Raw genomic sequence first — 55,742 nt, forward strand, 5'->3', positions numbered from 1 at the left:
GCGCATCTTATCTTTTAAGTGTAACGCACTTCTAAGCCAGTGACGGGTTACCTGACCTGAGTCTGACCAGGTGGAGCCACGAGGCAAGAGCCGCCCTTGCTGTGGAAGGGGCCTTTTATGCGACTGCCCCCCTTCCTCCGGCTCAACCTTTGCAGGGCGCAGCCGGGTCCCCCCTTGCCCAGAGCCCCAGCCGGCTCCTTTCCCTTCTCTGCTTCCCTCGCGCCCTCCCCGCATTCTTAGCAGGCGCTTCGGAACTCCGTTTGCACTCGGGAGGGGCGGGCCTTGGCCGACGCTGCGCTGACGTCACCCGGATCTTGCCGTTCGCGGGCGGCGGAGGAAGTCTGTCCCCGCTGCGCCGCCGTCGCGCTGCTTCTCCTTCCGGGCGGGGCAGCCGAGGAGAGTCTTCGCGCGGCGGCCGCGGCCGGGAAGCAACCGGAGGGAGGAGGAAGAGGAAGATGCTGCAGCCCCGGCGCTGAGCCTGCCGCCGGTAAGCTCTGGGCGGGCCTCTACGCATGTGCAGAGTGCCCCCTACCGCAAATAGTGCGTCTCCTTGGGCGGGGAGGGGAGAAGCCCCCCCCCCCCAGGTCCCGAGGCCTGTTTGGGGCACACCGAGGAAGCGAGAGGCTGCCGCTTTCCTTCGGCAAGGCGGGCGAAGAACCGGGGGGGGGGGCTTAAAATGAGGGAATGAGGGATGGTCCTTCCCCCCCCCCCAGCCAGCACACCTGGGGGGGCGCCCATGATCTCCCCTCCATGCCCCTTCGCCCTCCTCGGATTTGGGCCTCCCCCCTCCCTCCCTGCTTGACGGTAGCGTCTGGTCAGGAGGAGGGAAACTTCCGGCAACAGGAGGGGAGGAGCAGCCCTTTGGGTCCGGCCGCCGCCGCCCTGGAGCCTCTCTGGCTTTGCTCCTTGTGCCTTCGCGCGGAAGGGGAGGGGCTAGGGCAGGGCAGGCTTGGGCTTCTACTCCTTCACTAAAGGCTAGAAGCAGGAGCATCTCCATCCCAGGTGAGGGGAGCACCTGTGGCCGGCGGGCGGCGCCCCTCCGGATGCTGCTGGCCTCCAGCTCCCATCCTTCTTATCCTTGCTCTTGAGACTGGAAGGCAACCGCACCTGGGGGACCAGCAGTAGCAGAGAGGCTCCGCCCGCAGGTGACTATTTCCTGTCCCAGGTGGACGGAACTTGGGGGGCCCTTCTGTCTCCCGTCTTCTGCCGTCATGCTTGCTTTTTGCACAAGGAAAGCAGGGTGGGTGAAGCAGTTCCAGGTATTGTGAGAGGATGCCCACCGCCCCACAACCCTTTTTGCACTGCTTTCCTTGCTCCCCACAGTTGCTGTTGGGAGTTGGGTCAGCAGCGGGAGCAGAGACTGCTCCTGTGCAATGCCTGTTGCCAATCTCAAAAGCAGGGAGTGGGAAGGAATTGGCAACTTGCAGCTGAGTCCAGTGTCCTGCAGGGACTCCATGCACTGTGCCTGCGACTGACAGAATGTCTGGGAGCTCTGGAACAGTTGCAGAACCTCTCTGGCATTCACGGCAAATTCCCTGGAGGAAGCTTGGTGGGCAAGGCAGACAGACACATTCCAGTCCTCAGGTGGACTTGTTGAAGTGCTTCTGACATAAGACACAGGTGGCAAGCAATTGAAGGGAGAGAGCAGCCTAATAAGGGCAAGGTAAGTGCTCCCCTTTGCACAGTCTCTCTGCAACCCGCTTGCCCTGACCTCAGCCTTCCTGCTTGGTTCACAAGCAAATGCTCTGTTAGCTGAGTCTGTTGCCAGAGTCAGGCCCAGGAGGACAGAGTTCTGAGGAGGTTGACAGAGAACTCTCTATTGAGATAATCAACACTGGCCTGCTCCTGTTTTGCCAGGAAAAGGGCCTGTGAGTAATCTCTGCGATTAATATAAGTTCAAAGGGAGAAAACAGATTTATATATGTATGAAAATTATTCTTTCATGAGTAATATATTGAGGCAATAGGTTTATTAGAGTGGAAAAATTGGGAAAGGACAGGAAGTCCTTTGTAGGAAGTATATTGTAGGAGGACTTATATTCTTTCGTTGGATTTTCGTTTTGACAAAACTGACTTATGGGAAGTCAATAGGGAAGATCTGTATTTGATGTACAGATGCAAGTATGAACAATAAAGCATATTTTTTTAAAAAGGAAAAGGGTCTGTGGCAGCCGTGGTTGAGCTCTGGTGCTCCCACCTGCCCAGGGAGGTCCACCTTCCCCCATGATGGTTTTCGGCCACTGTGCACCTTTCCCAGAAAGCCACCTGGCCTTTAGTAGCTCTTCAGCTGCTGCACTTAATGTCTTTGTCAGCTGCTACCTTTAGGAATTTTTAATTGCATTTATGTACAGTCATACCTTGGTTGTTGAATGCCCTGGAACTTGGACGTTTTGGCTCCCGAACACCGCAAACCCAGAACTGATTGTTCCGGTTTGCAAACATTCTTTTGGAACCCGAATGTCCAACGGGGCTTCCGCAGCCAATGAGAAGCCGCAATATGGTTTTCGAACGTTTTGGAAGTTGAACGGACTTCCGGAACGGATTCCATTGGACTTCCGAGGTATGACAATTCCTCCTTTGTGAGCCACCTTCAACTTTTGCAGGAAAGTTGGATATTTTTTTTCTAAAACAAGTTAAGAATCCCCCACGGATGGAGGAAATGTCTGTCTGGGCATCACCTTAAACGCCTGGATGTATTCCAAGTGGCAGCTGACCCCGCCAAGTTTGCTTCCGTGCTTCAGAGACAGCCGGGCTCTTGAACTGATCTTTCCTGTTCTACAAGGCTTGGATCTTCATCCTGTGCTGTTTACCTTTGGGTAATGTTTGACAGTGTGGGGTGGTGGTGTTTTTCTCTCATTTTTCAACCAAAGGACACAAAGTGTTCCCAGCAAGTTAAATTGGTACACCCAGGCACGTGGCTCTGCTTTTTAACCAGGGACTATCCAGTGTGTGTGTGAAGAGGAAAAGCAGCAGAGGAAGAGAAGTGGACTTCTCACCACAAACCCACAAATGCATGCTGCTCATTTACATGCATATATCATTGGTGAGGTTAAGTGTTGCTCTGAGAGCACAAAGATTTTTCAAAGTGGTGTTTGCCTCCTGTCTTTGAATGGTCTACTGAACATAAACACCATTTCTCTCTCTGGTTGGGTTGCTGGTTCACTTGGGGGGCTCCCCCCCTTTTTAATTTAGGCTTGAGCTGCAAGTAGCTTGCTGGGGTAGGGGGCTGTTACCTTGGACCATATTGCTATTCATTAGCTATGGAAAACTTCCCTGAAATTACCTTTAATTTTGCTGAAGTATAGGTAACTGCAGCTCCCGCACCAGAGTCCCAGCCCCGACGGCATGGAGGGACAACTTCTTTCTGCTGTCTGCTTTTGTTTGTTGTTTTTTTTAAAACAAACTTCCTGAATGTCAGTCTTGATACAGGGGAAGGATTTGTTTATGAAGAAACAGAATTCAAATCCAAGTTTTAGGAGACCTGGCATTTGTGAAGCAAATAATGACAGTTAATAAGATGGCTTTCTTCTGGTTCTGCTTGTTTTGATTCCCACTCTTGCAAACAAGGGGCTCCTTGACGTTTCTCCTAGGCCTTCTCATCTCTCACCATGAACTGCTGACCTGGTAACAAGACCCTGGGAGGCTGCTGAGTGTCTCTCTCTGGCCACACCCAAGCGCAAGAGAAGGGCATGAGGCAGAGGTGAGGGGGCTGAGCTCTCAGGGCCACCTGGAGAACAAAAGCACCTGACTCAGGCAATGTGGGAGCAGGGAGGCCCAAGGCCTCGCTTGCCTAGGAAGTGCATGAGCTAGCCAGTGCTTGGGCCCAGGGGGTGGTGGGTTCGAGGTGAAGACATGGTGGTATCCGGATGCCACAAAATAATACAATCCAGTGTTTCTCAGCTGAGGTGGAAATAAAACAGGTTGCCCATCCTGTGCTCTTGAAATGGGACTTTTGCTCTTGAAATTAGAGCCCCTGAACTTGAATCTAATGATGGCTTGGGGAACTAGCAAGCCATCCAGCCCCTTTCTTGAGGCTGTGTGTGTGTAGGGGGTGTGATCAAAAAGAGCAGGCAGAAGCCTCTTGGAATTCTTCTCCCTAAGGATCTTCCAGAATAATTGCAGCCCCTTTCGGTTTTCTTCATGGTGGGGAAGAATAACCTATACCTCTATCTGCATAAATGAAATGGGGTGAATGCGAGGGGGACAGGGGGTGCTACTTCTCCTTCTGTTTGCTTGCAGACAAGGTACTGACAAAAAGCCTTTGCTCTGGCAGAGTCTCACTGCTTCTCCATTTATCCTGAAGCCTTTGCAATTGTGTGCTTTGATATCATTGGATTAATCTGCAGGACGAGTTCTGGGCCATTCAGAGTAATTAGGCCTTTGGGGTTCCTGGCGGCAGTGAGTGTGGTTCCCTCTCTCCAGTTTGCGGTTTCCCTGTTTTCCAGGTAGGCCTGACCAGAATAATGTTCAACATAAACCCTCTGGAGAACCTCAAGGTCTACATCAGCAGCCGCCCACCCCTGGTGGTGTTCATGATCAGTGTCAGTGCCATGGCCATCGCCTTCCTGACTCTGGGCTATTTCTTCAAAATCAAGGAGATCAAGTCGCCTGAAATGACAGAGGTAGATCACAAAGCAGTGTCTGTATTTGCATACCCCAAGGGTGGATGTGCTCTGGAGGCTTTGCCTTTTGGGCTGGAGAGAAATACCACCACGTGGACAGGAATGAATTTACTGCCTTATGGGACAGGAGCCTGGTTTCTGGGGGGGATGGAGCCAAAAGATGGCTTGTCTTTGCCCAAAGACTCTGGGCTGCCTGGGTCAGAGGAGTGAGTGGTCCAAAGGCTTAAGGCAGATTTCATTTTGATAAGACAATTCAGGTGCTTCTGTTCTGCAGCCACCCTCCTAGGACCACAAATGGGCATTGACCATTCAAGTTTGAAATGCTAAGAATGGGGAAGGCCCACAAACTTGACAATTGTCATTTCATTGCATGTCTGCTGTAGAATTGTGGGAGGGAGGTTAGATCTCTTCTGTTTTCTTCTGGGACATTCTGCCTCCTAAAAGATGATAGGATACTTGTGAAATTTGTGCTGTGGTCTAAAGCACAGAGCCTAGGACTTGCCGATCAGAAGGTCGAAGGTTCGAATCCCCACAACGGGGTGAGCTCTTGTTGCTCGGTCCCTGCTGCTGCCAACCTAGCAGTTCGAAAGCACGTCAAAGTGCAAGTAGATAAATAGGTACCGCTCCGGCGGGAAGGTAAACGGTGTTTCCATGCGCTGCTCTGGTTCACCAGAAGCAGCTTAGTCATGCTGGCCACATGACCTGGAAGCTGTATGCTGGCTCCCTTGGCCAGTAAAGCGAGATGAGCGCCGCAACCCCGGAGTTGTCCACGACTGGACCTAACGGTCAGGGGTCCCTTTACCTTTACCTTTGGTTTCCTAACCAGCTGAATCAGAAATGCAGGATTTCACTGTGATTTAACTGACTTGATCACATTCTGAAGTTAGTTTTGGGTTGGGTTTGGCTCCCCGGAGCTGGTCTTGACACAGAGTGTTTGGCACTGATGTGGTGAGAGCTGAGAGCCGGAGGGGCACTCAAGACCCGTTTGTCTTTAAGGACTGGAATACTTTCCTTCTGCGGTTCAACGACCTCGACTTCTGCATTTCGGAGAATGAAACGCTAAAGCACCTCATAAATGACACCACGACCCCAGAAAGTGCCATGACCAGCAGTCAGGCCCGTCCTTCCACTCCGTCGCCACAGACACTCGAGGATTCTGGTCCAATCAACACCTCGGTTGCCATCACCCTGACGCTGGATCCCCTCAAGCCCTTTGGGGGCTTCTCGCGGAATGTCACGCACTTGAGCTCCACCATTTTCGGACACCAAATTGGACTCTCAGGTACAACAGGACTCGCAGCTGAATTCATGCTGAGCCCTGTGGGAGATTGCCAGAGGAGCAGAAACATAGTCCACACACCTCTCTGCAAATACAGCACCATGTGTGTCTGTGGCGCTTTACAAGGGAGTGCCCAGGGTGGGGGGTGGGGCATGCATTCCAAAAACAGACACCGGGAAATGTCGGAGAATTAAGCTGGGAGGGAAGGGGGAAGTATTTGCAGTTGTTTCAGTTATGTGTACTTCAGCTTAGACATGACTAATTTGGGCCCACTAATTTTAGTGGGTCTACTCTTGAGTATTGCGCTCTGCTTCAAATGAACCCTGAGCTGGCCGGAGCAAAGCTTCTTTGCAGTTCTTTGCAGCTGCAGCTTTCCCCTTGATTATTGCTTATTGAGCATAACCTGCTTCTACTTTGAACCTAATTCAATGTTTTTCTTTTCTCATCCCCCCTCCCCCCTGCCAATCCCCCCAAAAGGCAGAGAAGCACACGAGGAGATCAACATCACCTTCACGCTGCCGGCTGCCTGGAATTCGGATGACTGCGTCTTGCACGGCCACTGTGACCAGGCTGTCTTCACAACCTGCATGACCGTCACGGCTGCCGCTGGGGTCTTCCCTGTCACAGTGTAAGCATCTGCTGCTGAGGCGGCTTAACGCCTTCAGGTTTGCCTCTGTGACCCTGAGACAGTTCAAGAAGTGGCTTTCCTTGAGGGTTATTCATACGCTTCTTCATATTTTAAAAACTTTTAATTGGCTTTTTGATACATATATTTCAAGAAGCAGCAAGCAGAGGTTGTAGTTTATCTACATACAGATTGGGCCCCCTTCCCAAAAATGAATGAGTGGGACTTGAGCTGAGGGGGAGCAATCTTGCTAAACAACCCACGGAATATTTTTCTCTTCAATTTGCCCATGGTTGATTGAGTGCCTTTGGGCGCGCACAGCTGCATGGAAGGGCTGCCCCACACCCTTGCATGGTAAATGGGTTGCTGGTGCCGGAGGTGGGGTGGGGTGGAGGCAGAGCCAGTTTACAAAGTGGGGCAGGAGCTCAAAGAGAGGGGCTTGAGAACGGGCAGCATGGGGAATCAATCCATCAAGGTGCTAGAGGGGTGTGGAATGCTTAGCTACCTTAGTGTGGCAGAGTTGCGCCTCAGGCCGGCTTTGTGCTGTGCTTTGACCAACCAAGCTCACCCTTGTCTCTTCGCTCCTCAGCCAGCCACCGCACTGTGTGCCAGAGACATACATCAACGCGACCTTCTGGTACAAGATCTTCACCACTGCGAGGGATTCAAACACCAAATATGCCCAAGACTACAACCCTTTCTGGTGTTACAAAGGAGCTGTTGGCAAAGTCTACCACGCGTTGAATCCCAAACTGACGGTTATTGTCCCGGATGTAAGTGATGCGGTTACAGTGAATCGATCAACGTGCTCATATTCTGCAACTGTACATGCCGGGGGGGGGATCCGCTGTGTCCAAAACACAGCCTTGGGGATGCTTCCCTCCCCGCCCCGATCCTTGGTGGAAACTGCATGTAGAGTTCCTGCAGCCTCAGAAAAATCTCAGCTCCCCCCCCCTTCTTTCCTTTGTGCAGGACGACCGCTCCCTCATCAACCTGCATTTAATGCACACTAGCTACTTCCTCTTTGTGATGGTCATCACTATGTTCTGCTATGCAGTCATCAAAGGCAGGCCCAGCAAACTGCGGCAAAGCAACTCAGAGTTCTGTCCTGAAAAGGTAGGTGGGCAAGGAGCCCTTGAGTGCCCACGTAATGGGATCTCGTTGCCTCAATTGACTGGGCGGCTTGTGCGCAGCCACCCCAGAGTCAGGCAGGCATGTGGGGGTGCGGCTCCTCTTCTGGTCAATGGCTCAGGCAGAGGGAGGGAGTCTCCGAGACGGTCTCCTTTGTGACATGGGCTGCGAGACAGAACCTTGCCTGAAACCCTGGAGAGCCCATCTGCTTAAGAGACAGCACTGAGCTGGGTAGAATCCTGGCCTGCCAGGCTGCTCCCTCTGCCCCAGCCACTCGACCTTACTCATGCCAGCCTGGTAAATTAGCCCCAAGAATATTAGTGTACATAATGTTTTACCAGCTGCCTCCACCTCCTCCTTCATAGAATGTTCTGGTGGAGGAGGATAGGCAGAGTGCTCCATCCCTCCTTTGCCTTCAGAGTACAAAGCAGGCTGTGGGCTGGCAGAGTGGAAGCCAAGAGCGCTCCCCTCTTTCTGCCCACTTGGTACTGATGTGCAGCCTTCAGGAAGAGGACTTTTAACTCCTGCAAATCCTGTGTGAAAGCCCAGCAGAGGAGGAGAGTGACTTGTCTCTCGACTATCAGTCCGCTTGCCGTCTTTGCTGGCCTTTGCACCCTGCATTGGGCTGGATTGCTATGACTTCGCCCAGCCCCCACACTCGGGGAACGAAGGAAAGAAAGGGGCTTCTTTTCCTCCGCAGCCAGTACAGAAGCCAAGCAGGTTTGTAGAGGCAGGAGCAAAGTGTGACCAGCCCCTGCTGCACCATCCTGCTCACTTTCCTGGGTGGAGCTCAGTGAAGAGCTCAATGCAAGTTGGACTTGTGTGCAGTTTCTGATTCCCACCCAGGCCCCACTTCCTAGTTCTGCCCTGACAGTGACAGGCAGGGGCACTGTGCCAGCTTCCACAATGGGTAGCTCACCCCCCCCTTCTTTCTTGGCTTCTCCTCCTCCAGGTTGCTTTCTCAGAAGCGTGACCCCCTGCCTCCTTTCTCCAAAAGTGACAGTGTCTGCTGCAACCATCGCCTGCCGAACCCAGAACTAGACCCTGGTTCGTTATGAATTAATTATCTTGTGACGTTGGGTTATTCCAACCAAAGACGTTTTAAGTGCCTGTAACGGTTATTTATAGGAGGCGGAGTCTACTTGGAATAAGTTAAGCCGATACAGCCCGGGGCTGTGGGGAGCCTCTTTGCCTGTTCGTGGCAGGCTGTTTTGTGAAGGAGCCAGAGACATTTCTCTGTGTGTCTGTCTTGCTGCAGTGGGACAGTCCGGATGCCTTTTGCAAGTGTCTCAGAAAAAGCACCTTATTTTCCCCCATGGTCTGTCCAGTGTGTTTGAGGCAGGGCACACCTCTCTGCTACTGTACTGCAGCTCTAAAGCCACTGAGTCAATGTGTTTGTTCCTCTTTCTTCCCAATTCCTCCCTGCTTGCAGAAAGATACCAACATTTCTAGATTTCTTTAAAAACAAGACAAAAAAACCCCCACCTGGCATATTCATATTTTAATACTGGCTGTAGTTAGGAAAGATGGCGTACTTGTAATTTTAGTTTAAGGAAAGCAAGAGCAGCATCTTCCACTTTGCACTCTGGGTTTGTTTGTTTAAGTGTTGCTAATTTTTTAAGCCAACACAGGCAGAATCTCCATTGGTGCCATCCTGGACCTCAAATCAGGCTGCTGCAGTGCACCCCCCTTAATGCAGATAAGTGACATGCTACAGAATTCCTGGGATTGCACCATTCCAGACAGTATGGCCAGGGTGTATGAGAGAAAGATTGGTTTGCTGAACCTGTGTCACCACCTTCCAATCTGTAGAAAACTAGAATTTTGAGGCAAGATTCAAGGCTGTCTGCCTCTCAGACACGCTTGCTTTTTTAGGTGCAGGTATTTTTTATCTTCTTAATGTGGGAAGGTATTTGAGCGCCTTGTCTGGAATGATGCAGTTTTATTATCTTCGTGTGTAGGTCAGCTCTTGCTCTTCAGACTGGGAACTTCTGCTGGGCTTTGGTGGGGGGGGGGGGGCGAGTCCCTGATGGTGAAAGGAAGTGGCAGCCAGCATTGGGGCAAGCTGCCCCCTGGGACCAGGCCTGGTGTTTGCCGTGCCTTTTGCTTGCAGAGAGAGATGCTGAGGGCCAGTTTGTGCTGCAAAGGGATGCTGTCCAGGCGGGTACAACTCCGGACTCACTCGTTGGAGTGGCTTCCTAGTTTGCACTTCCAGTTTCACTCTTTAAGAATGTAGAGAGTTCTAGGACATCGCGCCCTCCCCCTGCTCTGAAGACATTGCTGGTTGCCTTAATGGGCCCCCCTTCAGCTTCCCTCTCTGGTGGCAGCCACAGCATCTTTCCATATCAAAGCAACCCTGTTTCTTCTTCCACGATAGTTTTGAGAATGGCTTTTTAGCGTTTGCACAGAAGGACGTGATGTGTGGCTTTGCTTTCATTGGGAAGAGTTCCTTCGTCTGTTGTCTGTTCATTTGCTTGCTTGGTGTCTTGTCACGTCTCCAAGATACGGGGATGATCTCCAGAGACCTTCAGGATCTAGGATTGGGCAAGGAGTCTGGTAGTGGATTAAAAAAAAAAATGCATCCTCTTCAAATTAAAATCCCAACCAAACAGAAGTTTTAAATGGAAAATAGATTGTGGGCTGCAGAAGAAGAATGTTGTTTCTCTTAACTTTTGCTTTTATGGTTCGTTCTAGACCATTGTAGTTGTGGTTCAGAGCTGATCTGCAAGGAGGAGGAGGAGGAAGGGCTGGTGGTGGGCATGTAGAAGTCAGACACTTGCAGGCAGGAGGGTACAAGTGGAATGTGACAGTGGCTGTTCGGATCATATTGATCTTGCCTCTTTTCTTTTTCATTTTCACTATTACTTGAATCAGTTTTGATTCTGTTTGTTTCCTCGTTAGAAACCTGCCATTCCAATTTGCTTCTCTGGCATGATATGAAGGTTTGTAATTTCCCTATTCTCCCCCCCACCCACCTACAGCTTCCTCTGCAGGAGATGTTGTAGAGTTAAGGTGGCATTTGACTTACCTTTGGGCTTGGTGGTCAGTAACTGATTTGTTAATGACATTTCTCTCCTAGGTTAATTTTTTGTGTTTGTAAGATGTGGATATTGCTTTGCAAAATAAAAGTTTATTACTATCATTCAGTTCCCTTGAGAGTGTTTTGTTTCTGGAAGCACCTTACACCCAGTGTGAGACTTTCCTCCATCAATTTGTCTCGTCCTCTTTTAAAGCCACCACAAAACTATCTACAGTTAGGGTTGAGCAGTGAAGGTGGCCAACAATACCAAATTGTTCAGGGTCGTTAAACAAAAAGGGCCTCTCTAAACCCAGGGAATGGGTAGTAAAATGGCAAATGCAATTCAGTATAAACAAGTTAAAGTGATGCATGTTGGGGCACAAAATCTCATTTCACATATATTCTCATGGGGTCTGACGTGGCCAAGGAGGAGACTTTGGGTTTGTAGCAGCTAGCTCAATGAAGATGTCGTCCCCATATGGAGCAACTGTTTTTTGTTTTTGTTTTTTAAAAAAGAGGCAGATTCCTTACTAGGCATCATTAGGAATGGAAAGGGAAGTAAAACTGTCAATATCTCAGTGTCATTACAATCGTACCTTGGAAGCCAAACTCCTTGGCTTCTGAACAAATGGGACTCCTGAACACTCAAAACCTGGAAATGAGTGTTCCAGTTTTTGGACGATTTTTGGAAGCTGAATGTCCGATGTGGCTTCTGGTTGGCTGCAGGACACTACTGCAGCCAATTGGAAGCCACGCTTTGGTTTTTGAATGGTTCCAGGAGTCAAACGGACTCTCAGAACGCATTCTGTTCGTAAACCAAGATACCACTGTATTCAAAACTATGTGTGATAACGTTTGGAGCTGAATACAGTTGTGGTCACCTTACCTCAAAAAGGATATTGTAGAGAGTTGGAAAAGGGCACCTAGAATGATCACAGGGCAACTCTCCTATGTGGAACTTCTGCTTTCTATGGGGCCAGGATCTGGAGCTGTGTACCAGAATCTGAGCTTCAAATGGACGATAAGAAAAAATCATCAATGAGATCCAAACCCATATGGGCTTTTCAGTTCCCAGCAGCCAAGAGGCAACAGTCCAGTAGGTGGTACCCAGAGAACCAGGCCGGTGATTCTGGAAGGGAGTTCCTGGTTGACTCACAAAGCCACCTTGAGGGCTTCCACTGCCTAGCATTTTGGTCCTGAGGTACCACCATCTCACCCTGTTTTTACCACCTCAAGTTGCCAATCCAGATGTTTTTACCACCTCAAGTTGCCAATCCAGATGCTGGGGCAATGTGGAGAGAGCCCAAACTGGCTTCTGTGAAACTGACCTTGGACCTCACAATTTATGTGTCAGGAAGCCGTCACTAGATGGCGACAGGATCCCCTTTGAGGTAACTGGAATGGGTGAGTTTGGTCCAAGAGCAAGCAGGAATATTCATGCCTATGTTTCCTGTGACAACACTTTGGCTTGTCAGTTGATGCAGTTGCAGTTCTTGCTGGGTGCTCTACATAACAGGCACCTGAAAATAAATGCCCCCCCTCCTAAAAGACTTAATACCCAAGGGACAGAAAGCGGAGATGGCTTCCTACAACCCATCTGGTATTTTTAAAGTTGATATTCAGAGGCCAAGATCTATAATAAATAGCTGCCCATCAGAACCTCAGGGAGTTGCCTGCTTTTATGCTCACTAAAAAAAGCACTAAGGCGGCTTTGCAAAACATCTTTCCTGGCAAATAAAAAATAAAAATAGAGGGAACCTACTTACTTAAAATGCTCTTGAGCCAGACTTTCTGAAGCCCAAATGTATTCAAGGAGGAAACTTTACTATTGTGGGAGAGTTTCTGAAGAAGTGCTGCATCTTCCACACCCCACAGGTGTGGAAGATTCATTCCACCGAATGAATTTCCACACAGAACGATCCAGCTGGCTTGTGGTGTCTGGTTTGGGGGGGGGGCGTGGCAAGCTGTTCATTAGTGGATCCACTGCCCGCTGGCAAAAGCCCCCAATGAATTCTGCTTTCCAGGCTTGGATGGGTTGAGCATTTCGAAGGCGGCTCTGCAGTGCAGCTTTGCTGACGGCTCCAGATCCCATCAGCGCGGGCCAGCACAGCGGGATGGGAACTGTAGTTTTAACAGCGCCCCGAGGTCGCCAGGTCGCAGTCCGGGGCTGAGCCGCCCGCCCAGACCTCCGCTCCTCAGTCCCAAACGCTTCGCGGGAAGCAAACCACCCCGGCGCGGGAAACCACACGCGGGATGTGGGGAGAGGGGAGGTGGCTCCTCATCTAGGAGAGGAGAGGCGCTCGGGACCCCGGGCCTCACAGCAGCCCCCTCCCCCGGGCCAGGTGTCGAGAAGGCGGGCTCCTTGGCCACCTCCGGTGGCCAGTGTCAAGGGGGAGCCGCGGGAGGCGCCGCCTCACCTGAGTTGGGTCTCGCATGGGGAGGCGTCTTCCACGCCCGTGTGTGTGTGTTTGCGTGTGTTGCCACTGAAGCACCCGGCTCCACTCGTGGCGAGGCCTCCCTTGAGCTCCATACGGCGGCAGCTGCTCGTGAAGAGGACGGGCGGGGGAGCCCGAGAAGCTGCTTCTCCGTGGCGCGCGCGCTCTGCACGTCCTCAGATGCGCGCTCGTCACGTGCAGCCCGGTTGAGCAGGGCGAGGCGGCGGCGGCGGCGGCTGTGCCTCTTCCCCCCCGCCGTCGGCAGGAGGAGCCAGGAGGAGGCCGGGCGGTCCCTCTCTCTCTCTCAGGCAGACACAAGGCCGCCGCCGGTCGGGGAGAGGCGGGCTCCGCCCCGCCTGAGCAGCTCCAGACGGAGGGAGGCGGCGGCGGCAACAGCAGCAGCAGCAGCCAGAGTCTCGCTCGCTCGCCGGGGACACTCGGCGGGCACGTCTCGGTCTCCTCCTCCGTCGCTGGCGGCTCCTCCTTCCCTCCCTCCCTCTTCGGTCTGCCGTGCAACAGTTTTCCCGAAGTTGCCAGAGGGCGGGGAAGGGAGGCAGTTGCGGGAGCCGGAGGGGGCACTTGCTGGGCGCGCAGGAGATGCCCGGAGAAGGCGCTGCCGTCGTAGCTGCAGCTTCCCCCTCCTCTTCGCCTCCGCGGTGTTTCCTGGGCCGGCGGCTGCCCCGCGCTTCGACAGCAGCGCCTTCTCCTCGTGGGCCGGAGCCTGCCATGTCCCGCTGAAGGCCGGCCGGCCGGCGGCTGGGCACCATCCAGCATGGGCGCCAAGCAGACCAAGGGTTGCCCGCTGCCCGGCAGCCCCCAGGCCGCCGCCTCGGCCGCCCGCCGGAGGATGCTGCCGTCGCCCCGGGAGCGCGGCGACTTCCTGGCCTCCCTCGTCGTGCGATCCGGAGAAAAGTTTGGCAAGGGGGGCGGTGGCGGAGGGGGCGGCGGCGGCGGCGGCGGCGGCGGCCTCCCCCCGTATCACCGCCGGATCGGCCTTATCCAGGACATGCTGGGGATGGTCAAGCAAGGCAAGCAGGAGGAGGCCACCGACCTGCTCAAGCACCTGCGCCAGGTAAGAGGGATGGGGGTCGGGCGACCGAAGCGCCCTCCACCGGGAAGCTTCGGCTTCGCAGCCCCCACGTGCCCGGGGAGGCGGAACTGGGGGGCACCTAGAAGCTCCGCTTCTCCCTCTCCCTATCCCTTAATGGAATGGAAGCCAACCTCCCCCCACCTCCCACCCCACTTGTCTGTCCAGGAGGGTCGCGATCAGAGCCGAGGGCAAGCGGGCGAGTTTCGCCTGGTTCGTGGAAGGTTCGCTGGTCTTGGAAGGGAAATTGTTGGTCTGATGGGTTTGGTGATTCCTCTGGAGCCTCCTCAGGGCAGAGCCTTCCTGGGGGGGTTGCCTGACCACGAATGAGGAAGAAGGGGGTTACCCCAGGAGGAACATCTTGGCTCTCCTTGGGGGCCTTTCCAAGACCCACGGATGCTTTTAAGCAGAGTATATCCTAACGCTTAGCATATGATCTAATCTGGACAAAAGGGGCGATGCTGCTTCTGGCAGGTGTCATGCAACAGAGGGTTGGGGTTGGCTTGTGTCTTGGCCCCAATTACCAACATTTCTTGGACTTGTGGACTCTTGTCCCTTAACCTGCACTTCTGGTTAAGGGCTTTGGTGCTCCCTTGATTTATGCCTTGGAAGCCTCCATCTCCTTCAAATGAGCTCTGGGATGGGAGGCTCCTCCTATAGGCTCTGCTCCAGCAAGGGGGAAATTTATGGCTGCCAGACCACTTCAGCCAACTCATTTCTCACATGCCCCACATCTGACATCTTGTAGGACACGCAGGTAAAAACTTGGCTCAGCTGAAAGGGTGTTTGGAGGTAGCTTCCAGTCAGAAACCCTTTGCAAAGCACTCTGCAAGACCCCTGTGGACAAAAAGGTCACCTGACATCATTGTGCTGTCACATGAGCAACTCCACCCACCTGTCAAATTTGGTCCCTGAATATAATGATTTGGCCTGCGTTTTTCTCCCTCCCCCCAACACAAAGCATGTTGTAAACAAGGAGAATTTGTGCACCAGGGCCGTCTGTGCCTGACACCTGACTTGGAGGGTGGCCTTGAGCTTGTTTAATGACTTCCTGTTTAGTGATTTCCACTTCTGCAAATTGTGGACAGAGGTGGCTGTCCCACTCTCTCCTGAATTGGACTTGTTTACGTTTCCTTCCTGGTTTGAGGAAATAAAACTGCCAAGTGGTGTGAAAACCGGTGTGAGACTGAAAGTGGGCAAAGTGCCATGGCAAGCGAGTCCGCACCAGGCCCTTGTTGACAGGCTCTGCCAAGGGAAGCTGCTGCTGCTGCAGCCTCAGATTCACAGCCAGGCTCCAGTTTCTGCTGCGTGAGATTTCATCTTCTTCTCCACAGAGAGATCTGAGTGGGATTCTCCTCTTCTCTCTTCCTCTCTGAGGAGCCATTTCACAGAAGCTGAAGCCCGAGCAGAACCATGCTGAATCCTGAAGGGGAGAGTCTTTTGCCAGCCACCGTCTCCTTCCTCTTGCTGGGAATGGGGGCTTCAAGGGGGAATTATCTGAATGAAGTTGGGAGCTTCCCTTCTGGCTCTTCCGTTGAGATAGGGGCAGGATGTAGAGTTTTGATAGGCAGCAGAGGAGGCTTCTTAATTCAAGAATATACGGTAAGTGTGTCCTGACTGACACAACTGTAGCCTGAGCCAGTTCTGCTACTCAAACTTCCTTCCTTCAGTTGACTTCTCCAGTCTTAAAAGACCAAGGACGAAGCCTTGCAAGATCATAGAGTCATAGAGAATTATAGAGTTGGAAGGGACCCTGAGGATCCTCTAGTCCAACCCCCTCCAGTGCAAGAATATGCAGCTATCCCTTACATGGATTGAACCTGCAACCTTGACAGACCATCCTGGTGGCCAAAGTGGGGAGGGAGCCTCATGTTCCTTGCCATGAGAACCGTGAAGAGTTTGGGCCTTTGTGGGCTTGGGTGACACTACTATGGAGGAGATGGGCTCTTTGAACTTATGACCGTGGTGCTTGAAATGGGCTTGTGGAACACGTGAGCATCTTTCTGGCCCTGTTAGAGCCAGAGAAAGAGCAACAGACTCTCTCCCACCAAATAGGCAGGTAGGCAGCACAGCTGTGCCAGTGGCTTATGATGAACAGGTGTCTTCCTGCGGCTGCTTGTGGGCTGGATGGTGGTGAGTATCTAACACCCCCCCCCCGGCCCACATCTGACCCACTCTTTTAAAGAAAAGGAGATGTGTGTGGCTGTGGCAGTGGAACTGGCCACTCGTGAGAGATGTGGTCCCTTCTGGCTAGGGGCACAGAGCCCTCTCCCTCCCAATGGCCACTGCACCTTCACAGACTGTGATCCATGCATGCAAGATGGGGATTCCAGAGAGGCTGGATGGACAGTGTGTGTTTGGGCTGCAGGGTTGGGGAAGGGAACTCCAGCCCTATTGGCTGAGTTTGCTGAGGTCGGAGGCAAGCTGCCTGCATGTTTGGTTGCAAAGGCTGGCCAGCCAGCACATTTCAGCGGTGGTGCGCAAAGGCTTTCTAGTAATTGAGTTACATTTGTTGAAAATTAATTAAAGGCAGGGAGGGAGACTGGGCCGGCCTCGGGAGCCTTGCGGAGGACTTGGCGTGTTTCGTTGCCAGAGGAAGAAAGGCACGTGCGCCCAGGAGGGGGAAGGGGAACAGCCTCCAGCTTTGTGCGCAGCTATCGTGCAAGTTGCCTTATGGGAACGCAGCGTGTTTATGCTAATTTTATGCTAGTTAACTTGCATGGCTCCTTGTCCCTGAAAGAATCCTGGGAATGGCAGAGTCTGATCCCCCTGCCCCCCCCCCGTTTTCTCCAGGAGGGGGAATAGCTCTTAAGCGGCTTTGCTTCCTGGGTGTCATCACGTACCCAGAGGGAGACTGCTCAGCTCTGAAGGAAACTCAGCCAGAAAGTGAATGGAGACAGTTGGAGTGTGTGTGTGGGGGGGTGCCCCATTGTGGCGAGAAGGTGACAGCGGGTGGATGAGGGGAGGCAAGGGGGTCATCTACATGTCCTAGTCACCGCAGTGCCAAAGTCTTCCTTTTCCAGAAGTGAGCTCAGCTCAGAAATGGCTGGCATGGGCTGCCGCCTCTTGGTCGCTCCTTTAGAGGATCAGACTCTGCCTTGTTTCTCTCTGTTGGTTTCTTCTTGTGGGTTTCTATCCTGACCTTCATTAAACCTTTCCACATAAACACATGCAGAGCTATAATAAGACCCCAACCAATTAAAAAGTATTAAAGTCCATAGAAAATCCCTTTGGCAGGAGACACCCCAGTGGCTTCCTTGCCAAGCAGAGTCTTCCGCTACCAGCCTCCCAGAAGGGTGGTGCTGGGCCTGTTGGCTGCTATATTCTTCCTTTCGTATTCAGGGCACGATTTCCCCCACCTGCAAACAGTCCATATATTGATCCTTCTGTGTGACGGCCTAAGCTCTCTTAGGCTTAGCTGGTGGATCCAATGGAAATCGTTTCCCAAGGACAGCCTCAGAAATGGGTAGCCCAGTCTTTGGGGTGCTTTAAGGCAGCAGATTGTGTAGAAAAGAGATTTGCTGGGGAGTGGGAAGCTGTCTCTTAAAGTTTCTTTCTGTTTTCCAAGCTCCCAGTAGCAGGCAAGTCCCTCCCCCCCACCCCCCCCACCTTGCACAATTGCCTTCCCCATGGCTAACATGCCAGCCTTTTGCCATGGCAGTGGACAGAGCGCACCCCTTCCTGGGTCTGTCAGTGGAGCTGTCTTGTGGCTGCTTGAGAGGTTAGTTTGGTGCAAGAGTCTGTCATTAACTCCGAGCTGTTCCATACCTGCTGCGCTTGTATTCTATCATTGCTGATTTCTGGGCGCTGTGTGTCACAACCCCCACTTCTAAGTCAATTGACTGAAAAGCCTTGCTTCACCATTCGCTTTGGGCTTGGAAGCTTTCTCTCTGTGTGTGGGGAGTGTACGTGTGTCCAGGGAGAAGGGATAGTGCCCTGGAGTTGTAAGCCGGTCTGGGAGCATATTCCAGATTCCTGGCTCTGGCAGGAATCTCCAGTTCTGGCTGAGTTCAGCAGCTCTGCTGGCACCTGGGGAGAGAGGCTTAACGGAGAGCAGGTGGAAAAGCTGCCTTTCCAGGGCATTTTGTGGGGTCTTGACGCACCTTTCCTGCTCTCAGCTAGGCACTGTGTGTGTGCACGCTTGTTCGTGCATACATGATATGTGTGTTGTACACACCCTGCATGCCAGTATGTAAACCGGCTTATCCCTCTTTGCCAAGGAATGAAAACAAGCTCACTAAGAATCTGGGCTTATTGAACCTAGAGGAAGAGGAGGAGATCTTTCATTTGGCGTTCTCCATAGTGTGAGGTGCGGGGGGACGGGGACAGGCTCCTCATTTTCTGTGCTCTTGCAAATAATACCTTGCAAATATATTTGTCCTTTTTGGAGAAGCAAGCTTTTGGGGAGGGCGAGGAGTGTAGGAGAGGCCCCGCCTGCCTCTTTGCCTGCACTTGGGCGGACTGCCTCCCCCACCCCGCCCGTAATCCATCTTGGCTTAAATGATGCGAAATTGCATTTGGAGCAGGGGGCTGCGTGGGAGAGAAGAGGCGATGAGGGAAGAGCGAAAGCCAAGGGCAGCCATGTGTGAGCGGTGAGGATAATGGAAAGCTCAGGGACGGGGAGGTCTGGTGCACATCCAGTGGTGGAGACGGGAGGTCAAATCCTGCAAGGGGAAGCAGAAGGAAAGGCTTGTGCCCAGAGAGTCAGCTGGAGCTCCCCAGACGGGGCAAGCCTGCTGCTGATGGGCCAGGGAGCAGCTAACCCTTTGGCTCTGTGTGTGGCAGTTTATCAGCTGCTCAAAGGAGGGGGAGTTGTGCTACCTGGGCATGGTGGGGGTGCCTTGGGCTTTCCGCCAGCCAGCCATGGCTGAGCTCCAGAACTGCTTTCCCCCATGCTGGGGCTCATCCAGTGAGGGAAGCCCAGCGACCTGGCCTGGGCAGGTGTGAAGGTTCTGGTCTTCCTCCCTTCTGCAGGGTTCTCATTTCTATAATTTCACACAAGCACACCCCACACACTTCAACGCTTGGGCTTCCTTTGGGATGGGAAAGCGCAGCATGGCCAGTAGCAACCTGCAGGACAATACAGTACAGTGGTACCTCGGGTTACATACGCTTCAGGTTACAGACTCCGCTAACCCAGAAATATTACCTCAGGTTAAGAACTTTGCTTCAGGATGAGAACAGAAATCGTGCAGTGGCGGCGCAGCGGCAGCAGCAGGAGGCCCCATTAGCTAAGTGGTGCTTCAGGTTAAGAACAGTTTCAGGTTAAGAACAGACCTCCAGAACGAATTAAGTTCTTAACCCGAGGTACCACTGTAATCGCAAGAGGAGAAAAGGAGAGAGAGAGTGGGAAAGGTGCTTTGCTTTGCATTTGGTGCACAGGATTCCAAGAGGCCTTCAGGCATGTTCAGAGCTCCTTCCCACATTTGAACATGGCAGGGTAGGTGTGGTGGCTTGTTAGTAGGAGGCATTGGGCACAAGCAGACCTCTGCTAACACAGAAATAGTACCTCGGGTTGAGAACTTTGCTTCAGGATGAGAACAGAAGTTGTGCGGCGGCAGCGGGAGGCCCCATTAGCTAAAGTGGTACCTCAGGTTAAGAACAGTTTCAGGTTCAGAACGGACCTCTGGAACGAATTAAGTTCTTAACCCGAGGTACCACTGTATTTCTAGGGGCAAGTGCCCCCCCCACAGGTGAGAAGAGAACTTCCCATCAAATGCAGAGTGGCTTTTTGTGGATGGTGGGTTGGAGGGGGGAAGGTTGGTGGCAGCAGCAGCCTCCGTGGAAAGGGGAACTTTGCTGCTGCCTCTGCCACAGCACAGAGTCCCATCTTGCTCCCTCTACACACACACACACACACACACACACCCCTGGCCGGAAGCGGCACAGCTGCCTCTGTTGCCCTCCCACCCGCTGTGCTGCCTGATGGAGGGATCCTCTTGGCAGTCTTGTGCTTCCTGCTCCGGCTTCCCAGCCAGTTTCTCTCTGCTGATGCTGGGGGAGGGGCAGCGCTGATTCTCCCCCTGCTTTGTTTTCTCTCTGATGAGTCTGTGTGAACCATTGGGCGGGAGCCCCTCTGCATCTGCTTCCCTGTGCCTCTTCCTTGGCTCTCCTTGGCTGTGGGAGGAACAGAATAATGACCCCGGGAGCTGTTTCTGCAGAGAGAGGAGGAAGATTTCAGGGGGTGTGGTGTGAGAAATAAAAGGATCTGAATAATAAGAGCATTGAAAGCAGCGAACCTTGTCCTCCCTGCTCCTAAGAGAAAGAGAGAGAGAGCTCTTCCCCCTGACCCTCCCTCACTGACTTCCACTTTCCATGTACAGTGGTACCTCAGGTTACAGACGCTTCAGGTTACAGACTCCGCTAACCCAGAAATAGTACCTCGGTTTAAGAACTTTGCTTCAGGATGAGAACAGAAATTGCGTGGCAGTGGCATGGCGGCAGCAGCTGGAGGCCCCATTAGCTAAAGTGGTGCCGCAGGTTAAGAACAGTTTCAGGTTAAGAACGGACCTCCAGAACGAATTAGGTTCTTAACCCGACGTAACACTGTAGATCTCTTTGTGACCTCCCCACCTGGACCCAGGAGGGGGCTGTACCACGTGCCGGTTGCGAGTGTGACTGTAGCTCACTCCCAAATCTGCTCTTGTGGCAGCTTTTTTCTGCTTTAGCCTCCAGCTTCTCCCAAAGGGAGAGATTTCTAAACTGGGTTGGCACTGACGAGTGAGTGACTGCAATGCGTGGGTCATTTGGAGGCTGAGTTTGAGGGGGGGGGGGAGAGACGGGCCCACCTACCGCACCCTGTGATCCAGTAGTCGCAGTTGGGGATGGGTACAAGGAGCAGGCATGCAGCCCCTGGAGAGACCTCCTGTAGCAGCATTTAATAGAATTTGCTGCTGCTGCTGCTGGGGACAATTTTCAGCATGGGGCAGGTGGGAGTTGAGTGCCTTAAGCAAAAGTGGGGTTGGACAGTGTGTGTTTCCAGCTGTCTCGGAGCCCTGGACTGGAAGGTTGCTGCTGCCTCACATAAGGAGCCCCAAAGGAGTTCAAGTTGCTCTGGATCTTCTTCCAAGGAAAGGGCTGCCCTAAGAGCCAGAGGGCAAGGACCCAGGGCCTGGGAACCGGCAGGCAGCTACTAGCTCCCCCTTCCTGAGCCCTCAGTTGTGCTGGATGGGCCCAGAGAACAGCCGGGAGTTTGGAAAAGGGATATAGGAGTGAGGAGTCTGTTAAAGTGGGTAAATGTTGGGGAGGCAAGGGATTCACGGTGGGAGCATGGCACTTCTAGTGGGAACAGCAGCTGCCCATTTGGAGAAACAAACTTTGCTACAATATGAGGAGGAGGAAGAGGAAGTAAAGTAGTTAAAAGAGACAGAAAAGGACAGAGTTTCAGTGGTGGCTGGAGTTGTTGAGACAGAAGGAAGTTTGATAGCTGTTATAATTCCTAGGGTTGTCACATAATTGAAGTTTTTGAGCTATTTTTAAGGAAATTCACCAAAAAATCAACACTTCCGACATGGGTTGCTATATGTCCAGGTTTTCCTGGACATTTTCTACCAATTTTCAGAAATTCTGCCCGGATGCTATTTTCAATGGGCAAACCCCGTATCGTTTGAGAAATCCCAGTTGTATGGCAGCCCTATACAGTATTTGCATACTGAGTGTGTTAATGGGAATTGGAAAAGTTTATGGGGACGATATGGAGTGAAATAACAGCTTTCCTGTAATCAGGTTGTGGTAGCCCCACGGGTGGTCATTTGGGTGTGGGGAAAGGTGGAAGAAGTGGAGAACTGGGAGGGCTGGGCTGTTAAAAGGATGTGGGAATGTAAATTCCTCGTCTCTAGCTCCCCAAAATAGTGGGTGCTGCTCCCAGGATGTCTTCACAAGTTAAAGAGTCTCTAGAACAGGAATCCTTAAAATCCTGCCCGTCATGACTCAAGGTCATCTGATCCCACGACTGCTAACATCTTTAATCATGGTTCCACCATGATCACCTCCCTTCGAGGTCAGGTGCTCAGACGCTTAAAATGTGAATCCCTTGAGAGGCAGGCAAGGGTTATTTTAATGTCTGAGATAATGTCTGAGATAATGGGGAAAGTGTCCAGGCCAGTTTCTTAGTGAGCCCAATGTTTCTTAAGGTAGGACTTTCTTGTCCTATGGGACTTCTGAGCAGGAGAGCTCCTAGGATCCATATCTTTGAGTCCTGCTGCTCTTGCTCTGTCTCTGTTCAGGCCCAGAGGCACCAAGGACTCACGGCCACTTGAGTCATATGCCCAGACAGTCGGCATTCATCTCGGGGGGGGGGGGGGGAATCCTTGATGTGACAGCTCAGAAGAAGCTGACACTATTTTGGAAAGGCTTGCAGTTTGGCCTCGAGAGAATTACCTGCAGCTCTGTTTTCACTGGGATAAAATGCTCCTCTCCCAAATTTTGCCCAGACTGACATCAGTCATCAGTGCTGTCTTCTGGGTGATGGCTTTGGCAAGGCTTGGCGCTTGCTTGGTGTCATCTATCCTTCTTGATGGGCATTTTTTATTTTGGATGGGGATGGGAAAGGCCTTGCATTCTGTTCCCCACCCCCCACCCCAAGGTCCATTGACTTGTAGAGAAACCCGGGTTTCTGGAGCCCTTATCCAAGTTGTCGGGTCACTTAAAGATTTGCTTCCTGTTCGTGGAACAAAGGCAGTGTGTCAGCTCTGTTGCTACATTATTTGCTGTTGCCAAATTCGACAGAAACGGTCAGTCGCTGTTGCTCAACTGATGTCTGTGTCTGGCAGTTCCTTCTCTTTCTTTGCATATTCTGCCCAAAAGATGCTCTGTGTGTTGCACGTTTCATCTCAGCTTTGGAACAAGAGTGTCCTCGTTTCTCTCTCTTCTTGTTGTGACTTTCTGTTGTGGTTGCAAATGACTTGCCTGAAGCTGCCCCTGTGGCCTTGGCCCATTGTGCAGCTGAAGGTGGTTCAGGTGAAGTGGTCCCGGCTTCCCAGCCACTGAAGCCCATTCCAGTGACAAATTCTATGGTGGGGTAGTAGACTGATGATACATGTGGACTAGCCCACGAAAGGGCCCAACCACCAAGCAAACTGGCATCTCTCTCTTATGCTATTTGAAATGGCTTGTTGAGTCTTTTTGCTGGAGAGCAAAAAAAAGGGGCATGTGATCACCTCCACCAGCACTTTAACAAGTTGATGATCTCTGGAGTGGGAAGAGACCCCTCTGCATTTCAAGCACTCTCTCTCTCTCTGCCTCAGGAACTCCCTGAATTCCTCTTGCACACAGAGTGGGTATTTCTGCAAATCACAAGGTGGAGTTTACTTCATGCACAGAGAAGCAGTGCGGGTGCATGGTGCTCTTGCTATGGGGGTATTTGCACAAAATTCCTTGCAGGAAATGCAATAAAAGGGGGCTGCTGAGAGTCCTTGCACAGAAGGGGGTTTCACTCCTCAGTGTTCAGAACAGATACAGGAGCCCATTGGCACAGGCCCTAAACCACCTTCCTTCCTCCCCTACTTCCCCCTGTTTACTGGGGAGGTTTGTTAACAGCCGTCTTGGTTGATAGATAGCCCAGTGTGCTCAGCTGGGAGGCAATTTGCCCAGTCAAGTCAGACTCTCAGTGACAGACTGTGCCAGGGATGAGCTCATCTGGCTTGGATGCTGCTCTCACTTGGGGAGGTTTCAACTATAGGGTGGGGAGGGGAAGCATCACTGTGCTGCAGCAATTTGGGGCTTGTGCGTGCGTGCGCTGAATGCTCATTTCAAGATGGGAGAGGGGCAGAATTTTATGGGCTCTGTGTTTCAGAACATCCCCTAAGGGATCCAGAAGTGCTCACAGTGACATGATGCAATTGCTCCCCCAGCAACCTCCACTTGACCCTGGCTGGTTTTCAAGTGTCAATGGGTGGCTTTGCCAGACTTGATGGCTCACCTTCCTTCTCCAGCTGACAGGGCTGGCAGGAGTTCAGTTTCTGACACCCTGTTCCATCCAACCACTGCTCAGGTCACACATTGGAATGAATGAAAACTGGGGAAGCAGCAGGTTCCCCAGAGCAGCATAAGGGATCCCAGGCAGAAATAAACCTTTTTGATTGCACTGACGAGGTTTCATATTGCTGTCTCCCACCCATCCACCAAGACCCCTTCTGTGGGAAGGAACACCCACCCACCCTCCTCCTCCTGTTTTCAAAAGTTAGAGTGGAGATGCAGTTGAGCAATTGGCCTGAATCTGTGTGGGGCTGCTCCCCATTGCTGCCTGTGCCTGCGGTTCTGCCCACCTAGGGACCTTTCCCTTTCAGAGGGGCCTGTTCAAATCTCCTCTTGCAAGTGGAGCTGCCAAGGAGTGAGGGAGCAGAAGTTGGTCCAGGGCCATGGGGGCATCAATGTGACCCACCTGGCTGGTTGAGCAGTGTGGATGAGTGGGAGGAAAACTCACCCTTCCCTCCTTGACCCACACAGCCCTACAAGTCCACTCGACCCATCAGGTGCCTCAGCAAACAGTTGGCGTGTGAGGAAGAGAGTCAAATGACCTCTGCTCCTTCTCCCACTTCAGGGGTGCTCTTACACCAGGGGTAGGCAACCTAAGGCCCGGGGGCCAGAGGCGGCCCAATCGCTTTCTCATTCCGGCCTGCGGACGGTCCGGGAATCAGCGTGTTTTTACATGAGTAGAATGTGTGCTTTTATTTAAAATGCATCTCTCGGTTATTTGTGGGGCATAAGAATTCATTCATTTCCCCCCCAAAAAATATAGTCCGGGCCACCACATGGTCTGAGGGATGGTGGACCAGCCCATGGCTGAAAAAGGTTGCTGACTCCTGTCTTACACTTATGCCCAGAATGCAGCCTTCTCATTGGGGGCATCTGGGTGGCCACTGAAGAGAGGCCTTTGGCCTGATCCAGCTGGCACCTCTTATCTACTTAGTGGTGCCCATCCAGACTTAGGCAGCTTCTCGGGTCAAGACAGCCCCAACCCTAAAATCCTCAAATACTGGGGTATGGTGGGGTAGTGGCCTTGTAGTGCAGCCTTCCTGAACGTTTGGGTGTCGGCTCTGGGTGCGATTGCAGGGCTGTGGCTGCTGGCATTGCCCAGTTGCTGAAGTTTGCCTGGTTTGCCTGGGCACTCCAAGGTGCCCTCCCACCTGACTGGCTTTGCTCCTTTGCAGGACCTGGGCATGGAGTCGACTTCGCTGGATGACGTCCTGTATCGCTACGCCAGCTTCAGGAACCTGGTTGATCCAATTACCCATGACCTGATCATCAGCCTGGCCAGGTACATCCACTGCCCCAAACCGGTGAGTGCTTGGTGGAGTTTGCTTTGGGCTGTTGAAAGGAAGAGTGAGAAGCTGGGGGCAGGGGGGCGATAGCTGCTGCTTCCTCCTTCTCAAGAGGAGGCATGTTGTGGGTGTGTTCATAAGCTCTGGACTTTGATATTCCAGAGTCTGGCCATGTTGGCTGGGGTGGGGTGGGAGGGAGGGTTACATGCCCAGTCCAGAGTCAGGCATTGCTGGCCCCTCTCCTTCTCTTGCAGTCATTCCTACATTTTATTACCGTTTAAAAGAGCAAAACATGCAGAAGAGGCAGCCTGTTTGGGGCTGGGGAAGTGACACCCAACTACACCCCTCCCCATCCCTCAAAGTCCAAGTCTCCTCTGCAGCAGAGTGCGGCATGTTAACATGATTGGCAGAAGCTGACAATTTTCTGCCATGATAAACTTCATTAGTGGCATTGCACTAAGTTTTGCTCAGACTAGCTCTACTGAAACGAAGGAGCATGACTAAGTGAGGTCCGTTCATTTCCGTGAACTCGGCCCAATGTCCCCCATGCACTCCTCAAGGTGATGACGCACCTGCCTCCCGGCTGCCCCCTCCTCCTTGTCTCGCCTTCCTCTCCCTCCAGGCAGCCTTTGCTTATCGCTCCCTATAATGGGATTAGATTTCTCCTGGGAGATTTTCACAGACAAGTCTTCAGCTGATGATGGCAGTCTCTTGAGATTTCTGGGTTACTCTCTGCAGCTGCATCTGATGGGAGGCGAGATGCTTTTTTGCTCTTCTGATGTGGGGGAGGGAAGTTCAGAAGAGTCTACGACTTTCTTCTCCTTGGCTTTGTTCTTCCTGCTTGCTCAGGGCTGGGCTCATTCTTGGCTCGGCTCCTCTCCTGGGGGAGAAATGCCTCCATTTCTTGCCTGTCCATAAACCACAGCATTCCACACCTCCCTTTGTTACTGTAGCCACTCAGCGCTGACCGACATACATCCAACACCCATGCTAATACCATTTCCAGGTTTTCCCCCAAAAGGTCTTGGCCCTGACCATTGGTCAGCCTTCCCCAGCCTTGGCCTCCAGCTTCCACCATCCCTGGCCATGCTGGCTGGGGAAGATGGGAGGTCCAGGTTGGGGAAAGCTGCTGCAGATGGACTGGAATTTCCAAGGGTTGATCCCTCTGACTCCAGCCTCTGAAGGTTGTGGGTGAATCTTTGGTCAACCAGCCGCTGCCCTTGGGAGCCAACCTTGCATGGTTGGTTGTGTGTTCCAGGGCGAGCTCCCTGCCAGTGAGACATCTCTCTACACAGGCACCCACAGCCTTCCAGATAAGCTGATGCAGTCTACACGACCCTTAAAAACCCCCCAACAATAATGTTTTCAGGGTTTAAACCAAGCCAATGCTTCCTATCCGAGCAGGGATCCTGGACTAGCAATCCCATCCCTGGAAAGTGGTGCTTCTCCAGAAAGAGGCGATGGACCAGCTCTGAGCGACTGGTGCTGCAATGTTTTATTGATGCTTTGCGAGAGTAATTGCCGTTTGAGTTCAGTTCATTTAATAATGTAATTGAGGGATGTGAGTTACTAAACAGGTAGGAAGTGTATTGATTCTTTCCCCCCTCAGGCTAATCTTGTTTTTCTACAGGTGAGGAACTGCGATGAGAATCTTCCCTTTAATTGAGAGTGGGGGGCTGGGATATGCAGGCTCAGGATATTTTTCTTCTCCCCCACCCAAAAAACCCCCTGCTGTGCAGCAAGTGGGTCGAACAGACTTAATGTGGGTGAGATGAACGACTTAATCAAGGAGATGAGCGGCAGCAGAGGAAGAAAGACTTGCAGGGGGAACAGGCATACATGCAGAGGGCGTGTTGTTTGGAAAGCAGGGGCACATTGGTGGCTGCAGCCAAATGATGCAGCTTTGACCGCTAATAAACCCTCATTTCCTTGAAACAGGCTCCTCCCTCGCTGTCGTCATTAAAACATGCTTGTTGACAACTGAATAAACAACAAATAGAATTCCTTAAAGTTAACAGTATTTTTGTTTTTTATAAAGTGGCGTATGATGCGTTGTTTACTCCAGCTGCATTTGGATAGTCGCTAGGAGCGAAAAGGAACACTCTGTTTTTCATTTCAGCATTTGGGCTCCTGTGTGAATGCAGTTGCCCTGAGCAAGGCTCCTTAACCTGCAGGCTGAGTTAGTGAGGTTTCAGAGGTCTCTGGGGCAAGGTTTCAGAAGAGAGGCTTGCTGGAGTTGGGCATTTTATTTTATTTTATTGGAATTGATTCATGGAGCTGGGTGTGGGTGTAGCTATGTGTGCAAGGAGGCGGCCATCTTAGGTGGCACCTACTTTTCCCCCCACCTGGGTTTTGGGGATGGACCTGGTCAGTAGTGGTGGCCAAGGGGGGGCAGGTGGAGCAACCACGTTTCTGAATGTTATTCATTTGGCATTTTCCCCCTATCTAAACAAAGCGCCTCTCTGTTAGGATGGTTAAAGCAAGCCTGGAGATGTGTGAGCAAGAAAAAGGAAGTCTCAGTCCCTGGTTCCCATTGCCATTGTAAATTCTTCCAGTTGCTCTTTCCTTCTCTTTTGTTGCACAGAATGACACTCAGGTTTTTACTGGGGCTGTGGCCAATGCGGCTCCAGCACTTCTTAGAACACCCATCTGCTGGTACTTCTCCTGCGACCCTCTGTTTGGTCTCCAGGACAGCAAATCCAGAAACCTGCTTGCTATGCACCCTCTCCGTCTGCTCCTAACACACACACACACACACACACACACACACACACACACACACACACCCTGCACCATCTCTCAGCTCTGCATTGCCAGTTAGCACTTCTCTGGCTTAGCGTCTCTCCTTCGGCCTCCTTGGCTGCGAGATGTTCATGCCGGTGCTCTTGCTGTGGGACGTGATGGCGGCCCGGCGTCTGCTGGTGACAAACTGGGCCAGCGCATCCTCTGTGTCCCCAAAAGGATGTTGCAGAGAAGGGAACACGGAGTCTCTCCCCACAGGTTCTCCGAGTCAGATTGCAGCCGGTTGCCAAGCCCAAAATTAGTCTGGAGCAGATTGCTACTTCCCCCGACGGGAGTCTTTGGCATTCTGGTCTTCTCTGGGAAGATGCTGCATGTTTGGCCTCTGGGAAGGGCTGGGAGCGTCACCACTGTGAAGTCACAAGGGCTCAGAGTGACACAACTGAGCAAAGGTGCTTTCGCCTTATGCTGGAGGACTTTGAATAAAAGGTTTGTTCTCCTGGTAGAACAAAAACCCGCTTTCAGTTATCAGTCCGCTGTCTTTGCTTTTGCTGCACAAATATATTTTCTTCTCTCTCTCTCTGCTTGTCTACAAAGACCCACAGTCTTCCCAAATGTCACCATCCAGCCTGTGTCCACCCACGGAGCAGGGCTGCTGCACATGGCCTTGTTTTTGCACATGGTGACATGGCCTCTGGGCGGTTGCCTAACTGATAGGACCAGTTAGATTCCCACTTCAAGGAATGCCCTGCCCGTCCCATGCCAAGGCCTCCCAAAGCTCTCCTTCCTTCCTCCAGCCCCTCCGAAGCAGGAGGAATGATCCACAGTGCACTGCTACCTGCCCTCCGTGGTCCATATCTTGCTTTGTAAAATAGGTCGCCATGAATATTTCACGCGGCTTGATAAAGAATTCATGCAGTAATTCAGCAGGGGGCTGGCTTGGATGGAGCAATTAGTTGCTTTCCTGTTGTGGGGAGGGGTGGGGGGCACACGGCACCTGGCTGAGTCACCAGTCCCTGCTAGGAGCTCCACCCCACGCAACCCTGCCTGCTGACCTGAGAATCCTTCCTGAGATTCCAAGTTTTGCTTCTGTGCAGAGTCCCACAAACGCAACACACAACCCTACCAGCAAAGGGAGCTCTTGGCCCTCTGCAGCCTGTGAGAATAGGGAGCCCTTATGGCCTAGCCTAGAGCGAATCCCAGAGACCAGCAGAACGGGGGTGGCAGTTTGCCTTTCCTGCCCTCAAGAATGGCAGCCAGCCAGACCAGACCAGCTGTCTTTAGTTCTGGCACCCACAGAGGAAGGTGCTCTGTTGTGAAGTGGAGGGGGGGTGGCAGCGGAGACCTGGATCATACTCATGCATGACTGACACTATGTCTTAATTCTCTCGGAGCAAGATGGGGACAGGGAAGTGGCTTTTTGTTTCATTAAAAAAAAAATCAGTGTTTCAAAATAGTCATAAATATACAGTGGTGCCCCGCAAGACGAATGCCTCGCAAGACGAAAAACTCGCTAGACAAAAGGGTTTTGTGGTTTTTGAGCTGCTTCGCAAGACGAATTTCCCTATGGGCTCGCTTCGCAAGACGAAAACGTCTTGCGTTTTTTGCAAGTTTGTTTCCTTTTTCTTAACACTGTTAATACAGTTGCGACTTGACTTCGAGGAGCAACTCATAGAACACGGTGTGGTAACCTTTTTTTAGGTTTTTGGTGATTTTTGAAGCTTTTCCAAAACTTTTCCGACACCGTGCTTCGCAAGACGAAAAATTCGCTAGACGAAAAAACTCGCGGAACGAATTAATTTCATCTTGCGAGGCACCACTGTAGTTTGCAAAATATTAAAGGCACTTATTTTAAAAGATATATATTACAAAATTATGCAATAAGCAACGGAAAGGTCAGGATGGGGAGGGAATCGGTATCAATTCGGAGCTTATTTGTACATTTCTTAACAGTAACATGAGCATATAGGGAGAAGGAAAGTTGTGGCCTATATTTTCTTAAAGCAACCATAGACTTCTGAATGCTGGATGCAGGTTCAAATTGTGCAAACCATGCTTAATAAAAAAAGCATGCCATATTGCAGAGAATTCATTAGTTTTATTTTGCCCTCTTGCTACTTTTAATTTGCAAGTAAGTTTTTCCAACAGCACCATCTCACCCACTTTGTTGTACTATGCCAAGAGGGCAGCCCCATTTAAGTCTTTCCAGTGCCTGGCAAGAGTAGCCCTGGTGGCCAATAATAAATGCAACACCATCTCTCTGCAGTGTGTGGGGACATTTCCAGTTTCAAATAGATTTAGGAGTGCTATCTGCAGGGAGGCAACGATCTCACGGTCAACAATTTTACCTATTTCTTGAAAAATTGAGTTCCAGAAGAGCTGTACTTTGGCACAGGACCACCACACATGTATATACGTGTAGCAGTTTCTTGGCAACCACTCCAGCATCTCAGCAAGGAAGAAGGAGCTGCATAAGCCAGTCTGCGAGTGGTTAAAGACCACCTATGGATTATTTCCAGTGTCAGCTCTCTATTTCTTGCTGAGATGTGTGTTGTTTATGGGAGCGGAGGGATTATTGCCGTTGGTTTCTCGCATGTTTATTTTAGATTTTGTAGCGATTTACAGTGGTACCTTGAGTTACAAACGCCTCAGGTTACAAACTCCGCTAACCTGGAAGAGTTACCTCGAGTTGAGAACTTTGCCCCAGGATGAGAATGGAAATTGTGTCCCGGTGGTGCAGCGGCAGCAAGAGGCCCCATTCGTGAAAGCACGCCTCTAGTTAAGAACAGTTTCAGGTTAATAACGGACCTCCGGAACGAATTAAGTTCATAACTAGAGGTACCACTGTATGTGGCAATTGTTCGGTTTGGTTTTGTATTTTTAAAAAATGTTTCCTTTATTGTTTATGACCACTTTTGTCATAGGTTTCTATTGTTTTCATGTCGTAAGCTACGTTTTAATCTCCAAGTATGTGCGTTGGTCCTGAGAGCCCATTGGCCTCCTCTCTGCCCTCCTTTCAATGACCGTAGAAGGAGACAAGCGTGCTCCGCTCCCCCATTTGCCCTTTGGAAGCAGTGGAGTTTGACCCCACATGGCTGACAAGGGGACAAGAACCAGGGCAGGTGCTCAAGGAGCTGTAAATTTGATGGGTGAGAGCAGGCTGCTGGCTTTGGGCTGGTCAGCGAGCTGCCTTTGCCAGCACAAAAGGCCAAGCCATATAGCTCTGCTCTACTCATTTAGCAGGCTGTTCCCGACTCCATCCCGTATGTTTTCTTTGTCCTGTTGGGAGCGCTGCTCTCAGGGATGCTGACCAGGGTGTCTTCCTGGACTTTGCCTCCTCCCTCTGGCTGCCTTTGTGCTAGGAGCGTGAGTGTTTGCGGTGCAGCAGGAGGGTCGCCTCCTGCAGCCAGAGGCAGGTGGATCTGCTGAGCTCCCTGTCCGCATCATCTTCTGAACTGAGGCTCATCCATCTTGGTTTGGCTTGGTGAAGGCTGAGCAGGGAACCCTCAGTTGACTCAGACAAACATACTTTTACGGCCCCAGGAGTCAGATGGGGCTCCACCTGCCACCTCTTCCTCCCTTGCCATGGTTCTGATTTGGGGCTTTCTCTGCGGGTTAAGCCACAGAGCCTAGGACTTGCCGATCAGAAGGTCGGTGGTTCGAATCCCCGCGACGGTGTGAGCTCCCGTTGCTCGGTCCCTGCTCCTGTCAATCTAGCAGTTCGAAAGCACGTCAAAGTGCAAGCAGATAAAGAGGTACCGCTCCGGTGGGAAGGTAAACGGCGTTTCCGTGCGCTGCTCTGGTTTGCCAGAAGCGGCTTAGTCATGCTGGCCACATGACCCGGAAGCTGTATGCTGGCTCCCTCGGCCAATAAAGTGAGATGAGCGCCGCAACCCCAGAGTCGGCCATGACTGGACCTAGTGGTCAGGGGTCCCTTTACCTTTACTGCCATTGTCATATGAAGATGCCAAACTGACCATGTGAAGCTGGCAGCATCAACCGCCCTGCCTGCTTAAGCCAGCAAATGCTTGGGGGGACGGGGTGGAGGGTGGTGTTCCAATAAAGTTTGGAGTGGTGGGATTGAGCTGGAAAAGCATGCATGGGCCCTTTTTAATTAGATGCGCTATTTGAAGTTGCCTTAGGATGGCTCATGCTCTAGATGGGATGGCAAAGAGCTTATTGAGTAATGGAACCATAGGCTTTGAAGGGACCCCAAGGGTAACCAGCCCAGGCCCCACCAATATGGGAATCTCAGCTGAAGAATCCTTGAGAGGCAGCCATCCGACCAGGCCTAGCTTAGCTGAACCTCCCAGTGATGTTGCATCGTAAGGAGAAATGTCCTGCTGATATTTTGTTTTCTAGCTGGCCTGGGTAAGGTGAATGGGGTGGGAGTTTAAAAGCCTCCCCCCACCCCAGGAGCTGGCGGAGGCACAGAGGCTGTTTTGCCTGCTCTTCCTCCTTGTTATGTACTAAGCCTGGATCCTAGAACAATAGGCAGGTAGGATCCTAGAATGCAACAACTGATTGGCTTGCAGGAGAAGACCAATCAGGCTCCAGGAGGAAGTTAATCAGCCTATTAGGCTGGTAGGATTATAGATTACAACAACTGATTGGCCTGCAGAAGACCAATCAGGCTCCAGGAGGGAAGCAGAATCAGCCAATCAGACGGGACTCACTTTGTAAACAATGTATATAAGGGCCTGAGGTTTGGGGGGAAACTCAATCACTGTTTTAGCAGCTGCAATAAAGAGTATGAAATCACTTCTATGTTGACTGGTGCCTGTGCAACTGACCCCCTTCCCAATTCCTCTTGCAGGAAGGCGACTCTCTGGGAACCATGGAGAAGCTCTGCAGGCAGCTGACTTACCACCTGAGCCCCCACTCTCAGTGGCGACGCCAGGGCATTGTGAAGAGGAAGCCGCAGGCCTGGTGAGTGAGACTGGGGGGGGCGGGACTGGTAGAGGGGCGTTCGTGGGGGAGCTGAGGGTGGGACGGGCGGGCTTGGGGCAGAGGTGGAGCCACCAGCAGTGCAAAGGAGCCTCCATCCCAAGTCACTGCAAAATGACTTGTGTCTCCTCCTGACCATAGAGTTGGAAGGACCCTAAGGGTCACATCTAGTCCAACCCCCCTGCAATGCAGGAATCTTTTGCCCATTGTGGGGCTCGAACCCTGAGATGAAAAGTCTCCAGCTCTACCAGCAGAGCTGTCCCAGTCATTTAACGTCTGTCTGTTCAGCCAAGGAAGAAAAAAAGACAGGAAATCTCGCCTTCAGTGGGTGGCAGCATTTGGTGAAAAGACTCTGGGCTCTGTGAGCTAATGAACTCTGTCTTCTGGCCTTTTCTGTGATGTTGGAGCACATGGGGTGAGCCAGGCCCTCCTTGGAGGCACTGTCTGTCCTCTGCGTGGCTTGAATGGTAAAATGGCAAAATGTCAGGAGGGCTGTTGGATCGGGGCCTGGTACTTGGAAAGCAGATGAGGCTGGTGGAGTGCCCAGTTCAGCTGCCCAACTAGCGCTTTCTGTGGGCTGCCACCCTCACACTGTGGTCCTTTTCTCTCTTCTCCATTCTCACCGAAGCCTCTTTTCCTGCTGTCTCCTGCCCTGCCCTCTCCAGGCTAGGAGTTTTCTGCTGGGGGCTGCGACCAGCTGGTTGGGGCACCTTCAGACCCTTTATGTCCCCCACCAAAACAGAAAAGAGGTTTGGAGTGGCTTTGAAGCATGGCCTGAATAAGCAAATACTTCTTTTGTATGCCCAGCAAAGCCTGGTCTGTCTTGGATATGATGGGGGCGGGTGGGAGGGGACATGGCCTGCAGCCCACCCCCTGCGCTGATGTCCACTTAAGTCGGATATAATCCTGGTTACTCTTGATGTGGCCGTGAGGACCCTTTGGGAAGACAAGAGACCCGAGGAACTCTCTGAAGCATAAATTAAAGGATTTGGTTGGATGTTTCTAATTACCAGCCCCATTTTTAATTAGCAGTTTGCTCAGTGTGTGTGTTCCTGACTTCTAACAGACTTGATTGCATTATTTCCTGTCAAGAGATGCAAGTCGGTAGCTGGAGTGCAAAAGGCCTATTCTGGGGCAGAGAAAACCTCCCAGGCAGTGCTGTCTCTCAGGGACCAGTTTGTGTGTGCAAAGGCCATTGTGGGTGGGAGGGGGGGGGTTTGCAGGGGCGGGGGGGAATGTGGAAGCCAGCAGGCCCCAGGGAGAGCTCTACCTTTGCAACCCACTTGGAGCTTTGGAGAGGAATGGCAGAAGCCTTCCACATAAATTCCTAGCAGTGGCATTTTTGCGTCTTGAGTCTGTGGCTTGGTGGGGCTGGCCCTGAAGCCAGAGGAGCCTTCTCAGGCCAGCACAGGGTTTGATTTGGGCAGAAGCCATATAAGCCAAGTTCGTGCCCCCAAGCGATCTGCGTACGAATGATTCCTTTTGGCAGAAGTGGGGCTTTTCTTATCAGATAGATCTGAGAATGGGAGAAGACATTCCAGGGGGTAGGTAAAAGTACTTTGGGGCAGGAAAATATAAAAGAACAAGCCTTCTCCACTTAGGGTGGCCTTTCCCCATCTCGTGCCCTCCAGACGTTGGCAGCCAGCAGTTTTCTTGAGGCTGTGGAACTCTGTGCCACAAGGCAACTGCTATGGCGAACTATTTAGCAGTTTCGAAAGATGGATTAGATAGCAGGCCGAAAGTGATTCTGCTAGTTGCAAGCTGATTATGCTGTCCCTTAGGACTGGCTCTGCCCCTGCACCACCACCCATTTTCAGCTGCCTCAAGTAGGCCCAATGGGTAGAAACTTCAAGGAAAACCTTCTCTAATGCTGTAGATTTTGTCTGGCTTGAAACAAAACTTCACATTACAGTGTGTCACTGAGCAAAACCTTGTCTTTAGAAGAATTGTCAATCCTTCGAAAACAGAATATTTCATAGGGAGCTGTTGTTTTTCAGCCGTTTCCAACATTCCCAGTCTTCCTGTTGGAAAAATTGTTAAAATAGGAAGAAACTGAGGGTGCAGAGCTCCTGGCATTTTCCCATCCCCTCTCCCCCCCCCCCCCGCCCCCACTTCCCATCTCTGCCTCTTAAGACTGACCAAGTCATCTTTCCCAGAAGTAACTGTGGGCCCCTTCCTCCCCCAACACCTCACCAATTAGCAGCTAGGGCTGGCAGGGGCGGGATTTGGGGAATATTGGGGGGCAAAGAGTTAAGCAGACAAAATGGTACAGATAGAAATGCCCTGTTTTTAAAACAAAAGAGATGTTGCATTCCACATTTTGTGGAATAGAGTCAGGTGGGCAAAGGCGGCTGTCAGAAGCTGCCAAGAAAAACAGAGAACCTCCACCTTTCCAAATGTAATTACGAGCCAACGAGGACGACGATACTATTACAGTGGTACCTCGGGTTACATACGCTTCAGGTTACAGACTCTTCTAACCCAGAAATATTACCTCGGGTTAAGAACTTTGCTTCAGGATGAGAACAGAAATTGTGCTCCTGCGGCACAGCGGCAGCAAGAGGCCTGCTGGTTAAGAACAGACCTCCGGAACGAATTAAGTTATTAACCCGCGGTACCACTGTATTATTAAAAGATGAATAGTGGTTGAGCCCCTGTCTTTCCTTGCTGGGAGGAGAAGGGAGCCTTTTGCTGCCACCAGGAATCCTTCTGCGTTCCCAGCAAGAATGGTCTCTGGAGACTGAGCAGATTTGGCTGACCTAAGTGAGTGACCTCCTTTGCTCTCTCTTTTCTGCAAGCACAACACACACACACAGAGCTCAAAGAGTTTGCAAAGCAAAGCATATGAGCTCAGCTCTGGTTAGGGATGTTCCCATTTCTGTAGGGTCTGGCCTGGCTCCATGGGAGCTTCCTCCTATCTCTTCCAGCCCCCACTTTCTCTGCTGCGCCAATCCCTTCCTGCCATTGCAGAGGCCTCGCTGGGCATGCAGATAAGCTGGAGCATGTACAGGAGAAGGAAGAGGAGGCCTGGCGCAGTAGGGCTGTTATTGTCTCTCTTGTGTGGAGGGATTCCCCCCACCCCCTCCAGGGTTGGCTTCATAAGCACCTGGAGACCCGTAAATCTTGCAGAAAGAACAGTGCAGAGTTAAGAGCGGCTGTGCCAGCCTCTCCGTGCAAAATGTGGCTGGCTTTGGCTGTTTGTTGCTTCTCTGTGCTGACATTGCTGATTGATAAAAAATATTTGTATGCCGCCCACTCACACAGGATATCAAGGTGCCTTAAAATATGATGTACAAATACAATAAAGCAAGTTTCCTATCCACGCCCCCCTCCCAAGTGCCTGACAATTTCTCAGGGCCTTGGGGGGGCACGTAATGGTTCTTCTGCCTGCTGTAGTGCTTGCAATACACGGTGCTATATTACATTTAAGCGTATTGTTATTGCCTATTTTATTTTGTACCTACTGTGCACGGCTCATAAAGGCTGGGCTTCCCCTCCCTCTGACAGGGGAAATGCGGACTGAAGCCTCTTGTGAGCTCAGGAGCCAGAGGAGAGAGCGAGCTTGCAGGTTGTAGGATGTGCCTAGGTGGAGATGCTCTGTTGCTGGGTAAAGTAAGACAGGGATTGGTAGGGGTTCTTTCCTGGCTTCCTTACTCCCACCCCCGCTAAAAGAAAAAAACCATCTCACCCTGAGTGATCCTGGCTGGGCACCAGCCTTCCTTCTAATCTTTGTTCAGATTAATTGGAGATTAATTTCTGTTTGGCTTCATCTGCCAACCTGCTGTCAGAGAAATTGGAAACACTTTGAAGTTTCCCTCCAGGGGGAAATCCCTGCTGATCTTGGAGGGGCAAGAAGATGCCTCCTGCCTCCCTGTGTTCTTGTCTTCAGGCAGAATGTTAATTTATTTAGGAGTTATTTCTTTAACGGAGAGCCTCTTTTTCATCGTGACACACAGTGACCTGGATCCCCTCCGCTTCCCCTTTGTGATTTTCATCCTACGAACTGAAGTGGGTTTTGTAGCAGCAGATGATGTGATTAAGCCATGAACCCTCTTGGAGAGAACTATTTTGTGGGGTTATTATTGAAGGCAGCAAAAGAGAGAGAATAAAAATGTATGCTTTTTGTTGCGTTGTTAAAATTTAATACTCTGCCCTTGTCTTTTAGATAATTCTGGTTAAAATTTCAGAAGAAAATACTTGCATCTCTACATAGATTACTCTTAGCTGTTAATGGCCCTTGACCCCTTTGCATGTGGCCCTTGATGCCCCTTGCAGCTACCCTATTATCCTACTCCATTAGAGTCCTTCCTTCCTTCCTTCTCCTTTTTCCTGGCTTTTAAGTACCCTCACCCTACTTTTTATATAGTTTCAGAACAATTGGAAGCAGAAATATTTTATTTGATAAAAAGTAAAACATTTACCAAAAAAATAAACACACTTTTTTACTGGTTGCGTGACTCTGGCGGGAGGAGACATTTCCCCCTCAGCTGCCTCTAACAAACTGGTAGGCTCTGTCTGTGTATCATACTAAAGTCAGAAAGGAAATACTTGCATTTACTTCCCAGAGCAAAATCTGCATTTTAATGCCCCAGGCAGAGGCTGCAGGTAGTGAACCACAAGGGTTGCACAAGAGGAAAAGGGTCTGTTCCCAGCAGCTGCCGCCTTGATATCTACCCTCTGCTCACAAGGCCCTTGAAAAGTCTTCGACACCTGCACCTGCAAGTCTTCCCGCCACCCAAAATGAGAGAGGGTTCTTGTCCCATCTGCCACTGTTTTCTGGCAGTTTGTTTTTACTTGTAGACATAACTACAGCCAGCCTGTGGAGCCAGCAAGGCAGCGGATTCCATTTTGTAAGGAAGGAATGTGCAACGGGATTGTTTACGGAGCAGTTCTCTCTCTCTCTCTCTCTCTCTCTCTCTCTCTCTCTCTCTCTAAATGCAGTAATTTGCAGTTTCGATGCAACGCAGGCTGGCCGGGCCTGCGATGGGAGGCAGGCGAGCTCCCAGGTGGGTGGAATCGCTCCTCTGGAAAAAGCAGAGACAGCACTTGTCTCTCACAGGAGTTGCCTCCGTCCTCTGTTTCTCGGTGGTGGGGAACAACTTTAGGATGTAAATTTGACAAGCCCGTCCTCCCCACATGGGCGAACGTTTTACAGGGTGACTCTTCCAAGGGAGCCCCCTCCTCTTCCCTGCTTTTTGCCAAAATTGAACCGTTCTGGGTAGCAGCTGGACTGGAATGGCTCCTGGGGTCTTGAGCGGGGCTCCAGATCCTGCGGACATCTTGAGCCTCATTCTTAAATTGTGTTCTCAGCCACCGAGCACCAGGGGGTGGCCTTCCCCCCCACCCCAGCCTCCGTGGCAAACTCCTTCACCTCCTGCTGCTTCCTCGGCTGTGTCCCTCCAGGCTGCAGCTCCCAGCCAGCTGCTGCCTTCGCTTTAGCGGCACAAACGGCACTTGTCACTTCAGATTCTCTGCTGCCCTTTCTGGCAAGGCTGACTCCTGGCCAGCCAGCGGGAAGGTCAGAGCAGGCAGGCAAGCATCTGAATTGGCTTCCCTTCCTTGCTGTTTAGCATCACAGGGGACAAATTATTTACATCTTAAAACGGATGTTTCTCTCAAGTTCACCAGAAGGGCTCCGCACCCGGCAGGAGAACCCTCTCCTGGCTGCAGCTGCCCCCCTCAGTCGGGGTGGAGTGGGGGACATGGACTGACTGGGGTTGCAGCAGGAGCAGGCTGGAATACCCCTCCCTTGTAGGGCTTGGCTCTGGCACAGACCCTCTCTGGTTCTATGTGTGGCCAACTCTTCATTTGAGGGTTTTCCATTCAGAGAGAGAAAAGCCACCACGATGCCCGATAATCTGTTTTATTCCCTCCCCCACGAATCTCAGATGGACAGCAGCTCAGTCGGGAGCAGAAGGGCTGGGCTGGATGGGAGAGACACCGGATTAAAAATCAACAAACCAGCAACGCATGTGCCTCTGAGCAAGAGCAGAGGGCCCCGTGGCGCAAGGTGACAGTGTACAGGGTGTACAGCTGCCCGCCACCTTGCTTTTCAGCAGTGCTGCGTCGTACAATTGGATTAGGGGCAGGAGGAGTCAGCACAGCAGCGACTGGTGAAGTCTGGCTATGCCTGTGCTTCTGCCCCCCTCACTTGGTTCAGGGAGCGATGTGACTTGTTCTGCTTTTGAGTGGTCAAAGCGTGGCTGGATGCTCTCCAGGCGCCACTATGGCTGTGACTCCGCATCATTGCTGAGGCCACTGACTTCAGCGCCCCCCCCCTGCATCTGAGGCCCCAGAAGGAAGCTTCTTGAGGCGCCTGTGTGGGCTGCTGACAACAGTGCATCTGGGCTGCCTTCTGCTCCAGCCACGAGCCGTGTGATGAATGCCTTGCTTTTGGCCAGCTTCCGCCTGCGGGTCTGTGCCTGCCTGCTCTTGTCTTCAGAAGGGTCCTCGTGTGAGTCAGCGAGCCCTTTCCCCCAAGCAGGGAAGGCGGGTGCTCAGTGGCCACCCACAGGTGGCTCTGCAGGGTGAGGAAGAGCAGCTGGCCCTGGCAGCCGACTCTGAGCTTGGCAGAGACTCTCCACTGCAACGTCAGGCTCTGCAGAATGGTGGGGTAAGGCGGTGCCTACAAAGCCAGAGGAAGGGATTTCATAGGCAGCAGATTTGCACCTCGAAAGCATCTGGCAGCCACAACCTCTGCAGCTCTTTTGCTGGACGGCAGATTACGTTTGAGGGGGAGATGCTGCCACTGCTTAGCATGTTCTTGAGGAGCATTATAGAGTTGAGGGGCTCCCAGGTTCTTTGTCCTGTGGGGTAGATTCCCCCCCCCCCAACTTAAAAAATAAAATGTGCTTCTGTAGGATTGAATCCTAGTTGACAGGGATCCTAAGGGTTATCTAGTCAAGGATTAACTATTTTATTTGGTCAAGGGTTAACTAATTCCCCCCCTAGAAAAATAGCACTGTCTGTGCCTTTTATCCAAACATATATGGAAGTTGAGATGAACCTGTTTTCTCTCCCTCTCTGTCACTTGCTGACCTTACAGGACAGCTTGCTCACCTAAAAATGTAGGTGGACTGCTTTAGCCATTTGGGGAACCCTGGGCTGAATTCTGAGCAAACATGGGAATTTCGTAGCCACGATCAAAACTGATGGCTGCTTGAGCCTTTCTTATACCTGGCCCTGAAATGTCTGCCTGGTTTCTTTCCGTTTCCTCCTTTTTGTGTCCTTAACGGGAGGTTCTCCATGGTGCCTCCACCTTCCAGCAGTGTGGGTTAGGGACTGGGCAGAGACAATTCACGAAGCCCCTCTTCCTCTTCTCTTGCAGCTTGAAAATGATCCTGGTGGGGAATCCCCGGGACAACACCGTCGACCTGTCGGGCATCCCCCTGACCCTGAAGGAGCTGGACCGGGTCATCCCCTACCTCCAGCAGACCTCGGAGTACATTGAGAACGTGGAGCTTTGCTTCACGGACCTGACGGACGAGGTGTTCCTGCAGCTGCTGCCCGTCCTGAGTGCCCTGCCCCACCTCTCCACCCTCTCCCTCAACGGCAACAGGCTGACCAAGGCTATCCTGCGGGACCTGACAGAGGCGCTGAAGGACCCCAGGAACTTCCCCAGCATGACGTGGATCGACCTGGGCAACAACGTCGACATCTTTTCCCTGCCGCAGCCTTTCCTGGTCAGCCTCAAGAAACGCTGCCCCACCCAAGGGAACCTCCCCACCATCCTGGAGTTCGGGGAGGGCCAGGTGAGTGACTTGGAGAGTCAGGAGGGTCTGCCTTCCGTGGATGAGGATGCAAGTGGCGGTGGCGGCAGCAGCAGCGTGGGCACTGCCAGTCCCGTAGAGCTGCAGACAGGCGAGGTGATTGAGGTCAGACTGCTGGAGAGTCAGGTGGCGGACGAGGAGGCGGATCCCCTGGGGCTGCTTCAGACATGAGGTGCAGGCACCTCTCACTTGGCCAGAATGCTCTCGGCAGACACCCACCCATTTCCCACCCCGATGACAGCAGCATCAGCAGCAAGGATCTTGGCCCCAGACTCCACGGATACTGAGGAGGGTCCTCTTGTGAGGATAATAAACGAGAGGACAGAAAGAAGTGGTGTTGGGGAGGCAGGCTGCACCCTTCAGCACATTAGTGATGCTCTCGGCCCTTCAACTCCCAAGATCTTGTGACGAACGCAGAGGGGAGATCTCTAGTGCTGCAGCCTCTTTAGTTCCAGAGAACGAAAGACAGACTGAGAAGGCAACACCACTACTGAGCCAGTCTTTGTCCGGTGTAGGTTCCCAGTTACGCAGAACTCTTCACCAGGACTTTCACGTTTGCTCATTTTCTGTTCCTTATAGTGGTTACAGATTGATTGCTTTTTTAAAAAAAGTTCCCAAGTATTTCTGTGGTAGAAGTTTCAGGAAAGGATTTTCATCCTTGCATCAATGGCAGGGGGCCAGTTATCCCACAGAACTGAGGGAAATGCTGATTTTTCAAATGTTAGGAGTGCATATCATCAGCCTGATCCAGAAGAACTGGGAAATTGCCTTTCTCTCCCCATTCCCACATGCAGCAGGGGAACAGACACTGTTCACTAGCACCAACAATGCAAGAAATAAGTGGATTTTGCCTCTCCCCTCCCCTGCCGCTGAGTCTCACAATTTAACATGCTGAGTTTCAGTGCAATGAAGGCAGGTGCAAAAGCTGCAGCCCTAAGCCTCAGATTCTAGGTCGGTTGATCCAGCAAAGCAGGAAAAGCCAAACTCCCTTTGCTTCACTCTCCCCTCCAAAGCTGCTGGGGCTTAAGTGTGGCCTGCTTTGCTTCAGGGGTCACCAACATGTGGCTTCTGGTGACAATACCAGAGGGAATCAAGCCAATGCTTCCAGATGTTCATGTCGCAATTGTGGTGTGAAATAGCTGTCGTGTGTCAACAGTCTCTCCGTGTGGTGTCTTCGGTTCTTTTGGATTTCCCATCACTGTGACAGAGGATGAGACCGTAGAGGGGAGTTACTAGTTTACAAAACACAGCCCTGGGGCCTCCACTAGTGGACCGTTTGCCAGCTAAGGCCTTGCTGAACTTCAGCTCCATGCGAGCATATTAGCTCTTGTCGTTTTCCAGTCTGCCTGTGGACATGGTAAGCCACCACTTCCCACTCCACCCACCCAGGATTAAGTCAGTAACCCCATATGCATTAAGTGCTTTAATTTGGGTAAACACCAATTTGAAACAGACCCTACACAACTGCCAGGATCTTCATAGAGGAAAGCCTATTTCAGCTTCCAACACCTCTTATCCACGGGGGAGGGACGGGGGACACTGGACCAGGCTTATTTCAGCTGTTTTCCCCATGGCACAAATGCAACTCCACATTTTCAGTTGACCGGAGTGCCCACTTTTACACTCCAGAGGGACCAACCTAACCCTGCCCCCACCCCCATCGGTGGCTCCAAATGTTGTCATAGTTTGCATGTAGCTGAAACTGTTTTTATATGCTTTGTCAAGCAGGCGTAACAATAAAAGTATTTTATTTAAATAGAAGGGTTTCTCAGCTGTCAGCTTAAGCGACAGCCTCAGTCTCGTGTGTTGGGAGCTAATCCTGCAATAGTGCTCTTAAGAGGCAAAGGCTGCAGCTGAAGCAAGGAGACACTGAACCAAAGAATGTGCTCTTTCCTCTGCCTACTAGCCAGGGTGGCTAGCACAGGGGGAGGGGGAGTGACAGGAGGTGCTGTGGCAGAGTGGGGGTGTAACTGCATTACCAATGGCCTCTGTTAAGAGCCTAGGAGGCAGCAGCAGGGCCTCAAGGCTCTTCTCCCACTACCTGAAGCTGGTTGGAAGAGCGAAGGCAGGATTTTGAGAGCCCAAGAGCGAGACTTTTGTGTTGATCACCTTCATGTGTTCAAACGGCAGTCCAAGCTCTGCTCCAGCTTGAGATTTTGCCCTTGTGCATCTGGGCTTATCTGCGACACCTTCAGAATGAGTGTTGCCGTGACAAAAAGGCTGAATGCTCTGCATGCTGGATTGTGAGCCAGATACTCCCAGGCACGTGAACAGAATGAGCAAATCCACTGGCTGTTGCTCACAAGCTCCGGCCGTTTCAAAAGAGCACCCAGTAGCTTACATGCCAGCAGCTAAGATTTAGCCATCTATTGGGCTTCTCCCCTTGGATGGAATCAGTTGGGTGAGGCAATAAGGGAAAGCTGCATGGCACAAGCATGCCTGAGATATGACTTTATCCCTTCCATTTTCACTTCCTGTGCAGCTTCAGCCTTCAATTTGTAGTCATCAATGCACCTGTCTGCTTGGGAAATGCAGGCAGGCGCATTAATGAAGGCGACATCCTGCTGCCTGCAAGATAAAGTGTTTACTGCCTCACAGCCTGCAGTGCTTAAGACTATTATTACTAACCATGCCAGTCTCAGGGAGGGCCAAGTCTGTGATAGACTCACCAAGCGTCTCAGAACAATCAGCTACCCACCATTCACCGTACAGGGAATGAGCACACTGCCTCTTTTGAGAGTGCACAAGGGGTATACGAAATGAAAACCTAATAAAAAGCATATTTAAAAAAAACACAAAGGAGGGGCTGAGTGCCAAAACTATGCATACCTTGTGCATGAGGCTTCTACGGCAAATAGAATGAGCCTCTCTCACAGTATTAACTCAAATTGCTGGTGCCAAATCCCTCTGGTTAACTGAACTTCCATCAGGGAATCTCAAAAGTGTTTTTAAAGTATCTGCCAAGGCATCAATTCACACAAAAGCACATTTTTCAAGTTTCTCTCCCATGAGCTGCTACACTTACAGGTGCCTGAGCAAAAAAGCAAGCTCAATAGAGGTGGCTTTGGTGCAACACAAAGGACTGCAGTGTTTAAATAAGTTGTCCCCCTCCCACTTAAATTCACAGGAAAGGATTAATAAATCCCTGTAGCCTCACTCTTTGTTGATGGGCAAAATGTCTCCATGTGGCAACACTCCCTGAAAAAAAAAACAACCCCAAGACAATGGCTACACCACAGGACCTAGTGCCTTACAGAAAGTATTTAACTCCCACTAGCTCTGTGAGGGTGTTATAGCTGACAGCTACCATGTTGCCTGGTGCTATACAGCAGAGGAAAGGCAAAAGCCATTTAAAGTTCTGAAAGAGCCTGAGAAGCAGTGGGCAGGTTGTCACTCCTGCTTGCTCATAGGATATGATGGGACTGGTTGGTCTATCACCAACAGGATAGCGAGAACTACCAAGTCTAAACCTCTTCTGTGCGCACACGCAAGTATTAGATTTGAGGGCCACCTCTCTGGCCCAGAAGCATCTCAAACTCAAGCAATGTTTCCTGGCTTGCTTTATGCTTAAAGGGGCTAGCTTGTAGCCTTCCACACTACAACTCCTGGAATTTTACACTACTGGCTGTGCTGGCAGAGGGTGATAACTGAAACCCACCAACACCTGCAGACTAGCCCGTTTGCACGCTTCCCCTCAGGCACACATAAAAAACAGTGCGGTTGTACATTCAAAAATAAGTTTTATTCACTCTCACAGCTTATAAATATTTGTGGCCACATACAGACAGAAGAGACATTTCAAAACAGGTTTCTGTCTTCTGCCCTGTTCCCAAAACTTTGCAAAGATGAAGTTGGATTGGAATGAGCCTCTACTTGATTTCTAGGCGTCACAGCCACGTATGCCATATGCAAAGAGATAGAGGTGGTGGGGTGCACCTGGGAAGGTCTTGAAGAAAATGCTGGGGGGGGGGGGGCGCTTTTGAGCTGTGTGTGGTAACAAGTCATCAGCCACTAACCTGAAAGATATCATGAAAATTCACATGTAAATACAGTAATTGGCACTCCTTCCAACAAACTCATTTCAGTAGAAATACCGTGACCAGCGCTGCTTAAGTTAACTGCACAATCTACCACACACTAGGGCTGGGCAATATATAAATACATTGCCCCAAACCAGTCCGTATCATATTAGTTTCTCGTATGTCTGTGCTATGCAAAAATCATGATGTGGGAAAAACATGAAGCCAGTCGATGCTTCTACATAGTTCCACCCTTATTTCAGACATTGTGATATATTGTGATGTTCAAAACCAGGAATCGCCCAGCCCTACCATAGGCCCTTATGATTTAATCTTCACCCCTCTCCACTCTACTGTGAAGAAGCAGGCACAAGGAATCTACAGCAGAGATTACCTAAGGCCAAGTGGTACCACACTTAATTACACCCAGTCACAGCAATTCAGGAGACGCTAGGAGACCAGAGTGCAGTGCTTTGAAGGCAGTCATTACGTATTTGCCCTGCTAATGTGCCAGGCCTCAGAGACCAAGTGTAGGCAAGGGTACACACATACCTCTTTGCTGGGAAGCATTTGGCTTTTCCAGGCTCTTGGAAATCCCTTGCCCTCTGTTCTTGACCCTGCTGCCACCCAGAGGAGAAAACAAACAGTTGCTTCTTCTCACCCTCTATGAACAAGAAAGTACAAATGGTTTTCAGCAGAGGATCACGGGTCCAATTTGTTTCCCCTTCAACATTTGCTACTTTAACAGACTGCTCAACATGTAACACTAAAACAAGGGTGAGAGAACCCCCCCCCCCAGCAACCTATTGTGGCTCTCGGACGCAAAAAATGTTCCCCAAGCCAGTTTAGTTCCCAGACTGAAGGCTGCAGCTGCTCCAACCCAAGTCCTGGTGCTAAATCCATTTGGACAAATGAGCCCTGATCCAGGTGGATAATGATATATAAAATCATAGTTGAAAGGGATCACAAGGGCCATCTAGAAATTCAACATGGGGCTCGATCCCATGGCCCTGAGATGAGGAGTCTCATGCTCTACTGTGCTATCTTAATCCAAACTGGCTTGGCTCAGGTGGTTTGCAATCTTCTGGCTGCAACATTTTCATTCACAGGAAGCAGTAACATAGCTTTAGATGTGAACTGGGCTATCCTCAAGCAGTATCCTCACCAGCCAGAACACAGAAGGACCTCCCCTCCCACTTCTGAAATAAAAAAAGCCTCATCATACCTTTGAAGCCAAGGCTACAGGAATCAGGAATGCTGCTCTTGGGAAGAAGACAGCTTCAGCTCCCTGCAGAGAAAAAGGACAACCCTGTTAACCAGAGCTATTTTTTGTGGAGGGAGCAGAAGCAGCTGTACTTCCTCCCCACTGGGGTGTGGATTGCTCAGAAAGAACCTTCTCAACAGCAAAAGTCTGACGGTAATTCCAGCTTAGTTGAGGTTTTGTTTCATCACTGTGAGGCTTTCCCTAGGAAATAATACTCTGTCTCAGAGACTTGTAGGCTTACCTTTAGGGCAGCTAGCTTCTAAGCAGGCGGGTCAGGATCCATCCTCCCTCCTGCCACTTCAGGCCTGGCCCCACGTGGCAAATGAAACAAACCTGCAACAAGAGAGCGAAAGTCAGGGAGGCAGTTAAGTGAAGGGCTCCCTCCGCCTCAAAAGTAAGTGGCTCAAGGAAGAGGCTGGAAGAATCCAGTTCTGCAGGAGCCCAGCTGTGATGTCAACTGACTGGGCAACCCAGTCAAATGGGCTGGGTAACAAAAAAAAACCCCATTATTATTCTATGAGCCTATGGTGTAAGCTGGAAAGCAACAACCCTGCACTTCGGAAACCCATTGCCCCCCCCCCGTGGCCGTTATTTCAAATGGGGTAGACAAAATAACTTCCGATATGGTCCCCCCTGCTAACCGCGTGGGCAGATCCTCCGTTTGGATCTGCAGATCCAGCCTCTCCACGAGCGCCCAACCCTAGGGAAGGCCAGATCTCGCCACCACGTGCTTTCAAGGGGGGACCCACGGCCTCCTCCATCCCCACGCGGGGGTTATGGGGGGCGGCTTCTTCTTCACGGGCCCCTATTGGGACGGGGGTTAAAGGCGGCCCGCGTGGCTCTGCTCCGAGGTCAGCCGGTGGGAATCTCTCGTCAGTTCTCGCATCTGACGGCACTTCCTATCACGGCATCATCATCCCGCGGAGAAGGAAGCCCCCCTCCCAAGAAAAAGGCCCAGTGCTGAAGGAACCCCGAGGCTCGGCCTCACTCCCCGCCCCGCGGACAAACCTCGGCGCCTGCAAGGCCTCATCGTCTCCTTCCTCCCCTCCATAGACCAAACGCAAGACGAGCAGCGGCGCGAGCGAAAGAACGAACAAACCACGTGCGGCTCCCTTTAAGCGCTCGGGACGTACCATGTAGACGGGCGGGAGGTGGCGGCAAAAAGGAACTGGCGGCTGATTGGCTCGAACGTACCATCTCGGAATCTTGGGGAAGGTGGAGGGCGGCGGCTTCTGGGAGGAGCCGAGGACTCCATTTCGTGCGCGGCGGGAAGCCCGTCCCCGGCTTCCCTTGCAAGGCGGGAAAGCAAGGGAGGAGTACGGCTCCCAGCAAGCACAGCGGCAGCCCGCGAAAAGCGCTCGGCTCGTCATTCGGCAAGCGGGCGAAGAGGGAGGAGGAGACCATTGTGCAGCGGCGGGGGGGGGGGGTTGCGTTTCTGAGCTGGATCTAGTCCGTATTTCAGAGAGGGCGTATCCAGATGTTGGGGGCCGGCTGCAACTCCGCCCTCCTTAAGCGCCGCTGCTTATATGGGAGTGCAGCCCCACTAACATCTGGAGGGCATCTCGTTAGGTGCATCTGCTTGACTTATTCATTGATTCATTCCTCTTTTGGCATTTCAGCCACTGAATCCTAATGCGGCATTTTTCACGATTTCCCACCTCATTTTGGAATAAATGGACCCTGATTTGAGTCAGTTTCTGTATCTGCATCGCTGATTTGGGCAAATCTCTCAGTTTTGGTTTCTCTCTAGTTTCAATTCAGTTCTCCACATTTCTAAAAATATATATAATCAGGTATTCTACTGCAAATGTCTTTTAATATACACATTTTTGCATGCAATTTTGCCCAATAATGCACAATATTGGGGGGCTTGTTGTTTTTGTTTATGACTGTTACGTATTTTTGAGTGTTTATATTGTAAGCTGCCCTGTGATCCTCTGATGAAGGTAGAGAAATGTAATAAATAATAAATTTAAAAATAACTACCATAATAATAAAAGAATGGGTGCTGTTTTTCAGTTCTGGGAATTGGAAATCAGGGAGGCTGGCCTGCAACTGAATGGAATCAAATTTCTCAACCATCCAAAAGAAGTCCATGCGGGTGGCGCTGTGTGGGACGCGGGTGGCGCTGTGGGTTAAACCACAGAGCCTAGGACTTGCTGATCAGAAGGTTGGCGGTTCAAATCCCTGCGACAGGGTGAGCTCCTGTTGCTCGGTCCCTGCTCCTGCCAACCTAGCAGTTTGAAAGCACGTCAAAGTGCAAGTAGATAAATAGGTACCACTCCGGCGGGAAGGTAAACGGTGTTTCCGTGTGCTGCTCTGGTTCCCCAGAAGCAGCTTAGTCATGCTGGCCACATGACCCGGAAGCTGTCTGCGGACAAACGCCGGCTCCCTCAGCCAATAAAGTGAGATGAGCGCCGCAACCCCAGAGTCAGTAACGACTGGACCTAATGGTCAGGGGTCCCTATATCTTTATACCAGTTTACAGATCATATAATTCCAACTGGAAATGATCATATGCCAATTTACAAACCCTGACTTGAAAATAACTGGGTGTAGGTATATATATGATGCAATGAAATTGAATTTGCGCCTTGAAAATTCTTCAGCTTCCAGAAGATCAAACAATACAATACAGTTTTGCCTTTCTAATAGAATAATTCTATAATTCTAATAGAAGTCACAATCTTGTTCTTATTACATTATGTGGTACTGCCAGGAATGTGATGATGGCTGTTCATCAAGCAGCCATGGGGAGATGTGGGCCCATTTCTCCACTTATGGCAGAATACAGTGATACCTTAGTTCTCAATTTTAATCCTTTCCGGGAGTCCATTCGACCCCTGAAATGGTTCGAAAACCAAGGCACAGCTTCTGAATAGTTGCAGGAGCTTCCTGCACTCAACCAGAAGTTGCGGAAGGCGCCTCAGATGTTCAGCTTCTGAAAAACATTCGCAAACTGGATCACTTATGGGTTTGTGGCGTTCAGGAGCCAATTTGTTTGGGAGCCAAGTCGTTCGACTACCAAGGCACCACTGTACCTGTGTCAGGAGTTGAAGTGTACAATAAGGCAAAATGCAAAGTATAAAATGCAAATTCACAGCCTCAATAAAGTGATAAAAAAGGCAATAGAATGCCATTATACAAATCTATGGTGCAATTGCATATGGCATATTCACCTGTCCTCAGAGAGAATGGCATATCAGTGATTGCTGCATTTCAGGAGGTTAGGCTAAATGACTCTTAGGGTCCCCTGGAGAAGGGCAACACCCCTATTTGCAGCATCTGGGACTTTTTAGTTTAGCAAATAGTTGAGTAAGAGGAGACATGATAAAGGCCTATAAAGCTATGCATGGCATGGAGAAAGCAGACAGATAAAAGTTTTTCTCCCTCTCTCATAACTTATAGACATCCAATGAAGCTGAATGTTGGAAGATAGATAAAACAGAGGACTTATTTGTGCAGCAAGGAGTTGAACTATGGAACTCATGCCTGCAGGAGACCGTGATGGTTGCCAACTTATAGGGAAGTTGTTTAATGTTTTATTATGTTCTTATATATATTGGAAGCTGCACAGAATGGCTGGGGAAACCCAGTTAAATGATGATGATGAAGAAACAGGATGTCCCTATTTTCACTGGAGAAATGTTGGAGGGTATGTCCCTGGAGTCTTCCACCTCTTGGAGATTGAATCCTAGAACTGTAGAATTGGAAGGGAACCCAAGAGTCATCTAGCTGTTGCAGGAATCACAGCTAAATAATCCCTGGCAGATGGCCACCCAGCAATACATTATTCCATGGGTGGCCTCATCCATTTGCAACAGGGGATTACCAGACTGGCAGAGTTTTATTTTCTACCCCTTTCCTGGAGATGGACAGAGAGAACTTTGTACCAGATGGCTGCTGGGATGGCGTAATAAGGCTGATTCAGGGGGCTTCTCCCTTAAGTGATACCACCTGCCCACTGCCATAGGCTCTCGACCATAAAGCAACTGATAAGATCTCTGTTACTACAGTTATCCAAAGAGGAGAGCGATGGGCAAATATTTACCTTGAAAGCTACTTCCCTTGTATCAAACAGACCCATAAAAGGTGTACCTAATGGCTGATGGGAGTCAACACCTAGCTGTGATTTCTGCATTGCAGGGGGTTGGACTAGATGACCCTTGGGGTCCTTTCCCTCATTTAAGCCCCACAACAAACCTGTGAGGTAGCTCAGGCTGAGAGGCAGTGGCTGGCCCCACAGTTCACCTAGTGAGCTTCATGGCCCAGTTGGGGGGGATATATAAACCCTGGACTCTCTATTGGGAATAGTACCAGGAAGTCTAAAGGAAGAAGACAAGACATTATATTTATACGCAACAGTAGGCGCAAAGCTATTGATTGCGAAAAATTGGAAAAGTGGTATTATACCGACAAAAACAGAGTGGCTTGCCAAATTATTGGAGTATTACAATATATCCAAAACAATGGGAGAAATTGGAAGGATCTCAAAAGAGAAGAGGACTGGAAGGTGTTTAAAGGATACAGTGGTACCTCAGGTTACATACGCTGCAGGTTACAGACTCTGCTAACCCAGAAATATTACCTCGGGTTAAGAACTTTGCTACAGGTTGAGAACAGAAATTATGCTCCGGCGGCGCGTCAGCAGCGGGAGGCCCCATTAGCTAAATTGGTGCTTCAGGTTAAGAACAGTTTCAGGTTAAGTACGGACCTCCGGAACGAATTAAGTACTTAACCTGAGGTACCACTGTACTTGCAAAATTATATTGAAAAATCAGAACTCCTATTAGAATAAACAAGTTCTGTTATAAATACTGAAATACTAAATAAGATGGATAACAATGTGTAACAGAAAAAGAAGCAGAAAATTGGTTTAAAAGTATGTGAAAGGATGGAGATAGACTGAAATTGCAGAGTTTTGAAAAACTAAAAAACAAAGTGCGAGACTGGCTTCATTATTTTCAGATAATGGAGGCATTTAAATTGGACAAGAAAATTGGCTTCCAGGTGGAAAGATCAAAATTAGAAACTGAACTGTTAGAACCCAAAACTAAGAATTTGTCAAGAATGTATAACTTGCTGCTGAAATGGAACACTCAGGATGAAACGGTAAAATCGGCTATGATTAAATGGGCACAAGACGTTGGACATAACATTATGTTTGCTGACTGGGAACAGTTGTGGACCACAGGTATGAAATTTACGGCATGTAATTCCTTAAGAGAGAATATTATGAAAATGATATACAGGTGGTACATAACCCCAGTCAAGCTTGCAAAAATCTATCATTTGCCCGATAACAAATGCTGGAAATGTAAAGAAACTGAAGGTACATTTTTTCACCTTTGGTGGACGTGCCCAAAGATTAAGGCTTTCTGGGAAATGATATATAATGAATTAAAAAAGGTATTTAAATATACCTTCCCTAAGAAACTAGAGGCCTTTCTCTTGGGCATGGTCGGCCAAATGGTGATAAAAAAGGATAGAACTTTCTTTATGTATGCAACAACAGCAGCAAGAATACTTATCGCAAAGTATTGGAAGACACAAGAACTTCCCACGCTGGAGGAATGGCAGATGAAACTGATGGACTATATGGAACTGGCGGAAATGACTGGTAGAATCCGTGACCAGGGAGAAGAGTCGGTGGAGGAAGATTGGAAGAAATTCAAAGATTATCTACAGAAACACTGTAAAATTAAAGAATGCTAGAGTGATGTTGGACTGAAAATAAGTGGTTTCCAGCTGTACAGGATTTAAAATTATAGATAGATTAAGATTAAAGATTAGGATTAAAGAAGTTTAAGGAAATGGAAACTTGGTATTTTAAGAGGTAAAATTTTAATGCTATATTATATTAAAGTTTAAAGATTGGGATTAAAAAAGTGGAAAAGAAATTGCTGGACAAACAATTTGGACTGGAATACAAAAGAGGGAGGTATGAGGAGGTCCAGAAAATAAGTAAACTTAAACACGGAAATGAAAAGGTGATTGTTTTTAATTGTTCTGTTTCTTTTTTTTGCTTTTTGTTTTTTGTGTTTTTTTTTTCTTTTCTTCTTTGGATTATGTACTGTGTATTTGTGTATTTTTTTATGTTTTTCTGTTTAATCTTTTACTGAAAACTTAATAAAAATTAGTTAAAAAAAAAGTATGTGAAAGAAAGTAATAGAAGTGGAAAGAAATTGCAATTGAGTAGATTGCAAGTTTATCACAAGGGTGGGGTGAGGGGTGAGGTGCTGGGAAAATAAAGTATTTGTGGGATTGAGTGTGGGTATGTATGAATATTTTAAAGGATTGTATGAAATGTATGTATGTTTGTATAGTCGTAACATGTATGTATTAATGTTGAATTATTTTAATAATAAAAATTTAATTAAAAAAAAATAAAAAATAAACCTTGGACTCTCGAAGGTCCCTAGTCTGACACTCTAACCACTACAACACACTAGCTGGGGGAAAATAGACTTGCAGGGTTGCAGAGTTGGAAGGGACCCCAGGGTTGTTTCCTGGGCACACCCAGCAGCACATTCTATATAGTAAGACATTAGGTACTTTAAAAATAAAATAAAAATGAAAGGGTTTCCTTCACCTCTTTGCAACAAAGCGCTAGTATCTGGATTATTTGGGCAGGCTCCCTCAGACCCATTTATTGCTACCTGCCAGCTGCAATAAAGGGCATTCAGCTATTTGCTGTAGGTGACCTTGGCAAATTTATCAGAACCTCTTGCATTAATGTCTCGAGCACAGCAGTAAAAATTGCGGGAGGGAGGAAGTGGAGCTTGGAAACCTGACATGGACTAAAGGCTAGAAATTAACAGGAATGTTTATGTTTCGGTTTGATTTGTAGCTTGCAACACTCTTCCATTGGTAAGAACCCAGGATCAGCTGGGATTCCTGTATTGCAGAGTGTTGGACTAGATGACGCTTCGGGTCCCTTCCAACTCTACTATTCTATGATTTTATCTCAAATTTGATTCTGGACAAAACCAAGGGTTCAAGTGCAGCTACCAGACTGTAATTCACCTGGGAGAATTTTTAGTTTTCTGTGGAATGCTTCTCTGCAGTTTAGGAGCAGAATAGCTTAGTTTCTTCTGAGAAATAAGAAGAAAAACGCTTTGTGTTGTGGAAAAATACCCTCAGCAGATAATCAGCATTTCCCCCCTCCCCTGTGTGTGTGTGTGTGTGTGTGTGTGTGTGTGCAATGCATTTGTCTCAACAAAGAATTCTCCTTATAATTTGAATTAGGAACCATTAGCAGGACATGGGATCTCATCCCTTGAGTAATGTAAGTCATTGGCTTTTCTCCCTGCAAAGTAGCAAGTTGGGATGGGGGGGGGGGGAAGGATGGGCTTGAGATGGAGGAAGATGCCCAGTCTACAATTATAGGATTCTATGAAAAGTGAACATTGGAGTCAGTTGCAGGGGCAGAGAAACAGATAAAAGGTCAGTGGTTCGAATCCTTGTGATGGGGTGAGCTCCCATTGCTCTGTCCCAGCTCCTGCCAACCTAGCAGTTTGAAAGCATACCAGTGCAAGTAGATGAATAGGTACCGCTGCGGCGGGAAGGTAAACGGCGCCATACCCCATAGTCGCCTTTGACTGGACTTAACCGTCCAGGGGTCCTTTACCTTTTTATCTTACTGCGTGACCTTGAGGGTCCCTTCCAGTTCTACAGTTCAATGGTTCCAGAGGTTGGAGGGAAGGCTGCACATCTGCTTGCTTCCTGCTTTATTTGCCCCAGGCTCACAAGGAACAACACTTTCATTAAGGCCAGTAGGAAAGAAATTAACTTTGGCAAAAGTACAGATGCTCTTCCAGACATGGATTCTAGAAAATAGTTTACAACAGACACCGATTGTGTAAAGGGCAATAAAGCTTTCAGTTTGTTTTATTATTACTGAATCAAGAAGTACTTTGCACTGTTTATCAAATGCCTAACAAATTCCCTCTGAGTTGTTAAAATGTTTGGGGTGTCTTGTCCTATTGCAGAGAAGACCCTCCACCTCCTCTTTAAATGGCTCAGATTTGTTCCTCAAGTCCCAGAAGTGCAGCTAAGCACTTAAACAGTGTTTGACTATGTCAGTTAGACGCTTGCAGGCAGAAAACATCCTTCAGGAATAACAGCAGCAGCAGCAACAACAACAACAACAGCAATTTATTATTTGTACCCCACCCATCTGGCTGGGTTTCCCCAGCCACTCTGGGCGGCTTCCAACAAACATGAAAAATACATTAAAATGTCACACATTAAAAACTTCCCTGAACACGGCTGCCTTCAGGTGTCTTCTAAATGTCAGGTAGTTGTTTATCTCTTTGACATCTGATGGGAGGGCATTCCACAGGGCGGGTGCCACTACCGAGAAGGCCCTCTGCCTGGTTCCCTGTAGTTTTGCTTCTCGTAATGAGGGAACCGCAAGAAGGCCCTTGGCGCTGGACCTCAGCGTCCGGGCAGAACGATGGGGGTGGAGACGCTCCTTCAGGAAAACAGCTATGGTCTTCAAAGACTCCATGGAATGAGTTGTGAATCCTGCATTGCAGGGGGTTGGACTAGATGACCCCTGGGGTCCCTTTCAACTCTACAGTATTATGGTTCTGTGATTCAAATGGGCCCCTGGATCCCACTCCCTGTTTTTCTAGCGGGGGCGGGCAGGGCTGTTTGTACCCTCTGCTTGCAACCCCAGAGTGCCCACCATTCTGAAGTAGCACCTGTCTCAATAAGAAAATGCACCTCCAACAGCCAGGTGCTGAAAACATCAGAGCACTTATTTCAAAGGGAGCAGCTCTGTTTGTGGCTGCAGAGACAGAAGCTGCTCTCCTGTTGCAGTTCTTATGCACAGTGCTGTGAGAAGAGGAGGCTGGACTAAATAGACCTCTTTTGGCCTGATCCAGCGGGCTCCAATTTCAGATGTGAATTGATACCTTAAAACTATTTGTTCCAATCAGTTACCAATCTATCCACCCTTAATGGTGGGTGGTGGCTGCATTTCCTGCTGCAAGCTAAAACTGATTTTTTATTTTTTATTTGGCTGGCATTAGAGTAAGGCCTGTGAGATTTTTCTGTCCACTTGAGATAAGCTCTCTGGGGAAGCAAGCTTTGCCGGATGCAATTTCAGTCGCTCCATGTGAACATCCTTTGCAGAAGATTTCATGGTAATTCCTCTCTGAGTCAGGGTAGCTTTTATTGCACCCTAATAGCCAGCTGCCTGAGAATTGCTAAGGACAAGAAGGAACATGATCAGCTCTGAATGCAGAGCATGAATTTCCTCCCTGGAGTTTCGGTTGATAATGATACGTGTCACTTTTGCTGGCTGCTGAAGTCCTGTTAAGAACCATCGCTTTATGTGAGCTGCTCATGTTGTTTCAGAAGCTGATTATGCTTCTGAATACCAGTTTCTGGAGACCACAGGAGGGGGGAGAGTGCTTCTGAACTCGAATCCTGATTGTGGGTTTCCCTTTGGAGCATCTGGTCAGCCACTGTGAGAACCCAGAAGGTAGACTCTCTTTTCCTGGAGGTTTTCAAAGAGAGATTGGGTTGCCATCCATC

At 50.3% G+C, this 55,742-nt stretch overlaps 2 protein-coding genes and 2 long non-coding RNA genes across 6 annotated transcripts; 2 read left to right on the forward strand and 2 right to left on the reverse strand.

Annotated features, from left to right (window-relative positions):
* Positions 1-328: 328 nt before the first annotated feature.
* Positions 329-10,798, forward strand: TMEM248 (transmembrane protein 248). 3 transcript variants are annotated; one of them, XM_080983807.1, is made up of 8 exons: positions 380-487; positions 3,590-3,699; positions 4,445-4,621; positions 5,618-5,903; positions 6,378-6,528; positions 7,115-7,298; positions 7,498-7,641; positions 8,609-10,798. In XM_080983807.1, the coding sequence occupies exons 3-8, from the start codon at positions 4,463-4,465 to the stop codon at positions 8,627-8,629; spliced, it is 945 nt and encodes a 314-aa protein (XP_080839933.1). In that variant the 5' UTR covers positions 380-487; positions 3,590-3,699; positions 4,445-4,462; the 3' UTR covers positions 8,630-10,798. The 3 variants fall into 3 exon arrangements, with proteins under 3 accessions (XP_080839935.1, XP_080839934.1, XP_080839933.1); XM_080983809.1 differs by lacking the exon at positions 3,590-3,699 and having other exon boundaries at positions 329-487; XM_080983808.1 differs by lacking the exon at positions 3,590-3,699 and having other exon boundaries at positions 369-487; positions 4,449-4,621.
* LOC308464467 lies at positions 9,261-12,551 on the reverse strand. Its single transcript, XR_013980064.1, has 2 exons — positions 12,442-12,551; positions 9,261-11,683 (listed from the first exon to the last, which is right to left on the reverse strand). It is a non-coding gene; the product is annotated as an uncharacterized lncRNA (long non-coding RNA).
* Positions 12,552-13,116: 565 nt separating this feature from the next.
* LRRC75A (leucine rich repeat containing 75A) lies at positions 13,117-42,674 on the forward strand. The gene is made up of 4 exons (XM_080983810.1): positions 13,117-14,182; positions 25,348-25,476; positions 33,014-33,126; positions 40,472-42,674. Exons 1-4 carry the CDS (start codon positions 13,883-13,885, stop codon positions 41,082-41,084), a joined length of 1,155 nt encoding a protein of 384 aa, XP_080839936.1. The 5' UTR covers positions 13,117-13,882; the 3' UTR covers positions 41,085-42,674.
* A 1,959-nt stretch (positions 42,675-44,633) lies between these two features.
* On the reverse strand, positions 44,634-47,352 carry LOC308464469. Its single transcript, XR_013980065.1, has 5 exons — positions 47,205-47,352; positions 46,438-46,529; positions 46,158-46,220; positions 45,485-45,596; positions 44,634-44,929 (listed from the first exon to the last, which is right to left on the reverse strand). It is a non-coding gene; the product is annotated as an uncharacterized lncRNA (long non-coding RNA).
* Between the last annotated feature and the right edge of the window lie 8,390 nt (positions 47,353-55,742).

Source organism: Podarcis pityusensis (assembly GCF_964106645.2).
Source record: "Podarcis pityusensis genome assembly, chromosome: 15".
In the NCBI taxonomy this organism is placed as follows: Eukaryota; Metazoa; Chordata; class Lepidosauria; order Squamata; family Lacertidae; genus Podarcis; species Podarcis pityusensis.

Excerpts from the sequence above, each read along its gene's own strand:
- LRRC75A (XM_080983810.1), top strand. The coding sequence starts at position 13,883 with ATGGGCGCCAAGCAGACCAAGGGTTGCCCGCTGCCCGGCAGCCCCCAG. Across the intron at positions 14,183-25,347 it reads TGCTCAAGCACCTGCGCCAG|GACCTGGGCATGGAGTCGAC; the intron begins GTAAGAGGGATG and ends GCTCCTTTGCAG. Across the intron at positions 33,127-40,471 it reads AAGAGGAAGCCGCAGGCCTG|CTTGAAAATGATCCTGGTGG; the intron begins GTGAGTGAGACT and ends CTTCTCTTGCAG.
- TMEM248 (XM_080983809.1), top strand. The coding sequence starts at position 4,463 with ATGTTCAACATAAACCCTCTGGAGAACCTCAAGGTCTACATCAGCAGC. Across the intron at positions 4,622-5,617 it reads AGTCGCCTGAAATGACAGAG|GACTGGAATACTTTCCTTCT; the intron begins GTAGATCACAAA and ends TTTGTCTTTAAG. Across the intron at positions 7,299-7,497 it reads TGACGGTTATTGTCCCGGAT|GACGACCGCTCCCTCATCAA; the intron begins GTAAGTGATGCG and ends TCCTTTGTGCAG.